At 53.1% G+C, this 68,762-nt stretch overlaps 3 protein-coding genes across 5 annotated transcripts; 2 read left to right on the plus strand and 1 right to left on the minus strand.

The window, feature by feature from the left end:
• Positions 1-1,699: 1,699 nt before the first annotated feature.
• TXNL1 (thioredoxin like 1) lies at positions 1,700-10,745 on the minus strand. Of its 2 annotated transcripts, XM_036402517.1 has the most exons (8): positions 10,589-10,744; positions 9,291-9,387; positions 8,782-8,955; positions 8,416-8,538; positions 7,375-7,444; positions 4,636-4,808; positions 3,486-3,590; positions 1,700-1,930 (listed from the first exon to the last, which is right to left on the minus strand). In XM_036402517.1, exons 1-8 carry the CDS (start codon positions 10,684-10,686, stop codon positions 1,901-1,903), a joined length of 870 nt encoding a protein of 289 aa, XP_036258410.1. In that variant the 5' UTR covers positions 10,687-10,744; the 3' UTR covers positions 1,700-1,900. The 2 variants fall into 2 exon arrangements, with proteins under 2 accessions (XP_036258410.1, XP_036258411.1); XM_036402518.1 differs by lacking the exons at positions 1,700-1,930; positions 3,486-3,590; positions 4,636-4,808 and adding an exon at positions 5,469-5,752 and having other exon boundaries at positions 10,589-10,745.
• Positions 10,746-11,521: 776 nt separating this feature from the next.
• WDR7 (WD repeat domain 7) lies at positions 11,522-58,048 on the plus strand. 2 transcript variants are annotated; one of them, XM_036402496.2, is made up of 29 exons: positions 11,522-11,625; positions 17,333-17,501; positions 18,174-18,280; positions 18,656-18,734; positions 19,920-20,094; positions 20,604-20,680; positions 21,883-22,002; positions 22,316-22,461; positions 22,853-22,955; positions 23,057-23,198; positions 23,637-23,885; positions 24,765-24,985; positions 25,476-25,671; positions 26,580-26,794; positions 27,786-28,555; positions 28,662-28,750; positions 29,900-29,980; positions 30,479-30,597; positions 32,751-32,874; positions 34,773-34,886; positions 40,495-40,716; positions 43,485-43,671; positions 46,286-46,403; positions 47,424-47,573; positions 47,808-47,890; positions 49,600-49,699; positions 54,412-54,516; positions 55,268-55,471; positions 56,899-58,048. In XM_036402496.2, the coding sequence occupies exons 2-28, from the start codon at positions 17,346-17,348 to the stop codon at positions 55,469-55,471; spliced, it is 4,452 nt and encodes a 1,483-aa protein (XP_036258389.1). In that variant the 5' UTR covers positions 11,522-11,625; positions 17,333-17,345; the 3' UTR covers positions 56,899-58,048. The 2 variants fall into 2 exon arrangements, with proteins under 2 accessions (XP_036258389.1, XP_036258388.1); XM_036402495.2 differs by having other exon boundaries at positions 56,902-58,048.
• On the plus strand, positions 49,708-54,405 carry LOC129047013 (uncharacterized). The gene has a single exon (XM_054517822.1). The coding sequence runs from the start codon at positions 50,479-50,481 to the stop codon at positions 51,655-51,657; it is 1,179 nt and encodes a 392-aa protein (XP_054373797.1). The 5' UTR covers positions 49,708-50,478; the 3' UTR covers positions 51,658-54,405.
• Positions 58,049-68,762: the final 10,714 nt, after the last annotated feature.

Consider the following 68,762-nt stretch of genomic DNA (forward strand, 5'->3'; position numbering starts at 1 on the left):
TGTTATTTGGGAATTTCTGGGTTTTATTTTATTTTGAATTATTATTATTTTCACTTGTTGGGGTTTATTTTTTGTGTGTTTTCCTGCTTTATTTTTTATTATTTTGGTGGGTTCTGGTTTTTGATTTTATTATTTATTTTATTTTATTTTTATTTTATTTTTATTTTATTTTCCAGGGGAGTTTCATTTGTTTTTGATTTTTGTGTCTTTTATCTATTTTTCTTTTTAAATTATTTTTTCATGGTTTGTGGGGCTGGCTTTAATTCTCTTTTTTTGTTTTAATTGTTATTTTTATTTTGGGAGCTTTTCAGGCTTTTTCTATTTCTTTGTGGGGTTTTTTCCTATTATTCTTTATTTTTTATTATTGTGCTTTTTATTTTTTTTATTTTATTATATTTTTGTGGAGTTTTTTAGATTTTTAGAATTTTTTCAAACTATTTTCCTATTTCAATTATTTTTTAATATTTTGTGGGGCTGGTTTTGGTTTTTTAATCGTTATTTTTATTTGGGGGTTTTTTTAGGGTTTCAATTTTATTTTTTTCATTCTTATTCTTGTTTTGGGCGTTTCCTTTTGGGTTTTTTTCCTATTTCTTTGGAGGTTTTTATTCTGTTTTTTATTTTTCTTGATGTGTGTCAATCTAGGATAAATATTTCTATGTGTGGATCAATAATCAAGAATCAATAATCTGGAATAAATATTTCTATGTGTGGATCAATAATCAATAATCTGGAATAAATATTTCTATTTGTGGATCAATAATCAATAATCAATAATCTGTGTGTCAATCTAGGATAAATATTTCTATTTGTGGATCAATCAATCTGGAGTAAATTTCTATGTGTGGATCAATATCAATAATCTGTGTGTCAATCTAGAATAAATTTCTATTTGTGGATCAAGCTATAACCAATAATCTGTGTCAATCTAGGATAAATATTTCTATGTGTGGATCAATAATCAATAATCTGGAATAAATATTTCTATTTGTGGATCAATAACCAATAATCTGTGTGTCAATCTAGGATAAATTTATATTTGTTGATCAATCAATAACCAATAATCTGTGTCAATCTAGGATAAATATTTCTATGTGTGGATCAATAATCTGTGTGTCAATCTGGAATAAATTTATATTTATGGATCAATCAATGATCAATAATCTGTGTGTCAATCTAGGATAAATATTTCTGTTTGATTTGTAGGAAATGCACCCCATCAATGCCATCAATACCATCAATACCCGAATGGCTCCAGCTGCGTTTCCTGCACTGGATTTGCAGACATTGCACCCTATCAATACCATCAATACCCAAATGGCTCCAGCTGCGTTTCCTGCACTGGATTTGTAGGAAATGCACCCTATCAATGCCATCAATACCCAAATGGCTCCAGCTGCGTTTCCTGCACTGGATTTGCAGACATTGCACCCTATCAATGCCATAAATACCATCAATACCCAAATGGCTCCAGCTGCGTTTCCTGCACTGGATTTGTAGGAAATGCACCCTATCAATGCCATAAATACCATCAATACCCGAATGGCTCCAGCTGCGTTTCCTGCACTGGATTTGCAGACATTGCACCCTATAAATACCACCAATACCCGAATGGCTCCAGCTGCGTCTCCTGCCTCGCTCGGCCCTGCAGCAGCCCGGCCCCAGGCTCCGTGCTCGCATCCCTGCAATCAGAACCTGCACCTTGGCAAAAGTCAGCGCTTTTATTTACAAATCCAGCAGCAGCAGCAGCACGAGGAGCACGAGGAGGAGGAGGAGGAGAGGAGGAAGATGGCCCAGCTAAAGCAATGGTTTATTGGGAATGGCAGCAACCCCAGGGACAGTCCCTGCTCACGGCAGCACCGGTGCGGGAATGGCGACAGGGAACCAGGCTGGCCATGGCTCCCTAGTGGCTCTCGCCCTTCTTGCCCACTACCTGCAGGAGGAAACAGCACAGTCAACCCTCTTGCCAAAAAATCCCTTCTTCCCCTCAAAAATCCCCATTTCCACCCCAAAAATGCTCCATTTCCCTCCCCTGCAAAGTTCGCTTTTCTCTTCCCCAAAATTCCCATTTTTCCCCCTCAAAAATCCCCAATTTCCCCTCAAAAATCCCCATTTCCCCTCAAAAATCCCCAATTTCCCCTCAAAAATCCCCAATTTCCCTCCCCCTGCAAAGTTCGCCTTTCTTTTCCCCAAAATTCCCTTTTTTCCCCTCAAAAATCCCCATTTCCCCTCAAAAATCCCCAATTTCCCTCCCCCTGCAAAGTTCGCTTTTCTTTTCCCCAAAATTCCCTTTTTTCCCCTCAAAAATCCCCATTTCCCCTCAAAAATCCCCAATTTCCCTCCCCCTGCAAAGTTCGCTTTTCTTTTCCCCAAAATTCCCATTTTTCCCCTCAAAAATCCCCATTTCCCCCCAAAATGCTCCATTTCCCTCCCCTGCAAAGTTCGCTTTTCTTTTCCCCAAAATTCCCTTTTTTTCCCATCAAAATTCCCTTTTTTCCCCATTGAAATTCCCTCTTTTCTGCCCCAAAATCCCCATTTCTTGGGATTTTGGGATGAAATGGGAATTTTATAGGGAAAAAATGGTAATTTTTGGGGAAAAATGAAGTATTTTACAGGGGGGAAATGGTTATGTTGAGGAGAATGAAAAAGGAGAAAAAAGGCAGGAAAATGAGGAAAAATGAGAAAACTGGGGATTTTGGTGGAAAATGGGATTTTGGGGAAAATGAAAAAGATGGGAAAAGCAGGAAAAAAGGCAGGAGAATGAGGGAAAGGGAGAAAAATGGGGATTTGGGGGAAAAAATGAGGGAGGAAATGGGAATAAACAGGCAAAAAAAAAGGGAAAAGTAGAAAAAATAGAAGAAAATTGGGACTTTCATTTCATCCCTGCACTGACACCTACAGCTGCTCCAGATGTGTGAGTTGACCACAAAAAATGGGATTTTGGGGAAAAGTGAGAGGGGAAATGGGAATAAATAGGTAAAAGAAAGGAAAAAGTAGAAAAGCCAGGAGAAAAAGAGGGGAAAATGGCAAAAGCAATTGGAAGTAAAGAAACAGGCAGTGTTTGCAGTCTGGGAGAATGAGGGAGGTCTGAAGTGAAGGCTGTGTTTATTTTAGAGCAGCAGAATGAGTGCTGAGTGATTTCAGTGGCAGTGAAAGGCAGGAAAAGCTGCTCAATTCCTTTGGGAAGTTCTTAGCAGGACAGAAATGAAGTTTGAGCTCAAAGAAGAAATGAGGTTGTAGTTCAAAGAAGAAATGAAGTTTTAGTTCAAAGAAATGAAGTTTGAGTTCGATAAAGGAATGAAGTTTGAGTTCAATAAAGGAATGAAGTTTGAGTTCAATAAAGGAATGAAGCTGTAGCTCAGATCAAGTTTTGCTGCTAGAATTCTGGTGTCAGGGCTCTGCAATTTGGACCGTGAATACCGGAGGAGTTTCTTTTCAAACCGAAGTCAGTGGAAGGGAGGATTTCTCAGACGGGGTTTGGCACTCACTCGTTTGAAGTCGTTCATGTTGGTGGCCTGCACTGGGGTGCCAATGAAGGTGAAGTAGGTGATTCGCGTCGTCTCTTCGTCGCCGTGATTGGACTGCACGAACAACTGCACGGGCAAACCAAAATAAGGGCTGGGTTTGCATCTCAGATTGGAATTTCTGGAAAACCCTTTTTTCTGAGAGGCCTCGGGACCACAGTGAGCCATTATCTGCTGCTGGTGCGTCTGGGATTGGTTCCACGTGGTTGTTTCTAATCAATGGCCAATCACAAGATTTTATTATCAATCCTTTCTATCCCTTGCTGGCTTTCTGATGAAATCCTTTCTTCTTTTGGTGTAGCTTTAGTAACATAGAGAACAGAAAATAATAAACTAGCCTCATGAAACATGGGGTCAGCTCCTCGTTGCTGGGATCAGGCTGATTCAAGAAGAGTTAAAAGTCTCTTTTCCCAGGCTGGCACTTGAAGAAGGAGCCAGGGCTCTCAAGGCTGTTTATTGTACCTTATCTAGAAAGTTCTTTCCCTGCTCCTGCTGAGGTCTGTCCAGCAGGGCAGCCCCAGCACTCTGTGTTCTGTCCTTACACTAAAAGCTGCCTGTGCAGGGTTTACAATAACTGTGTTAGACAGGGAGCTTCTACTCTAAGCCAACCCACAGTGCCACCCTCACAGCAGAGGATGGAGGCCAAGGAGAAGCAGGAGAAAGGCTGGGCACACCCAGATCCCCCCACCTTGCCCCCTGGATCTCCATTCCAGAACCCCCAAATCTGCTTTTCCACCCCATGATAACTTCACTGCTATTCCACCGAAGCTGTTGTGGCCTGCAGATCTCCATCTAAGGTTGGGAACTTGCTCCCTGGGTCACAATCAAACCCAAGGTGTTTTGGGCTTCTGAGCTGTCCTGGGCAGCCAGAGGGGTGTCCTGGGTTCTGACATTTGCACACCCGTTCCAGCTGCTGCAGCTGTGGGAGCTTTATCTCCATTACACAGGTCTCTGGCTCCCCATTCCATAACTATTCAGAGAGCAGCTCTGCTTTGCTGGCACCTGTTCACCCCCAGAGCTGGGATTCCCCACTGGCCCAGCCCCTGCCCGGCTGGGCTCTGACAGGAAACGAGCACCAGCGGAGCAGCGCCGCCCCCGGGCCGGCGGCACTCACAGTGACACTGTTGACATTCTGGAACTTGACGTAGCGCAGCTGCACGATGCCATCCTCCCTGATGTCCTCGGGGCCCAGCTGCAGGGCCTGCGTGGGCTCGCTGCGCTCCGCCTCCTCAAAGTCCATGGAGCGCGGCAGGTTGATGAAAATCTTGATGGATTTGGGGCCCTGCCCTGGGGGACACAGACAGGGAAACGGGAATTACAGAGCCAGGGATGGACTGGGGCCCTGCCCTGGGGGACACAGACAGGGAAACGGGAATTACAGAGCCAGGGATGGACTGGGGCCCTGCCCTGGGGGACACAGACACAGGGAAACGGGAATTACAGACCAGGGGTGGATTTGGGGCCCGCCCTGGACACACACACAGGGAAATGGGAATTACAGACCAGGGATGGATTTGGGGCCCTGCCCTGGGGGACACAGACAGGGAAATGGGAATTACAGAGCCAGGGATGGACTGGGGCCTGCCTGGACACACACACACAGGGAAATGGGAATTACAGAGCCCAGGGATGGATTGGGGCCTGCCTGGACACACACACACAGGGAAACGGGAATTACAGAGCCAGGGATGGACTGGGGCCTGCCCTGGACACACACACAGGGAAACGGGAATTACAGAGCCAGGGATGGATTGGGGCCTGCCCTGGACACACACACAGGGAAACGGGAATTACAGACCAGGGATGGACTGGGGCCTGCCCTGGACACACACACAGGGAAACGGGAATTACAGACCAGGGATGGATTGGGGCCTGCCCTGGACACACACACAGGGAAATGGGAATTACAGAGCCCAGGGATGGATTGGGGCCTGCCTGGACACACACACAGGGAAATGGGAATTACAGAGCCCAGGGATGGATTTGGGGCCCTGCCCTGGACACACAGACAGGGAAACGGGAATTACAGAGCCAGGGATGGACTGGGCCTGCCCTGGGGGACACAGACAGGGAAATGGGAATTACAGAGCCCAGGGATGGACTGGGCCCTGCCCTGGACACACAGACAGGGAAACGGGAATTACAGACCAGGGATGGACTGGGCCTGCCCTGGGGGACACAGACAGGGAAATGGGAATTACAGAGCCCAGGGATGGATTTGGGGCCCTGCCCTGGACACACACACAGGGAAATGGGAATTACAGACCAGGGATGGACTGGGCCTGCCCTGGGGGACACAGACAGGGAAATGGGAATTACAGACCCAGGGATGGACTGGGGCCTGCCTGGACACACACACACAGGGAAATGGGAATTACAGAGCCAGGGATGGATTTGGGGCCTGCCCTGGGGGACACAGACAGGGAAATGGGAATTACAGACCCAGGGATGGACTGGGGCCTGCCTGGACACACACACACAGGGAAATGGGAATTACAGACCCAGGGATGGACTGGGCCCTGCCCTGGACACACACACAGGGAAACGGGAATTACAGACCAGGGATAGAAGGGATGGATTGGGGCCTGCCCTGGACACACACACAGGGAAACGGGAATTACAGACCAGGGATAGAAGGGATGGATTGGGGCCTGCCCTGGACACACACACAGGGAAATGGGAATTACAGAGCCAGGGATGGACTGGGGCCTGCCCTGGACACACACAGACAGGGAAATGGGAATTACAGAGCCAGGGATGGAAGGGATGGATTTGGGGCCTGCCTGGACACACACACAGGGAAATGGGAATTACAGAGCCCAGGGATGGAAGGGATGGACTGGGCCCTGCCCTGGGCAAACACACAGGGAAATGGGAATTACAGAGTCCAGGGATGGATTTGGGGCCTGCCTGGACACACACACAGGGAAATGGGAATTACAGAGCCAGGGATGGCAGAACCCAGCCAGGAGATTGGGTTACTACAGAACATGGGGAAGATTTCAATGGCTCTCACTCCAGCCTGGAATTACAGCCAGGTTCTCTCTGCAGCCTACTAAACTATGACCACTTCTTTTTGTGTAGCAAACTGCAATAAACACTTCTGTTTGTGTGTTAAAGTATGGTAAATATTTGTGTATCAACCTATAATAAATACTTTATTTGTGTATCAACCTATAATAAATATTTCTTTTACTGTATCGATGTATAATACTTCTGTGTGCATCAATCTGTAACAAATATTTCAATTTATAAATTGTGTATCAATTTATAATAAATATTTCTATGTGTGTATGAATCTATAATGAATATTTCTATTTGTGTATCAGTCCATAATAAATACTTGTAAATGTGTATCAATAAATAACAAACACTTCTCTTTGTCTATCAATCTATAATAAACACTTCTGCCTGTGAATCAATCTCTAATATTTCTATTTGTGTATTAAACTACAATAAATAATTTGGGTATCAATCTATAATAAATACTTATATGTCTCTATCAATCTCTTATAAATACTTAACATATATTTGTGTATAGATTATCAATCTATAAGAAATACTTGTATTTGGGTATCAGTCTATAATAAATCTATGTGTGCATCAAACTGTAAGAAATACTTCATTTGTGTATCAGTCTATAATAAATACTTCTCTGTGTGTATAAATCTCTAATAAACACTTTGTGTGTCAATCTATAATAAACATTTTGATTTGTGTATCACTTCTCTTTGTGTATCAAACTATAATAAATACTTTGTGTATCAATCCATAATAAATCCTGTGATTTGTGTGTCAAACTCTAATTTTTGCCCACCAACCAACAATAAATCATTCTACCTGCAGCACTCACCATTGTCTGGGCCCTGCAGTTTCATAGAGTACAGCTTGACAGGCTGACTAAAAGCTACAGTGATGAGCAGCTGTGGAAGGAAAAACCAAAATTACACTCTGATTTCTGCACTTGGAACCAGCCCAGCACAGGAACCAGGGATAAGGCAGCTCTGGAATAAAATGCTGGGCTCACTTCTCCTGTTCCACCCATCCTGGCCCCTTATTGCCCTGGGCCTGGGCATCCTCAGGGGGGAAACCTTTGGAGCCTGCGGGAGAACATCCCCGGATCCATGGGCAGCACTGCCTTGGATCCATGGGCTCCTGCAGGAGAACATCCCTGGATCCATGGGCTCCTGCAGGAGAACATCCCTGGATCCATGGGCAGCACTGCCTTGGATCCATGGGCAGCACTGCCTTGGATCCATGGGCAGCACTGCAGGAGAACATCCCTGGATCCATGGGCAGCACTGCCTTGGATCCATGGGCAGCACTGCCTTGGATCCATGGGCTCCTGCAGGAGAACATCCCTGGATCCATGGGCAGCACTGCCTTGGATCCATGGGCAGCACTGCAGGAGAACATCCCTGGATCCATGGGCAGCACTGCAGGAGAACATCCCTGGATCCCTGGGCAGCACTGCCTTGGATCCATGGGCTCCTGCAGGAGAACATCCCTGGATCCATGGGCAGCACTGCCTTGGATCCATGGGCAGCACTGCAGGAGAACATCCCCGGATCCATGGGCAGCACTGCCTTGGATCCATGGGCCCCTGTGGGAGAACATTCCCGGATCCATGGGCAGCACTGCCTTGGATCCATGGGCAGCACTGCCTTGGATCCATGGGCCCCTGCAGGAGAACATCCCCGGATCCATGGGCAGCACTGCCTTGGATCCATGGGCCCCTGCAGGAGAACATTCCCAGATCCATGGGCTCCTGCAGGAGAACATCCCCGGATCCATGGGCCCCTGCAGGAGAACATGCCCGGATCCCTGGGCTGCAGTCCCTCTCCTGAAGGCCCCAGCCCCTCAGCAGAGGGTCCCTGGACCATGTGCAGCACACCTGCTCGTCGCAGTCGGACTCCAGGTAGGAGGAGTCCTTGCGCAGGCAGTTCTCGAAGCCGTGCTCGTCGCTCTCGTTGAGGCACTCGCAGCCAGCCTTGTTGATGAAGGGCAGCAGATCCATCTGGGGACAGAGAGCACACAGCTGCTCACAGCTGGGACAGCCACAGCACGGCACACAAAATGCATTTTAATGATTACGGAGATTCTCCATTCTTACTAAATGTGTACATGTCAATATTCACAGTTTTTCTGGAAAAGAGAGCCCAGACAAGTGGTTTTCTCGGCCAGCTCTGCCTAAAATTTGACTTCAAGTCCATTTTTTTACCAGTTGAGCTACAGAATAAAGCTCTGGGGAGACACTCACGTATCCTTTGGGGATGTCTGTGTCTTCGCTGTTGCCAGGATCGTTCTCCAGGTGCTGTTTGATCTTGTCCTCCAGGCCCACGGCATCTGCTCCCTGGTACTGGTCGATGCGCACCTTGTTGCGGAAGAACAGGAACGTGGGCGTTGCTGAGATGTTGTTGGTGGCAGCCGTGCCCTGGGAGCAGATGTGAGTCCCCATTAGTGCCTCAGGCAATCTCACCTGCACCACTGGGAGCTGCCTCATCCCACCAATAAACCCACTTATTTCTTTTCTTTTATTTACATTTATGTCATTCACCCTGGTGCCGTGTGCAATATCTCAAGTACTACTTGGGGCTGAGGATCAATGAATTACTGCGCTTTTACCCTGCTCAAAGGAAGGGCAGCCCAGCAGGGCCATTTCTCCTTAGGAGGGATCTGTCCTCCCAGTCTGGGAGCAATCAGTGCCAGGGCTCCCGTGCCCTCCCCTGTCCCCATTCCCGGGCAGCAGGAAGGCTCCGGAGCACACACCTGGCACTGGTGCACGTCCACCTCCAGGAATGTTGCCTGTGGGTATTTGTTGCTCAGGGCGTTGAAGGCGGGCGCGATCCGCAGGCAAGGGCCACACCTGGGGGAAAAGGGACACTTCCACTGAATTCCACTTCTGGTTCTTTGTCATTGCCTGCCCCAAAGGGAATTAGAAGGTTCCTGCTCTTCCTGATATCCTGCTTAAGAACAGTCCCTCCACCTGGCTGCCCGGGTGATACAGTGAAGGACGACATATGGGAACCTGCAATTTATTGTCTTTATTTGCAGCATTTTCACCACAGTCCCGCTCAAGAAAGTGTTACAAAGGAGGGCAAAAGCAGCAAAAAACTCCTATCATTAGTCCATGCTACCTCCTCGGAAAAAAATTGTATTTACACACAACTTAAGTGGTCAACACGTATCAAATTGTTCCCACAACAAATCTCATTTACACCTATAACCAGTTATTCCCGTATTTATTTGGCCCTGGGAAGACAGAGTTGGTTTCTTTTGATTTAATTGCATTGGCTTGGATGAAAATGTGTATTTTTTATTTATTCTGCGTCAACAAAAGTGTAGGAAGTGCTCAGCTGCACCAATTCCTGTAAAGGGAGTTTCTCACTGAGAAAGAGAAACAAAAAGTGGAATAAAAAACCCACGACGTAGTAAATTGGCAAAAAAGCACCCATAACTAAGAGGCAGCAGTCAAAAAATAATGAGGTGCCCTATGAACCCCCAAATCCCTGAGATTATCACTATTCTCCCTAATTTCACAAATTAACGGGAATCATTCAGATGTCGAGATTCATTTGGTGACAAATTCATCTCGATTTCATCACAGTTACATCTCCCTGCTGAGGAGGGGAAAAGGGATAATGTACTTGTCCTGGGCAAATGGGGTGCGGATCCAGTCAAGTTTTATGGGGCGAAAGATGTTTTTCCAAGTTTTAAGTTGCATTTAGCGTTGACCGTGCCTTGTTCCCATCACTTTCCTGCCCTTTAACGGGGCTTTACACCAGCGCAGCCCCTGCTCCCTCAGAGCGCCTGAGGGCTGGCGGGTCCGCGGGCAGTGGGTTCGGCGGGAAAAACGGGAATTTATGCCAGGAGCTGGGAACATTGTGTTAAAAATCACGGAACTTAGAAAGGCGCTGATGCTGCGACTGCACTGACGCGTTCCGGAGCGCCCCTCACGTTGCAAACCGCGCCGGGGAACCCCGAATAAAAACACGGGAAGAGCGGAGCCCTTCCCGGGAGCCTGAGGGGGAACGGGCGCGCAGGAGCCGCCCCCCGCCCTCACTCACCCCCTCATGGTGAACTTCACCACGGCCAGGCGGGAGCCGGCGGCGCTCAGCTCGGGCTGGAACTCGGTGTCGTTGGCGATCACCTTCACGCCCGCCATGGCCGCGGGCCCCGGTGGCGGTGCCGGGTGCGATGTGCAGCGTCACGGCGGGCAGGACGCCCGGCATGCACCGCTGGCACGGGCGCAGGCGCGCCCGCCCCGCTCCGCTCCCGCCCGGCCGCCATCTTGGGGCAGGGCAGCGCGGGACGCAGTGACGTCACCGGCCGCCATTTTGAGAACGGGCAGCGATGCCCCCGGCCGCCATTTTGAGAACGGGCAGGCGTGTGGGCGAAGCGCCCCCCAGCGGCCATTTTGGGAACGGGCAAGCGCGGGAATTTTGTGAGAGGAGACGCGATTTTAAATATCAAAATAAAACTTTAGTACTAGTTTCGTCATCAACTCGTTTTTTGGTGACGTTATGGGGATGGCTGATGTAAATTTTTGTCACCTTACTTAAATTATTCTTTTTAATAAAGTCGCGCTGTCGCGATACGGAAAAGAATTGTGAAATAAACGCTGAAGCCAAATGGGGGGAAATAAGATATAAGTGCTTGTAATAACCACAAAATAAAACCAAAATTAAATCCAGGACTTTCTCCGACCCAATTTGCAGCGTCATTCCTGACAACTTCCCAACGTACTTTAGAACACAACATAATGTCACTTCAAGATGTCTCATAATTCCGCTTTTCCTGCTAAACACCGGGAATATCCCCAGCACTCTACTCTCGCCTGCTGTAATTCAAAAGCCTTGCAGTAAACGCTAACTAATGAATTATTTTTTTAGCAAGTAATCACCGGTTCACTGCGCCCTCAGCGTCACCCGGCAGTTTCCACGGCGGCGGCACCTTGCCGTCAAGCGCGCCGGCCGGAGCTTTGCGCCAGTGTCGCGGGACGCGCTGTCATCCGGCCGCTGCCGCACCGAGCGCGGCGGGGCCGCGGCGCCCGGGACGCGTGAGGGCCGGGACAGCCCCCGGCACCGGCACCGGGACCGAACAGGTGCGACCGGGGGCCGGGGCGGGAGAGCGGCTCGCTGCCAGCGGGAGCGCGGGGCGAGCCCGCGGCGCTCCGCAGGCCCCGCAGCATCCCCTGCGCCGCGAGCGCTGAGGAGGCTGCGGCAGCGGGAGGCGCGGGGACCCGGGCGCTCCGGGACCCACACTCGGCTGGGCCGGAGCCCAGGGGGCCCGGGGAGCCCGGGACACCGGTAACGGGCAGGATGGGGTTTGGAATTCATCAGGGTTCACCTCAAAACGAGCGCCGGGTTATTAAATGGATGGATGGAGGTTTCCATCGCTGCTAACGGAGAGGCTCCTGGCAGGAATGGATCCTCTGGGGGGCTTAAATGCCTTTTAATGCCGATTGTTTTTGCTACCTCGCAGCCCTCCCCGGGTTTATTTCCCTCTCCTGTGCCAGACAGTGTGCGCTTGGCACCCAGGCATGGGATTTGGAGTGCTCCAGCTGCTTTGGATAACTGTCCTTGGTGACAGTTCGAAACAGGAAAAATTACTGTGGCTTCAGTGTATCATCAAATTAAGCACCGGGAAAGCCTGCAAGTGGCTTCCGAAGGTGTTAATTAACTCCAGTCTCGTGTCCCAAATGATTATTTTGTTCTCTGTCTAGGTTTGGAAGCTCCTGCATACCCAGGGAAGGTGTTCTCATTGTGTTCTCCTTCCCTCAATGGTCCCTTCTTTCCATCCCTAAGTAACAACCAGAAAGTCTAACCTGTCATTAATTTTAAAAATCATTGCATTTTCCTAAAATGCATAAATAGCCCATTTATAGCTATAGTATACTGTTTAACACTATTTAGTGCTATTTATTAGTGTTTTGGGGGTAGGTTATTGGAGTGTGCGCACAAATCCTGTGATTAATTCCTTCCTGGATGGAAATAAAAGTGTTTGGGAAGAGCTGCTCTGGTGTAACAGAGGTGGGGTTGCTTCTGTTTCACCCCTTCCTCCCATGGGATTGTTCTCTTTGGGGGCTTTTCTGGCTGTAAAAATCCACAGTGTGGATCTCTGGGTAGACAGCTTGGAAAGGGTTGGAGTCCTGGATTCAGTGCTTAATTCCTTGTACTGGAACAATCAGTTTAGTGGCTTTACTGAAATAGGAACTGATCCGGGATTAAATGTGCCTAAGTCCCACCTTCAAGCAGAGCAGTTCAAAGAGTCACACACTAGTTAACATTTTTTTGGTTCATTTCCTCATTTCAATAATTGCTTTCTGTTAAAATATTTTTAAAATCCTGGTTTTGGGAAGGTGTTTTCCACATCCCTGCATTTGTTCTGTTTATTGGACAATATTGTTATGTGTTTCCCACATCCCTGCATTTACTGTATGTCTAAGATTGGAATTATTTCTATACTATTTATTTATTATTATTTGCAAGGTTTTGTGTTAGAAAATTTCAAGGGAAGGAGATAAATACAAGGATGATGTGTGTATATCCCTGTGTACATGGAATAACAGGATAATCTGCCTCACTGGCTTTTTGGAGGAAAACCAGGATTTTGGCACTTGTGGACAGACACAAATTTACCCCATGGAGACACAGGAGGAATTGTACTCGTGGCATCTCCATTTTCTATTTCCAAGTTCCCTTTTCTGCAGGAAATAGAGGGTTTGGGGCAGTTCTGAGTGCTGGGAATTGGTGTGCAGTGATTCCCTGCCTGCTTTCGGGCCCCTTTGGCACTGGGACAGTGCTGATTTGCTCCTGTACTTTGTCATCACTGATGTCAAAAAATGGAATTATTGATTGTTTTCGGACAAAAAGGGATCTTGGTGCTGCCAGGGGCTGCACTTGGTGCGTGCTGGGGCTAAGCTGTGGAACCCAAGTTCCTGGGGAATTAAGATGTGGCTTTTCCTGAAAAGGAAGTTTTTTATGAAGGCTTTGCGCTGCCACAGTCAAAAACTAGAAGGAAAGAGGTAGTTTGTGTTTTTCCTCTCCCTCCCAGAGCCTTGCTGTGAAATGCTCTGAGAACTGGGTTTGCAATGGGACTGTCAGGGGGTTGGTAATGTGGTTTCTGCATGGAAAATCCCGAATCTCTTAGGGTTAGTTTTGTGCTAGTGCTCTTGTATGTTGTAATACCCTCCTGTATGTTCCCTCTGAAAATTCCCCTCATTCAGAGTGGGGTGGGTTGGAAGTGTTCAGAAGTGGCTCTAAATGCAGAATTGTTGAATACAGGATCTCAAGCAGCAATGCTGGCCCCCAGCAGGGGACTTTCTGTATTTATCCAAAAATGCAGCTGTTTTTGACAGCCTGGTGACACAGGAACACTGTGACTTGTTCCCTGAACTGGGAGCAGTAGGACAGCAGAGCACTGGGAAGGGGTTTTTGTGTTGCTCATTGGTGTTTTTCAGCTCTGCTTTAGTCATTTCTGGTTTGTTTCCTCACAAAAATTGAGTGGGTATTTATGTTTGCTGTGGGCGGTTTTGTTCTTGTTGTTGATATTTGCATTTTGGTCTGTTGCATCTGGACACTTTATTCCTGCTTTTATTCCATTTTTATGACGATTTCCCTGCAAATCAAGCCTGGTTTAATTGTAGCTCTTGGTTCGTTTAAAATGTTGTTTAAAATGCTGAATTAATTTCTCTTTCTGTGCTCTTATGGTCCAGACAGAGCAATTGATCCAGCATTGCATAACAATTAACTCTGCAGGGACAGGTGTGGTTTGCAGCGTGCAGAAAGACTGGATTTTTGCTCTTTATTGATCCTGATCATTACGTTCGAGCTTGAATTAAATAGCTTTTAATGAAGATGGGCCGGTGGGCTGCCAGAAATGAGCTGCTTCCCTGGCAAGGGTCATTTGATGTGGTATCAGTGATTCGGTGATGTGGATTTTGTGGCAAGCCCAGAGTTGATCCCTGACTTGTCAGCAGCCTCCCGGGAGCCGTGTGTAATCCTTAGCCATTCATTAGCCTGCCCTTGCTCGCTCCCTTCCCCCTTTTTTCCACGGACACAGTCACGTTCCAGTTCTCTGGCTGCAGAGGGTGGCAGCGCTCAGCACATGGAGTGACAGCTCCTGTGCTTTTACACGCATGAGGAATGACAGGGATTCCTGTTGGAAGAGATCGGGGTGCTGGCACAGGTTGTGCAGGTCAGAGTGACCTTCATTTTTCTGTCATAATTCAGATTTATTCCCTCTGAAGTGCTGTGAAACAGGTTTACAGACCTGGGGAAACTCAGGGTAGGAGACATGTATATAGCTATAAAAAACCCCACAAAACCACACGTATTTCATGCTCCCCTAAATCAGAGCTCTGCTTTGAGCCGGGGTGAGTTCAGAGCATAAACCTCCACGATATAGTACACAAGGAGTGTTTGGTTATTAATTTAACACGACCTTTTCACCGATAAGAAAACCTCAGTTCTAACAGCATGGAAGTGCTGGGCAAGCTCAGAATGTTGCTACCACAAACACAGGGTTGTTGTGGGGTTTAAATCTTGTGCAAATTCAAGTGGGTTTTATTGCCACAACTTGAGTTGCTATTCCCAGTCATTGAGACCGTTTTGGCCCAGGGACAATTGAAATTCCACTGTGTTTTTTGTGTCAATATGTTCAGAATATCCAAAATGTTGCTGTAAAGATAGTGCTGGACCCATTTCCTGCTGGAGAGTGGCCAGCATCCAGTTTGTCAGTGGATTATATGAGGTTGATTTCACCTAAGGCAGCATATTCCATATCCCAACATGAATGTCTGTGTAGCAGGGACATAACAACATCAGGGGTATAAAAACTGCTTCAGCCTCAGAACTTAAAACATTTGTAACTTCAAAATTACTCTAAAAAGAGAGATTTGAGCAAAAATTCTTATGTGCACAGGGATGTGCTGTATGGCCCCCAACTTTTACTCCCCTCCCTTTTCGTTTGAAGGATAATATTATGCATTTTGGGAGACTGCAGCCTTCCCCCCCCCCCAATAAAGTAAATAAACAGCACTATTGCCTCATACCTGGGGGGTCATGTCTGTCTGTCCATCTGCTGTTCCTCATCTGCTGCATCCTGGGGCCTCCCAAATGTGAGGGGAAAATGGTGGGAAACATGAGGGGACAGAATGGCAGAGACAGGAGGGGACAAGATGCCAGAAACATGAGGGGAAAATATGGCAGAAACACGAGGGAAAAAGAGCAGGAAACATGAGGGGAAAAGATAGAAAAACATGAGGGGGAAAGGGCGGGAAACATGAGGGAAAAGATGGCAAAAACATGAGGGAAAAAGAGCAGGGAATGTGAGGGGAAAAGATCAGGGAATGTGAGGGGAAAAGAGCAGGAAACATAAGGGGAAAAGGACAGAAAACATGAGGGGAAAAGATGGCAAAAACATGAGGGAAAAAGAGGAGGAAACATAAGGGGAAAAGGACAGAAAACATGAGGGGAAAAGATGGCAAAAACAGGGAAAAAGAGCAGAGAACATGAGGGAAAAAGAGCAGGGAACGTGAGGGGAAAAGATGGAAAAAACATGAGGGGGAAAGAGCAGGGAACGTGAGGGGAAAAGAGTGGGAAATGTGAGGGGAAAAGATGGCAGAAGCATGAGGGGAAAAGAGCAGCAAGCATGAGGGGAAAAGATGGCAGAAACATGAGGGAAAAAGAGCAGGGAACATGAGGGGAAAAGGACAGAAAATATGAGGGGAAAAGATGGCAAAAACATGAGGGAAAAAGATGGCAGAAACATGAGGGGAAAAGGTGGCAGAAACGTGAGGGGAAAAGAGCAGGGAACATGAGGGGAAACAGACAGAAAACATGAGGGGAAAGATGGCAAAAACATGAGGGAAAAAGAGCAGGGAACATGAGGGGAAAAGATGGCAGAAACATGAGGGGAAAAGAGCAGGGAACATGAGGGGAAACAGACAGAAAACATGAGGGGAAAGATGGCAAAAACATGAGGGAAAAAGAGCAGGGAACATGAGGGAAAAAGAGCAGAGAACATGAGGGAAAAAGAGCAGGGAACATGAGGGAAAAAGAGCAGGGAACGTGAGGGGAAAAGATGGAAAAAACATGAGGGGGAAAGAGCGGGAAATGTGAGGGGAAAAGATGGCAGAAACGTGAGGGGAAAAGAGCAGGGAACATGAGGGAAAAAGGACAGAAAACATGAGGGGAAAAGATGGCAGAAACATGAGGGGAAAAGAGCAGGGAACATGAGGGGAAACGGACAGAAAACATGAGGGGAAAAGATGGCAGAAACATGAGGGGAAAAGAGCAGGGAACATGAGGGGAAACAGACAGAAAACATGAGGGGAAAAGATGGCAAAAACATGAGGGGAAAAGAGCAGGGAACATGAGGGAAAAAGATGGTAGAAACATGAGGGGAAAAGAGCAGCAAGCGTGAGGGGAAAAGATGGCAGAAACATGAGGGGGAAAGAGCAGGAAACATGAGGGGGAAAGAGCAGGAAACATGAGGGGAAAAGATGGCAGAAACATGAGGGAAAAAGATGGCAGAAACATGAGGGGAAAAGGTGGCAGAAACGTGAGGGGAAAAGAGCAGCAAGCATGAGGGGAAAAGATGGCAGAAACATGAGGGGAAAAGAGCAGGGAACATGAGGGGATAAGAGCAGGGAACGTGAGGGGAAAAGGGCGGGAACTCTGAGGGGACAGAACGGCAGAGACAGGGAGGGACAGGATAGCAGAAACATGAGGGGAAGAGATGGCAGACACCTGAGGGAAGGGAGCAGCCGGGACGTGGCTGATGCTGTTGCGCTGTTGGGATTGCAGGCGCGCGGTGGCCATGGCCGGGAACAGCCTGGTGCTGCCCATCGTGCTGTGGGGCCGGCGCGCCCCCACGCACTGCGTGTCCTCCCTGCTGCTCGTGGATGGCTCTGTCATCGTCACCGGCTGCCACGACGGGCAGATCTGCCTCTGGGACCTGGCTCCTGACCTGCAGGTAATGGAGGCGCCGTGCCCCTCGGCCTGTCCTCCCTCTCCCCATGCTCGGGCGCCTGCTCTGCCCTGCCCACAGCACTGTCAGGGGTTACAAAGAGGGGTTTTGCCTCCTGGTCTTCCAACAGGAGCAGCACCTTTTTTAACTCGTTCCAATTTCTTGGAGCTGCTCTAAACCAGTTGCTTTCTAGTTGAGGTGTTTAATATTGTGTTGTGGAAAGGAGTTCCTTCCCAATATCCCATCTGGCAGTGGGAAGCCATTCCCCCTTTTCCTGGCACTCCATTCCCTGTCCCAAGTCCCTCTCCAGCTCTCTTGGAGCCCCTTTTGGCACTGGAAGGGGCTCTGAGGTCTCCCTTTATTTATGGATTTATGGGGAAAACTCTTAATGTGCAACACAATCTTTTATATTTGGCCAAATTCAATTGAAATTGAATTGAGCCAAATTCAGCTCCTGATTTGTAAACATTGAGAGGAGTTTGCAAAATGCTTTTTCCCCCCAAATTCTCATTCCTGTGTGAAGTAGAAAATCTTCCAAGATGATCCCTCCACTGCTATGTTAATTGAACATGTGTGCACATATTAATGCACATATAACACATGAAGTAGAAGGCTGGGATATGGATATTCTGGTCATTTGTGTGATTTTGAGTCCCTGTTTTTTTTCCCTGCTCCCAGATCAATCCCAGAGCTCTGCTCTTTGGTCATACAGCCTCAGTTACTTGTTTATCCAAGGCCTCAGCTTCCAGTGAAAAGCAATATATAGTGAGTGCATCAGAGAGTGGGTGAGTTTCTAAGTGTTTATTATGTGCAATAATGGGAATTTGTGCCCAGTTTATCCATATACTCAACACTGTGTTTGATTTTTATCCTCAAGAGAAAATTCCTCAGCAAGTACGTTTTATTTTTTGATTTGTTTTATTTATTAATCAGAGAGCAGCAGTTAAGTGGTAGAAGCAGGTAGAAGGGGGTAATAGCTGCTCAGGTTCTGTAATTTTTCCTTACAGGGAACAGGAGGTTGTGTGGATTTAGGAGGACTGGAAAGTCCAGTTGATTTTGAGTTTCTGTAAATAGAGCCCTAATACAGTTCGAGTGAAGTTCCCCCCCTGCGAGGGGTTTGAAGTGCCTGTTTTCCAGGTGGTGCTTTCCCTGTGTTCCAGGGAGATGTGCCTGTGGGATGTGAACGACGGGCGGTGCATCGAGTTCACCAAGCTGGCCTGCGCACACACGGGCATCCAGGTGAGCGTGAGGGCTGCCAGGGAGGGAAGGGCGCTCTGCAGGCAGCACAGTGGGTCTGGGAGCACCCTCGGGCCCAGGCTGGTTTATCCCTGCCCCGCACGGATTGCTGTCTGTGTCTGCTCCCCTCTCCACAGTTCTATCAGTTCACAGGCAGCACAGTGGGTCTGGGAGCACCCTCGGGCCCAGGCTGGTTTATCCCTGCCCTGCACAGATTCCTGTGTCTGCTCCCCTCTCTGCAGTTCTATCAGTGCAGGCAGCACAGTGGGTCTGGGAGCACCCTCGGGCCCAGGCTGGTTTATCCCTGCCCCGCACGGATTCCTGTGTCTGCTCCCCTCTCTGCAGTTCTATCAGTGCAGGCAGCACAGTGGGTCTGGGAGCACCCTGGGGCCCAGGCTGGTTTATCCCTGCCCCACACGGATTCCTGTGTCTGCTCCCCTCTCTGCAGTTCTATCAGTGCAGGCAGCACAGTGGGTCTGGGAGCACCCTGGGGCCCAGGCTGGTTTATCCCTGCCCCGCACGGATTGCTGTGTCTGCTCCCCTCTCCGCAGTTCTATCAGTGCAGGCAGCACAGTGGGTCTGGGAGCACCCTGGGGCCCAGGCTGGTTTATCCCTGCCCCACACGGATTCCTGTGTCTGCTCCCCTCTCCACAGTTCTATCAGTGCAGGCAGCACAGTGGGTCTGGGAGCACCCTCGGGCCCAGGCTGGTTTATCCCTGCCCTGCACAGATTGCTGTCTGTGTCTGCTCCCCTCTCCACAGTTCTATCAGTTCACAGGCAGCACAGTGGGTCTGGGAGCACCCTCGGGCCCAGGCTGGTTTATCCCTGCCCTGCACAGATTCCTGTGTTTGCTCCCATCTCTGCAGTTCTATCAGTTCACAGGCAGCACATTGGGTCTGGGAGCACCCTCGGGCCCAGGCTGGTTTATCCCTGCCCCGCACAGATTGCTGTGTTTGCTCCCCTCTCTGCAGTTCTATCAGTGCAGGCAGCACAGTGGGTCTGGGAGCACCCTCGGGCCCAGGCTGGTTTATCCCTGCCCCGCACGGATTCCTGTCTGTTGTGTCTGCTCCCCTCTCCGCAGTTCTATCAGTGCAGGCAGCACAGTGGGTCTGGGAGCACCCTGGGGCCCAGGCTGGTTTATCCCTGCCCTGCACAGATTCCTGTCTGTGTCTGCTCCCCTCTCCGCAGTTCTATCAGTTCACAGTCGGCACGCAGAGGGAGGGGAGACTCCTGTGCCATGGGCATTACCCTGAGATTCTGGTGGTGGATGCAACCAGCCTTGAGGTCCTGTACTCTCTGATATCCAAGATCTCTCCTGACTGGATCAGCTCCATGACCATCATCCGCTCCAACAGGACACAAGGTGAGTGTTTCTTGTGGCAGGGACGCCTCCCACCATCCCACTGCATCCAGCCTGGCCTTGGGCACTGCCAGGCTTTCCTGGGAATCCTGGATCAGCTGAGGCGTCACCTGAGCACAGACTGGGTTGGTTCTGCTCATTCTGTTAATTTGGTGGGCTTCAGTTTCTGGCAGACAAGTGTCTCGTTGGGGTGTTCCTGTTGTGGAGAGTGGAATTCCTGAGAGGTTTGGGGAGCACTGGGGAGACAATCCCGACTAAAGGACTTCTCCCTTGAGTTAAGGCTCAGCAACAGTTGTAAAGTGGGCATTCCCAAAATCCTGGGGTGGGAAAGCTCAGCTCTTATCCCCACAGCAGATAAATTGCTGGGAGAACTGGAAATGAGCTCTGCTGTGAAGGCTTTCATTCAATAAACATTCCATCTGGAAGCACATGCTCAGGAATGCTTGGGCCAGGTTTCACTCCCGCTCAGCTGAGGAGCTCCCTGTGCCTCAGGCTCCTTTTGTGTTTCCCAGAGGACACCGTGGTGGCCGTGTCCGTGACTGGCATCCTGAAGGTCTGGATCATCACCTCGGAAGTCAATCGGATGCAGGTGGGCACGGGCTGCTGCGTCAGTGGCACTTCTGGTGGGATGGAGGGCTCTGTCCCTGATATCTGCTGATAGCCCTTTCCCTATTCCAGTGCAAAATAACTTACTGAATTTTCCTTTACTGATTTAAGTTGCCACCAGAACTCCTAATACTTCTCAGAGAACTGATTTCCAAATGAAGTGTAGGATTATGTCCAATTGTTCCAAATCCGTTTTTTATTTGTCCCATGTAGTGATTTGGGTTAATGTTTTGCTGAGCAGACCGTACCGTTTTTAGGAATATTCATTATATGGGATTATCTCCAGCTCCCTGGAGATAATTGGCAATTGTTAGTTGGCATTTCCTGGGTACTAATGAATACAAGTCTTAAAGGAGATTTGCCCCAGACCTCAGGGGCAAACCAAGGTTTTCTTCAGGGAAGCCTCATGTAGAATGGTATCAGCTTGTCTTTGGGAGTGGAGTCTGCCTCAGTGGCTGTGAGATCAGCAGCACTGATCTGTGCTGCTGGGGAGCCTGGGGATGGTGTGCCCTGCAGAGGGGACACCACGTGCCCTGCAGGTCTGCTAGGGGGAGGCGTGGGATAAAGCCTGCCCCGAGGGTTTGGGTTTATGCACAGGAACCCACCCACAGGAGAGCCAGGTGTGGGGCAGGTGGCTGAGGAGGTGTGGGATAAAGCCTGCCCCGAGGGTTTGGGTTTACCCACAGGAACCCACCCGCAGGAGGGCCAGGGTTTGGGTTTACCCACAGGAACCCACCCGCAGGAGGGCCAGGGTTTGGGTTTACCCACAGGAACCCACCCGCAGGAGGGCCAGGGTTTGGGTTTATGCCCAGGAACCCACCCGCAGGAGGGCCAGGGTTTGGGTTTACCCACAGGAACCCACGTGCAGGAGGGCCAGGGTTTGGGTTTACCCACAGGAACCCACCCGCAGGAGGGCCAGGGTTTGGGTTTACCCACAGGAACCCACTCGCAGGAGGGCCAGGGTTTGGGTTTACCCACAGGAACCCACTCACAGGCGGGCCAGGCGCGGGGCCGGGGGCAGTGGGAGCAGGGGCAGTGGCTGAGGAGGCTGAGGAGGCGTGGGATAAAGCCTGCCCCGAGGGTTTGGGTTTACCCACAGGAACCCACCCGCAGGAGGGCCAGGTGCAGGGCCGGGGGCAATGGGAGCAGGGGCAGGTGGCTGAGGGCCGGTTCTGTTTGCTCCAGGACACCACCCCGGTGTTTGAGGAGGAGTCCAAGCCCATCTACTGCGAGAACTGCCAGAGCATCTCCTTCTGCGCCTTCACGCAGCGCTCGCTCCTCGTCGTGTGCTCCAAGTACTGGAGGGTAAGGCTCAGCCTCCTCCCTCAGGAGCCTGCATTAAACCACACCAAACACCCAGGCGAAGGGGCTCCAGGTCTCTCCAGTGTACCCCTGCGCTGAAATACATTTAATGTAAATACACATATATTTAATCTATTTCTAGATATTTGATCCAAGTCTCTGCCCGTGGTGAGGTTTGGAACGAGATGGCCCTAAATGTCTTTAACAACCCAAACCATTCCATGATTCTGTGATACTGAACCCAAAACCAGCTGCTGCCTGGGCATTTTAATATTTAATTGATTGGTTAATAACCAGAGACTTTGTTTCCTCTCAGGTCTTTGATGCTGGAGATTATTCCCTCTTATGTTCAGTGCCCAGTGAAAATGAGCAGACCTGGACTGGTGGGGACTTTGTGGCAGCTGATAAAGTGATTGTATGGACAGAGGATGGACAGAGTTTCATCTATAAATTACCAGCCAGGTACTCAACAGAAAAATACCCCCTTTATTTAATTTTTGATTGATTTGAATTGAGTTTATTGAAGACATACTGAAATATTGGTCCACTAAGGGAAGACGTGTAAATATAAAGCTATAAAATCAATTCAAAATTTGGCATCAAAGAGGTTAAAAATGACAGGAGTAAAACCAAAGACTTTCATTCTGACATCTTCATGGTGTGTAGATTTGTTCTGGGTAGCGATTGTGTTTTGTCTTGGATATTCCCACATAAATTGTGTGGGAACTCCTTCCTTGCCCTCATGTGATCAGAGCATGAGGATGGCAGCAGCACCCATGTCCTGCTGCGGGAATCACTCTTTAAATGTTATTATTATAAATTTATTATCTCCTTTGCCTGTTCCTGCCGCCAGCTGCCTCCCAGCCAGTGACTCATTCCGCAGGGATGTGGGGAAGGCAGTGGAGAACTCGATCCCCCCTTTGCTGTACAGCGTGTTGGACAGAGCAGAGAAGCAGGTACATCTTTGTGAGGGGCTGTGTTGGTTTGAAAGGAGGGAAGCTTGGAGCTGAGCGCCTGCTTTGTGCCTGCTCTGAGCTTGTTCCTTGTTTTCCAACAGCTCCTCATATGTCCTCCAGTGACTCGCTTCTTCTGTGGCCAGAGGGAGTTTTCCTACAGGCTGTTAATCCAAGGGGACTCCTCGGGGAGGCTCTGCCTTTGGAGCGTGCCCGACAGCCTGGACCAGCAGGAGGGTGCAAAAGGTGCCTCAGTCACGGCCAGGTCTTGGTGCTCTCTGTGTGTTTGTGCTGATGAATCTGTGCTGGGTGAGGGTGCAAAAGGTGCCTCATTAATAGCCACATCTTGGTGCTCTCTGTGAGTTTGTGCTGATGAATCTGTGCTGGGTGAGGGTGCAAAAGGTGCCTCATTAATAGCCACATCTTGGTGCTCTCTGTGTGTTTGTGCTGATGAATCTGTGCTGGTTCTCCCACAGGACACAAAGTTGGGTTTAATTGTTGCCTCCTTGCAGGAGTTGTAGCATCTTCACCGTATCAGAGATGCTCAAAATCTTAGTTAGCATTATTCTTGTGGTGCCTTCATTCCCAGCAGGGAGTCCCACCGTGGGCTGGGGAGATCTTACCCACCCAGTTCCATCTCCCAGCCCCTCCCAGCTCAGCCCTGGCATCTCCCTCCTTTCCCAGGCCTGCCGGCAGCCACGTCCAGGTCCCTGCAGGAGGCCTTTGACCAGCTGAGCCCGCGGCCCGCGGGCATCATCGACCAGCTGAGCATGGTGGCCCACGCCAGCGAGCCCCTGCGCGTCACCGCCAGCGTCTACATGCCGGCCCACGGGCGGCTGGTGTGCGGCCGCGAGGACGGCAGCATCGTCATCGTGCCCGCCACGCAGACCGCCATCGTGCAGCTGCTGCAGGGCGAGCACACGCTGCGCCGAGGTACGGCCATGCACGGCTGGGAATGCACCAGCAATCTGCTGCCATCGTGCAGCTGCTGCAGGGCGAGCACACGCTGCGCCCAGGTACGGCCATGCACGGCTGGGAATGCAGCAATTGTGCAGCTGCTGCAGGGCGAGCACACGCTGCGCCCAGGTACGGCCATGCACGGCTGGGAATGCAGCAATTGTGCAGCTGCTGCAGGGCGAGCACACGCTGCGCCGAGGTACGGCCATGCACGGCTGGGAATGCACCAGCAATCTGCTGCCATCGTGCAGCTGCTGCAGGGCGAACACACGCTGCGCCCAGGTACGGCCATGCACGGGTGAAACCTCAGCAATCTGCTGCCCTCGTGCAGCTGCTGCAGGGCGAGCACACGCTGCGCCGAGGTACGGCCATGCACGGCTGGGAATGCAGCAATTGTGCAGCTGCTGCAGGGGAAGCACACGCTGCGCCCAGGTACGGCCATGCACGGGTGAAACCTCAGCAATCTGCTGCCCTCGTGCAGCTGCTGCAGGGGCAGCACCAAGGTACAGCATGCAGGAGCCCCAGCAGCCCCAGCAGTCTGCAGTGCCCCCTGTGCTGGCAGTCCCTGCAGATGTCCAGCCAGCCTGGCCAGGTGAATGTGTGTGTTTCTGCGGGGGATAAGGTGAGGGAGCATCTCCTGTGCTGCCAGGATTGCTCCAGGAGCAGTCTCAGAGGGGAAAGCTGCCAGGGTTCCTGGTGGGATCCGTGTGCTGTGCCTGGGTCGCTCTTGGGTGTGTGGGCTCCATGTGACACTGTCCTCACAGCTGGGGGCTCTGGGTGCAGAACAGACCCTTGGGAGTGGATTGTTTATTGAATGCCTGATTTTGCTCTCCTCTCTTGTGCTTTTCCCGGCAGGCTGGCCCCCTCACAGGACGCTGCGAGGCCACCGGAACAAGGTCACCTGCCTGCTGTACCCTCACCAGGTGTCCTCCCGCTACGACCAGAGGTACCTCATCTCAGGAGGCGTGGATTTCTCCGTCATCATCTGGGATATCTTCTCGGGAGAGATGAAACATATCTTCTGTGTGCACGGCGGGGAGATCACCCAGCTGCTGGTTCCGCCGGAAAACTGCAGCGTGAGTTCTCCAGGATAAGCCTCAGTGCTCCTCGAGGCTGGGAATGCAGCAGGGAGTGAGTGCTGGGCATGCATCGCTGACCCAGCTCTTGCAAGAGCTTCACAAAGGAGAGCTTGGCTATTCTGTTCTTTATGCTTTCTGCCACCAGGTTTGAATTCTATAAAGGGTTGAAAATAGGGGCTTTATCAAACCTATTAAAAACGGGGCTTAGAGACAATCTTGCCTCTTGAAACTTAGCTGTATAAATAGAATTTAATGAACCAAGTGACATTGACTGAAAACTGGGGTTTGCTTAGCAAAATGGGGTTTAGTACCCATTTTCTCTTCGTGATGTGCAAAGGATGGATTGAAGGGAATTTCTGGTCACCCAGTGGCCTCAGTGAGTTTGAACATCGGTTTAGGTGCCTGACTTTGGTCACCCCGGGGGGAAGAGTTTTTCACACCAGCTCTGCATGCTGCTGATGAAGCTGTTTCTCTTCTCCCCCATCAGGCCCGCGTGCAGCACTGCGTCTGCTCTGTGGCCAGCGACCACTCGGTGGGGCTGCTGAGTCTGAGGGAGAAGAAGTGCATCATGCTGGCGTCCCGCCACCTGTTCCCCATCCAGGTGATCAAGTGGAGGCCAGCCGATGACTACCTGGTGGTGGGCTGCTCCGACGGCTCCGTGTACGTCTGGCAGATGGACACCGGTGAGCTCAGACCTCCTGCTGATCCTTCTTCATGGGCAGAGAGAGAGATCTGGAATGCAGGAGTACAGCTCTGAGTCTGAGGGGTGTAGGATGGAGAGCAGAGATCTCTGCAGCCAGGCTGTGGAACGTGGGGTTCATTGCACGGGGCCTGCGGGCAGGGCCCTGCTGGAGCTGCCAGCCACAGCGGGAGCAGGACTGAGAGAAGAGAGGGGCAGCGAGGATGAGAGAGCGAGGTTCCTGTTACAATACCATAAATCTTCTGTGCTGAATATTCTGATTCTCACTGGCCAACCTGGTACAAGATACCTCCCTGTAACCAGGAGGTTCTCAGCCAGAGCAACACAAACATGGTTCTTCCCCAGGGTGTGTTGCTGGTCATGTCCCGCTCTCTGGTTTTATGCAGGTTGAGTTCCAGAATGTGGACTCATGTAAATCCTACAGCATTTACATACAGCCTGTACGAGTCACTACATTACCATGCTGTGTTACATTTTAAACCCTAAAAACTCCTCTTTAGGTCCCTTCTGCCAAGCTGTGACCCTTGGGCCTGTCTGCAAGCAGAGGGTGTTGTTCCATCAATTCAGCCAGCCACACCATTGTTTTCCAGTTGTTCAGTAACTAAAGTATCTCAAAGCTTGCTTTCATTTCAATCTCACTTACAGTTCCCATATTCTCACAATCTTTTGCCAGGCAATCATATCTGTAAAGCTTTCCTGTTTCATCTTCCCCAAGAGAGGGAGAACTCAAGCACTTTGGCACCTTTCATTAGGAGCCTCACGCTGGGGGCTGTGTGACCCTCGTGGAAACACAGGAATTCCAGCGATCCTTTCAGAGCCGGCTGCTCCCACGTCACCGCCGGGTGTCCCGCCCGCGCAGGGGGACGCTGAGCTGTGCCTGTCCCCTTGCAGGGGCTCTGGACCGCTGCGTGATGGGGATCACGGCCGTGGAAATCCTGAGCGCCTGCGACGAGGCCGTGCCAGCGGCCCTGGACGCGCTCAGCCACCCCGCCGTCAACCTGAAGCAGGCCATGACCCGCCGCAGCCTGGCCGCCCTCAAGAACGTGGCCCACCAGAAGCTGCAGACCCTGGCCACCAACCTGCTGGCCCCCGAGGCCTCGGACAAGGTGCGTGGGCTGTGCTGCCAGAGGGAAATGAGACTTGGGAATGAGAGTTGGGCGGTTTCTGTCCTTGGAACCCAAAACCTGTGGGTGAGGTTCTCGGCCAGAGCAACACAAACACGGTCCTTCCCCATGGCTGGTCATGTCCTGCTCTCTGGTTTTATGCAGGTCGAGTTCCAGAATCTGCACTCATGCAGTGCTGTAGGCTGGAAAAGCCCTGTAAAATGAAGTCCAAGCTTTAATTCCCCCTGCCCTGGGTTTGGCCAGCCCATTCCATGAGGAGCTGTTCCCCTGGCACAGCTTGTGGCCAGCAGAGAGCAGCAGAGCTCCGCTCCCAGATTCTCCATGCATCCCTTTCTGCGCCTTGCGCTGTCACCTTCTGTCAGGAGAGGAATCTGGGAGTGATGTGCTGAGAACATTCCCTAGAGCACCACCAGCATGTTCCCATTAAACACCGTCTGCTCGGGGTCTCTGCTGCTGCTTCTGCTGGATCCAGGCAGAGCTGGGAGCCCTGGTAGCTGCAGGGCTTTGTGTGTGGGCTCCTCATCCAGTGAGGGTGCTGGGAATGAAGGGATTAGGGGCAAGAGTGCTTACAAACTCCTGTTAACGCTCTGGTTTCCAGTCTCCTTTCTGACATTCTTCAGCTTTTTCCCCTTCTTTCCCTGCCTCCTCCCTTTTTTCCCCCTTGGAGGAAGACGAACTGAAGGGAGTGCCCAAGTGGTGCAGTACCTGCAGGTCTGGGTGAACCTGGGCAGCTGCTTTTCCAATGCCATTTATGGATTCCATGGTTCACCCTCCAAACGTGAAATATTTCGTGCGTTTTAAGCTGAATAACAACGTTGCTGTTGCTTGGAATATAGCTCCACTCTCACAGGGTTCAGGAGAAGGAGGTGTGAGCTTGTGTCTCACCTGGAGAGCTCTGTTCATCCATAAACATTGGGAAATGGGATTTCTGTGGTTTGTGGGTGCCTTTCAGACCCGGCTCTGTCCTTTCCAGGGGAATTTACCCAAATACTCGCACAACTCGCTGACGGTGCAGGCCATCAAGACCAACGTGACGGACCCCGACATCCACGTGCTGTTCTTCGACGTGGAGGCGCTGATCATCCAGCTGCTGACCGAGGAGGCCTCGCGGCCCAGCGCCGGCGCCGCCTCCCCGGAGAGCCTGCAGAAGGCGCCCGGCGGCGCCGACAAGGGCGGCTCCTTCCTGGCCGGCAAGCGCGCGGCCGTGCTCTTCCAGCAGGTCAAGGAGACCATCAAGGAGAACATCAAGGAGCACCTGCTGGACGATGAGGATGAGGACGAGGAGGCGGCGCGGCAGAGGAGGGAGGAGGGCGACCCGGAGTACCGCTCCAGCAAATCCAAACCGCTGACGCTGCTGGAGTACAACCTGACCATGGACACGGCCAAGCTCTTCATGTCCTGCCTGCACGCCTGGGGCCTCAACTCGGTGCTGGACGAGCTGTGCCTGGATCGCCTGGGCATGCTGAAGCCGCACTGCTCCGTGTCCTTCGGCCTCCTGTCGCGGGGCGGCCACATGTCCCTGATGCTGCCCGGCTACAACCAGCCCGTGGGCAGGGCGGCCCTGCCCCTGGAGCGGCTGGGCAGGAAGGTGTCGGCGACGGAGGGCCCGGGCAAGGGCACCTACGGCGTGTCGCGGGCCGTCACCACGCAGCACCTGCTGTCCGTCATCTCCCTGGCCAACACGCTGATGAGCATGACCAACGCCACCTTCATCGGGGAGCACATGAAGAAAGGCCCCAGCAGGTAGGGGAGCGCTGCCGTGGCTCGGCGGGCCCCTCTGGGACGCGGGATTTGCTGTGCTGTGCTCGCTGCTGGCTGACGGCTGCCCCTGATGTGTCTCCCCTTTCAGGCCGCCCCGGCCGGGCACCCCCGAGACGGCCAAGGCGAAGCCGCCCCCTCCCGTGTCCAGCCACGCGGCACAAGGGCAAATCAAACAAGGTAAAGCTACAGCTTTGCACCCTTGCATCTGTTACTGCAGCCCGTTACACTGAGCCCAACCTCGCTGGCAAGAGATGAAATGGCTGCATGGGAGGACAGAGTGAGGCAGTGTTAATCTCCATGAAATTACTGGGGACCTGTTTAAGAACCAGTACAATTGCTGATTCTGCCCTGGCATCGCCATTGCCTGTTTCGAGTGCTCCCACGCATTCTGAGGGGGCTTTAAAGCCTGCAGCTAAAGGCTCTGCAGGCTCTCCCAGAGTGTTTCTGTGGGAATGAATGATCCCAGTGCCAGGATCACCCCTTGCCTGGTTGGAGCTCCTCACGTTGGAACAGAGTGAGCAAAACCAGCCAAAAAACTCTGGAGTGAGGCTTGAGTTTCAGGCTGGGTGGTTTTGTTGCAGCTATCATTTCTGGTTTTCCTAAACTTGGTGCACCCTGTGCCAGTGGGGTGGGAAGGGATTTACTGCAGCCACCCTGTGCCTCCCATGTGCTGGTGGGGTGGAAGGCCTGGAAAAAAGGGGTTTGTGTCTTTCTCCTTCAGGCTTTTTGGCATTCCTGGGGTAAAGAGTTGCATTTTTGCCTAGAGGCCCGTTTAAAATGAAGGTAAATTCCAGGCAGCCCTCAGGAATTCATCCTGGACATCTTGGAGTGACAGATGGGGCAGCTCAGGCTGATTGAGGGTTATTTCTTGGCCTTTGGTGCACAACTTCCAAATCTGTGGAAATGGGGGAAAAGCACAGGAAGAAGCAGCAAAATTCCTGGGTTTCTAGCTTACAGTCAAGCATGAGGTTAAAGCAAAGCCACCTGCCCATAAACATATTTCAAATCACTCGATTTAGATGTACTTGGGTCTTTTCAAAACATCCCAGCTCCTGCCACTGTCTCCATGTTCCTCTGCAGCTGCATGTCTGCCTCTTCCTTCTTGGAAAACCTGGAATTCTCATCAAGTTGGATATTCTTTTGAGTTGAATATTACTTTGAAGCTGAGTGTTACTTTTAAGTTGAATATTTAAGTTGAAGATCACGCCAGCCTCCCCTTGTTTTCCATTCTCCAGTGATACTAACACGTTCTTCTGCTGCTGCTCTCCTCACTTCCCTCTTTTTTTTTTTCTCTCTCTTTTTATTTCTTCTTCTTTCCTCTGCAAGTTGCTCCTGCTGCTGCTTCCAGCACGGAATCTGGGCACTCTGACACTTCTGCTTTCCATTCCTGTTTCTTAGTCAACGAAGGTATTTCCTTCCTCACTTTTCTACTTGTCCTTTACTCCAGCTAAGATCCCTCCTCATTGTTCTTTGATTTCCAAAGTCATGTATTTGATTTCTAAGGGAATCCTTCCAAGGGTACCTGGGCTAGGCTTTCCTGCTGGCTTTTCACACCGCTCAAAGCTGAGTTTCGGTGTTGATGGAGATTTGAATTGAATTCCGCACACGTATTTAATAGGACACGGGACACTTTTATTTGAACTCTGGCTTTCCCTCCTGGTTTTACCTGCGCGGAGCCGTAGTAGGAATGCACCTGGACTAAGTGTGCTAAGATAACCCAGGTGGAGGATAAGGACAGCAGTGTGCAGACAAGGGTGAGCTGCGCTCGGCTCTGGCTGCGCACGTGTCAGCAAGGATGGGTCTGGCGTACCTGCCATTGAAACGCGGGCAGGGGGGATGCGGCTGGGCTGGGTGATGCGCAGGGCCGTGCTGGGCGGCGTTGGGCTCACTGTCTGTGCTCCCCAGGCTGGAGCCAGCTGGCTGCCATGCACTGCGTGATGCTGCCCGACCTGCTGGGGCTCGACAGGTTCCGCCCGCCCCTGCTGGAGATGCTGGCCCGGCGGTGGCAGGATCGCTGCCTGGAGGTGAGCCCAGCCCTCCTCTTCATCGTTATTCTTATTGTTATTGTTGGTATTAACTGCTGCTCGTCATCTTGCCTGCTGTTGCCACTGTTATTTCCACCGCGAGAAAAAAGGAGTAACAGCAAAAGCAGGTTCGAGTCCAACAAAGCACCATTACTTTTTAATATGAGAGTCCTTCTTAGTCTTTTTTGCCTTTTAAATACCATGCTGCACAAGCTTAAAAGGAAATGTTTTCCATCACCCTTCTGCCTTAATAAAAGGCTTTTAAAGGATACACCTTGGCTAGTGCAAGGGCTGCACCCCTGATGGACTCCAGGTCACAAATTTCACACTTTTATAAGTTTTGCTCCATTTCCATATCGGAGTTCATTGTCCAATTCCATCTCCAGGTTGTGCAGTCCCACCCTCCCAGTTTGTTCCCCTCAGTTCTCTGTTGTTTGTGCTTCATGGTACTGGAGCTGTTACAGTGTCAATGGTGGCTCTGTGGCTGGAAAAAGATTGTTTGGTGTGACTAAACTCTGAAGAGAACTTGCTAACACTTTATGTGAAATTCAGAGTTACACACTACTGCAGTGCAGAACGTGGAAAACGTGAACGCTAAAACCGAAGGCATCAGAACTGTGTTTGTGCTGGAATAGTTTCAATTTCCATTTTCATGGAATATAAAGCCTGGTTTGACTCTCAGGAACGGCACTAAGCCTTGGTGCCTGTTCAGTGTGTGCCCCTCTGGAGCTGTGTCTGTGCAGTTCCTGTGGAGCTGTGTCTGTGCAGTTCCTGTGGTGCCTCTGGAGCTGTGTCTGTGCAGTTCCTGTGGAGCTGTGTCTGTGCAGTTCCTGTGGAGCTGTGTCTGTGCAGTTCCTGTGGAGCTGTGTCTGTGCAGTTCCTGTGGTGCCTCTGGAGCTGTGTCTGTGCAGTTCCTGTGGAGCTGTGTCTGTGTCTGTGCAGTTCCTCTGGAGCTGTGTCTGTGTCTGTTCCTGTGGAGCTGTGTCTGTGCAGTTCCTGTGGAGCTGTGTCTGTGCAGTTCCTGTGGAGCTGTGTCTGTGCAGTTCCTCTGGAGCTGTGTCTGTGCAGTTCCTGTGGAGCTGTGTCTGTGCAGTTCCAGTGGAGCTGTGTCTGTGCAGTTCCTGTGGAGCTGTGTCTGTGCAGTTCCTGTGGAGCTGTGTCTGTGCAGTTCCTGTGGAGCTGTGTCTGTGCAGTTCCTGTGGAGCTGTGTCTGTGTCTGTTCCTGTGGAGCTGTGTCTGTGCAGTTCCTGTGGAGCTGTGTCTGTGTCTGTTCCTGTGGAGCTGTGTCTGTGCAGTTCCTGTGGAGCTGTGTCTGTGCAGTTCCTCTGGAGCTGTGTCTGTGCAGTTCCTCTGGAGCTGTGTCTGTGCAGTTCCTGTGGAGCTGTGTCTGTGCAGTTCCTGTGGAGCTGTGTCTGTGCAGTTCCTCTGGAGCTGTGTCTGTGCAGTTCCTCTGGAGCTGTGTCTGTGCAGTTCCTGTGGAGCTGTGTCTGTGCAGTTCCTGTGGCCCCTCTGGAGCTGTGTTTGTCTGTGCAGTTCCTTTGGCCCCTCTGGAGCTGTGTCTGTGCAGTTCCTGTGGCCCCTCTGGAGCTGTGTTTGTCTGTGCAGTTCCTCTGGCCCCTCTGGAGCTGTGTTTGTCTGTGCAGTTCCTGTGGCCCCTCTGGAGCTGTGTTTGTCTGTGCAGTTCCTTTGGCCCCTCTGGAGCTGTGTTTGTCTGTGCAGTTCCTTTGGCCCCTCTGGAGCTGCATTTGCCCGTTGCAGGTGCGGGAGGCGGCGCAGGCGCTGCTGCTGGAACAGTTCCCAGTTCAAGCCCAGTTTAACCCTCAGGAAGGGCCGTCAGGCTGGGTGTTGGTGTGGCTGGTGCCCCTCTGGAGCTGTGTTTGTCTGTGCAGTTCCTTTGGCCCCTCTGGAGCTGTGTGTGTCTGTGCAGTTCCTTTGGCCCCTCTGGAGCTGTGTTTGTCTGTGCAGCTCCTGTTGGCCCCTCTGGAGCTGTGTTTGTCTGTGCAGTTCCTGTGGCCCCTCTGGAGCTGTGTCTGTGCAGTTCCTGTGGCCCCTCTGGAGCTGTGTTTGTCTGTGCAGTTCCTTTGGCCCCTCTGGAGCTGTGTTTGTCTGTGCAGTTCCTGTGGCCCCTCTGGAGCTGCGTTTGCCCGTTGCAGGTGCGGGAGGCGGCGCAGGCGCTGCTGCTGGCGGAGCTGCGCAGGATCGAGCAGGCGGGCCGCAAGGAGACCATCGACACCTGGGCTCCCTACCTGCCCCAGTACATGGACAGCGTCATCTCCCGTAAGGAGCACCCTGGCACTGCCCTCGCCCGGGAAACGGGGGCGCGGGGCCTGGGAACCCCACATTCACAGTTATCCATCCTGGGAACCCCACATTCACAGTTACCATTGAGGGACAGGGCCTGGGAACCCCACATTCACAGTTATCCATCCTGGGAACCCCACATGCACAGTCATCCATCCTGGGAACCCCACATGCACAGTCATCCATTGAGGGACAGGGCCTGGGAACCCCACATTCACAGTTATCCATCCTGGGAACCCCACATTCACAGTCATTCCTTGACGGAACCCCACATTCACAGTTATCCATCCTGGGAACCCCACATTCACAGTTATCCATCCTGGGAACCCCACATTCACAGTCATCCATCCTGGGAACCCCACATTCACAGTCATCCATCCTGGGAACCCCACATTCACAGTTATCCATTGAGGGACAGGGCCTGGGAACCCCACATTCACAGTTATCCGTCCTGGGAACCCCACATGCACAGTTATCCATCCTGGGAACCCCACATTCACAGTCATCCATCCTGGGAACCCCACATTCACAGTTACCATTGAGGGACAGGGCCTGGGAACCCCACATTCACAGTCATCCATCCTGGGAACCCCACATTCACAGTTATCCATCCTGGGATGAGATTCTCCCTGCAGGCATTCAGAGCATTTCCAGGAGCTTTTTTCCCCTGGAAATGATTTTTCATTCGTATTCCCCAGCTGGTTTTACAGTGTCCGTGGTATTAAATCCTAATGGAACACGTTGGGATGTGGTTTGAGCTCAGTTAGACTGGAAATCATTCCTGTGGGTCAAAACTGGCAAATTTGGGATTAGGTTTTTATGGTAGGTGTTGAAACTCTTGGAATGAAGGGTGCAGAGTTGGAGGGATTGAAGGGAATAAGAATTATTTGGGATCTAACAGACTTGTGAAAAGCTCTCTGCTAGGAGAGGGAGGAGCAAAGGAAAGATAAAGAAATGTTCTTTATTCTAGCTCCTTTCTGCCCAGAAATGACCTGTGGGGCCTTGTGCTTCTGCTGTTCCTAAAACTCGTTTAGTTTGGATGCATTGTGGTTTGTTTTGAAGGGAAACCTGCAGTGTGGCAGCAGAAAATGGGATTTGCTGGCTGTCCTGGATGCTCTGGAGCAGGCAGGGACACGTCCCAGCAGAGCAGGCTGTGCCAGAGTGGCCTGGACACTCCCAGGGATGGGGAGCAATCCATGGCAGAGGCAGGTCCATTGCAGACTCTGCTGCTCCTGGCTGAAATGGGGAGCAATCCATGGCAGAGGCAGGTCCATTGCAGACTCTGCTGTTCCTGGCTGATGAAATGGGGAGCAATCCATGGCAGAGGCAGGTCCATTGCAGACTCTGCTGTTTGGGGCTGAAATGGGGAGCAATCCATGGCAGAGGCAGGTCCATTGCAGACTCTGCTGTTCCTGGCTGAAATGGGGAGCAATCCATGGCAGAGGCAGGTCCATTGCAGACTCTGCTGTTTGGGGCTGAAATGGGGAGCAATCCATGGCAGAGGCAGGTCCATTGCAGACTCTGCTGTTCCTGGCTGAAATGGGGAGCAATCCAGGCTCTGCTGTTCCTGGCTGATGAAATGGGGAGCAATCCATGGCAGAGGCAGGTCCATTGCAGGCTCTGCTGTTTGGGGCTGAAATGGGGAGCAATCCAGACTCTGCTGTTTGGGGCTGAAATGGGGAGCAATCCAGGCTCTGCTGTTCCTGGCTGATGAAATGGGGAGCAATCCAGACTCTGCTGTTCCTGGCTGGGGCTGAGCGTCTCGTGCGAGGCCGGAGGGGCAGGGGCAGGGCAGGGAGGGGTGCAGTGAGGTTCAGCTGCTGCTGCAGGAGCTGGGAGCCGCTCCCAGCCCCTGGTTTTGGGTTGTTCTCCAGCCGGGGTGGCCACAGACGCCCTTCAGAGCGCGGGTGCCGCCGCAGAGCCCGCGGGAGCAGAGGCCAAGGTGCAGGAGGAGGAGCACGACCTGGTGGATGACGACATCGCAGCAGGTGAGCCCTCGATCATTAATGCTCCCAGCATAACGGAGGTGCTTAATTAATGCTCTCAGAGCTGCCCACAGCAGCAGCTCTGCAGGAGTGAAGGATCTCTGGGCTGTTGTCATCCCTTACACGTGTTCCCCACACCGTTCCTTCCGGGGCAGGAGCTGAATCAGGGCCTGCATCCTGAGTGTGGGGTGCAGGGGCACACAGTGAGCTTTGTACGGGGACAATAGAGGGAAAATAAGAATTTTCAGACACCTTCAGCTCAGTTTCTGATGGTCCCATGAGCACCAATATTTGTTGATGGGATTGCTTCTCAATAGGATCTTTTCCAACTTGGGATTCCCCAAAGCTTCCCCTCATAAAGATCATTTCTTAAAAGGATCATTTGCACCTCAGAACTTAAGGACAGGGAAACATTTTAGCTGAGGATCCTTAATACAGTCCAGTGGTTTTATTCAGAAGTTACTTAGAAAATTCGGTCTGTCCTCAAATTTCCTTTTAATGCCTGAAAAGTTTTTTTGGATAACTAAAAATAGACCAAATGTTTTGTTTAAATACTTCACACATGGGCAGCAGCGTTTTCTCCCACTTGGGCATAAATTCTCCTGGCTCCAGTGGTCAGAATTTGGGAATTTGGTGAACTGGCTTATTCAGGGTATATTTTGAATTGTGTAAATTACAGACTTTCTGATTTGGGTAACCTCAAATGAATTCCCAAGTGATTCATTATTTGTTCTGTGTGATATTGCAACTGTTTTACTCGGAGAAATCAAATCCTTCACAAGGAAGCTCTGTAACAAATGGTAAGCGCTGTTTTAATTGTAGTTGCTCCTGTTGAGCTTGTAGCAGTGTGAATTTTAACAACCTGGGTTCCTGCATTTTCCTTTTGGGATGGTTTCCTGAGCTCCAGGCCTGCTGCCATTGAAGCCATTGCATCACTTCTGAAATGGTATTTTTTGGTTTGTGGGTCTGGTTTTGTGGGTGAATTTTTGTAGGAAAATTGATGCCAGTGACTCTGAAACTCCACAATCCCATTCCTGCACATCAGAAATCTGGTGGAAGGGTGTGTGCTGTTTTTTTCTTTAATTTTATTTTGGCTGCAACTACTCCAAATGAAACCTTGCTCATCACTACTTGTTCCAAGTGATCCCGTTGGGAAGTTGCCACTGAAGTTCAAATCCAGTATTAAATATCATTGCTCTGCAGACTCTTTATATTGGGATCCCATTAACAATAACCAGATCTTTAAAAAATTGAGATTCTCATCCCTTCCGTGAGGGCAATTTTGATGGATGGGCCCAGTGCTTTCAAACCTGGCTGAAAGGTGCCTGAAATTCCCCGTCTGAGCAGCACAGGGTCCATTTTGTCTCTGCCTGTTTCCCTGGCAAAGGCTGCAGCATCCTCACCCATTTTGTGTTCCCAGGTGCTGCTGCAGCACAGAACATTCCCTCAGCAAATTCCACTGAACTGCAGCAGATGGGAATGAAAACACCCTCATTGAAAGCGTGGAGAAGCACATCTTCTCCCTGCAATTAAAGAAATTAAGGTGTAATTCCTAATGCATGACAGCTCCCAGCTCCTGAAGAGCTCTGCCATTCCATCATTCCCAATTCAGAATTCCAGATGTTCCAGAGCACCGGTTGCATTTGTTGTCAGAAGCGGCTGGCACTGAATTAGTGGTGGCAGCCCAGACAGGATGGGCCGTCAGGGAGGAATTCCCAAATTCTGCAGGAATTGCAGCTCCCGTTCTGTGTGGAGCCAGCAGAGGGAGCCGCGCAGCCAGGAACGGCCCAGCTTTATAAAACGTTCTCCTGTTCCCTGCAGTGTCCGTCTGCCGCTGGCATTCCTGAGCAATATTTCCACTTGTGATTTATGTGGGGAGAGCCCTCGGCGTGCTGAGCAGATAACGGATCCCTGTGAAATGCGTGATTGCAGAATCGCCGCATTTCCCGGTGCCGAGCCTGGTGCGAGTGTGGAGCAGCTGCGCCCCGGAGCAGGCGATGCCCGGGGGCTCTTGGGCTGCTCAGGGCAGGGGCTGGGCTCAGGTTGGCTTCGGGGGTTCCTGGCTCTGTGCCGCACCCTCTGTGGATCCCTCTGCAGCTCAGCCCGGACTCGCTGGGCCCTTCATCCTGTTAATGTGAGCTGGCCTGGAGCTCCTTCCCCAGGGCGTCTGCAAAGCCAGTTACGGGGAGCTGGGGGCCAGCTGCAGCTGACCCGGGCTCACAGCAACCGAGGGGGTCTGGGCACCTCTTCTTCCTGCCCAGCCTGCAACCGAGGGGGTTTGGGCACCTCCTTCCCCCTGCCCAGCCTGCCAACCAAGGGGGTTTAGGCACCTCCTTCCCCCTGCCCAGCCTGCAGCCAGGGGGGTTTGGGCACCTCCTTCCTGCCCAGCCTGCCAACCGAGGGGCTTTGGGCACCTCCTTCCTGCCCAGCCTGCAAACCAGAGGGGGTTTGGGCACCTCCTTCCTGCCCAGCCTGCAACCGAGGGGCTTTGGGCACCTCCTTCTTCCTGCCCAGCCTGCAACCGAGGGGGTTTGGGCACCTCCTTCCTGCCCAGCCTGCCAACCGAGGGGGTTTGGGCACCTCCTTCCTGCCCAGCCTGCAAACCAGGGGGGTTTGGGCACCTCCTTCCCCCTGTTTCCATCCTGCAATCCAGGCAGGTTTAGGCACTTTCCCCCTGTTTCCATCCTGCAATCCAGGCAGGTTTAGGCACTTCCCCCTGCCCATCCTGCCAGCCAGGCAGGTTTAGGCACTTCCCCCTGTTTCCATCCTGCAATCCAGGCAGGTTTAGGCACCTTCCCCCTGTTTCCATCCTGCAATCCAGGCAGGTTTAGGCACTTCCCCCTGCCCATCCTGCAGTCCAGGCAGGTTTAGGCACTTCCCCCTGTTTCCATCCTGCCAACCAGGCAGGTTTAGGCACTTTCCCCCTGCCCAGCCTGCAATCCAGGCAGGTTTAGGCACTTCCCCCTGTTTCTATCCTGCAATCCAGGCAGGTTTAGGCACTTCCCCCCTGTTTCCATCCTGCAGTCCAGGCAGGTTTAGGCACCTTCCCCCTGCCCGGCCTGCAATCCAGGCAGGTTTAGGCACTTCCCCCTGTTTCCATCCTGCCAGCCAGGCAGGTTTAGGCACTTCCCCCTGTTTCTATCCTGCAATCCAGGCAGGTTTAGGCACTTCCCCCCTGTTTCCATCCTGCAGTCCAGGCAGGTTTAGGCACCTTCCCCCTGCCCGGCCTGCAATCCAGGCAGGTTTAGGCACTTCCCCCTGTTTCCATCCTGCAATCCAGGCAGGTTTAGGCACCTTGCCCCTGTTTCCATTCTGCAGTCCAGGCAGGTTTAGGCACTTCCCCCTGTTTCCATCCTGCCAGCCAGGCAGGTTTAGGCACTTCCCCCTGTTTCCATCCTGCAATCCAGGCAGGTTTAGGCACCTTGCCCCTGTTTCCATTCTGCAGTCCAGGCAGGTTTAGGCACTTCCCCCTGTTTCCATCCTGCAATCCAGGCAGGTTTAGGCACTTCCCCCTGTTTCCATCCTGCCAGCCAGGCAGGTTTAGGCACTTCCCCCTGTTTCCATCCTGCCAGCCAGGCAGGTTTAGGCACTTCCCCCTGTTTCCATCCTGCCAGCCAGGCAGGTTTAGGCACCTTCCCCCTGTTTCCATCCTGCAATCCAGGCAGGTTTAGGCACTTCCCCCCTGCCCATCCTGCCAGCCAGGCAGGTTTAGGCACTTTCCCCTGTTTCCATCCTGCAGTCCAGGCAGGTTTAGGCACTTCCCCCTGTTTCCATCCTGCAGTCCAGGCAGGTTTAGGCACTTCCCCCCTGTTTCCATGCCCCGGGCTGCAGGGCTTGCAGTGGGACACTGGGGATTGTTTTGTCCTTCCCTCAGCCTGCACTGGGATTTTTCCAGCTGCAGTCCCAGGGTTTTGCCCTCCTGGCAGCACAGCTTGTGCTTTCCCGTGGAGCCACTGGGGGTTATTCATTTCCTGCCCGTGATGGGCTGATCCAGGGTCCTGTCAGGAAAACGGATCTGTGATTAAAGGGGAGCCCAGCATGGGGACCAAACACCCAAGTGGCACGGCCAGGTGGGATCTCCTCTTCCAGGGGCGCTTCCAGAGGGGATTCTGCTGCACCTCAGGGCTTGCCTTGGCTCGGTTTGGATTTCCTGGAGTTGATTTTGGGGGGTTGTTTTCTGTTTGAGGCAGCAAATCCTGCCCTGCAGCTGTGAGGATGGAGCTCATGGGACACCGTGGGTCTTTCCCAGCCTGTGCTGGGTGCAGTTGCTGTGGGGTGGATAAGGAGCGATGTCCTGGCACAGGGGCAGCAGCAGCAGGAGGGAGCTCGGCTCCTGGTGCCCGGGCTGGCAGCTTTCCCAGGGGAATCCATGCATTCCCAGCAGGATTCTTTGGCCGTTCCAGGTCGATACATGAAAATTCCCTCGGTGCAGGTTCTGTGGCCCGCAGAGCTTGAGGACTCCCCACCCTGGAAGTGCCCAGAGCCAGGCTGGACAGTGCCTGGGCAATGGATGATGGGATGGTCCCTGGGTCCCGCACACCCCAGCCCATTCCGTGTGTCAGGGATGCTCCCTGCGGCTGTGCAAGGGTTAACAGGCTCTGGGACAGGCTCAAACGGCTCCTGGGCACTTCCAGCTGGTCCTGCCCTGCTTTGTTCCAGCCCCTTCGCATCCTTCTTCCTCCAAAGGCAGTTGCTATCGATTTTTTCCCTTTTTTCTCCCTCCCTTCCCATTGTTAAGGTTTCCCTTGTTTTTCTCTCCCTTTTGGCTCGAGCACAGCTCCTAAATTTTGGTTAATTCCTTGTTTTCCTCGGGAGCCCCATGGATGTCATTAACAGGGACATCCCGTGCGCTTCATTAATCCACCCTTCATTAATCCAGGTGATGCCTCCCAATTCCTCAGCAAACAGCACTTGGGAAGGATTAAAACTTCTTGTGTTTTGGAATACATGGTAGGGAATTTCCCAGGATGCTGGAAGTTAACAGCTAGGTGAGAGTGGGCTTTATTTGTTAAAATGAATCTGGTTTTGTTCCAATAATTTCTTCCCAGATTTGGGGATTTTACTCCAAATAAGAAAACCTCCTCTGCTTGGTGGGATTCAGAATCTCTGGACTGCGTTAAACTGATAACAAATATTTCAACTTCTATGTACAATTCATAATTGTGTTTTGTAATTCCATGGGTGCCATTTTGCTGTATGAAAATATCCCTTTGGTTTAATGGTGTTATCCTAAAAGTTAAATATCCTAACATTTAATAGGAGGCTGGATGTGGTGATGGATCCTATGTCAAAAAGATGCTTTTATATAATGCAAAGAACCTATCCTGAAAAAAACCCCATCTTTTAAAACCAATAACAATTGCAACCTGTCAGCTTAAAGTGAGCGAGAAGCAGCCCAGAAATCCGCAGATAAGCACAGAAAACTTTCTGTCTTTGCCCATGGGTTCCCGGCAGCGTGTGAAGGATATTTTGGGTTGCCCGGAGGTTTTTGGGGGTGAATGGGGGCGTGGCAGCCCCGGCGGTGCTCGCAGGACGCGGCCGAGGCGCCGATGGCGGCGCTGGCAGCGCTAACCCTGTGCCCCGTCCGTCCGTCCGTCCGTCTGTCCCGCAGGCTGCCCGGCCGGGCTGCCCCAGCCCAGGAAGGCGTCCTCGTCCTACGAGGAGCGGCGCAAGCAGGCCACGGCCATCGTGCTGCTGGGCGTCATCGGCGCCGAGTTCGGCGCCGAGATCGAGCCCCCCAAGCTGCTGGCGCGGCCCCGCAGCTCCAGCCAGATCCCCGAGGGCTTCGGCCTCACCAGCGCGGGCGCCAACTACTCCCTGGCCCGGCACACCTGTGAGTGCCCCTGCATCCCCTGGGGATGGGACTGATCAGTGGGATTGGAAAAGGGGAATGGGCTGTGAGTGCCCCTGCATCCCCTGGGGATGGGACTGTTCAGTGGGACTGGGGAATGGGAATGGGAATGGGCTGGGAGTGCCCCTGCATCCCCTGGGGATGGGACTGATCAGTGGGATTGGGGAGTGGGAATGGGCTGGGAGTGCTCCTGGAACCCCTGGGGATGGGACTGATCAGTGGGACTGGGGAATGGGAATGGGAATGGGAATGGGCTGAGAGTGCCCCTGCACATCCCCTGGGGATGGGACTGATCAGTGGGACTGGAAAAGGGGAATGGGCTGGGAGTGCTCCTGGAACCCCTGGGGATGGGACTGATCAGTGGGATTGGAAAAGGGGAATGGGAATGGGCTGGGAGTGCTCCTGGAACCCCTGGGGATGGGTTTGATCAGTGGGATTGGAAAAGGGGAGTGGGACTGGGGAGTGGGAATGGGGAGTGGGAATGGGCTGAGAGTGCGCCCTGCACATCCCCTGGGGATGGGACTGATCAGTGGGAATGGGGAATGGGAATGGGCTGGGAGTGCTCCTGGAACCCCTGGGGATGGGACTGATCAGTGGGATTGGGGAGTGGGAATGGGAATGGGCTGGGAGTGCTCCTGGAACCCCTGGGGATGGGACTGATCAGTGGGATTGGAAAAGGGGAGTGGGACTGGGGAGTGGGAATGGGGAGTGGGAATGGGCTGGGAGTGCCCCCAGCATCTCCTGGGGATGGGTTTGATCAGTGGGATTGGAAAAGGGCGGGATTGGGGAGTGGGAATGGGCTGGGAGTGCCCCCAGCATCTCCTGCCTCCCTTGCGGATGTCTTCATTCAGTTTTCCTGGAAAAGAGCGGGATTAGGGAGTGCAGAGCACTGTCACTGCTTTTATCTGGTTTGTCCTTTGTTGTTTGTCACCTTCCACTGCCCCAGGGTGCTCCAAGTCCCACCCAGCCCAGCCTTGGGCACTTCCAGGGTGGGGAATCCAGAGCTTCTCTGGGCAAGCCTAAATCCATCAGCTGCGGGGAGTTTCTGTGCCTTCCAGTGACAGGAGCTGGGATTTGAGTGTTCTGGAGAGGGTGGAATTCTCCAGGAATTCCAGCTGTGCCCTTGCCTGGCACCTGCATTAATCCCTGGAGCCCTCACAGCTCTGGCCCAGAGGCCCTGGACAGCTGTGGCTGCCCCATCCCAGGGGCAAGGACAGCTCCCGCCAGCCCAGGGTGCTCCAAACTTGTCCAGCCTGCCCTGGAGCAGTTCCAGATGGGAGGTGATTGATTGAAACTGGGGAAAAAATAATCTGATCATCATTATGCAAAAAAAAAAACAAGTGATTTTTAATTATATTTTGATTTGATACCTGAGACAAGATCTGGTGTAAAAATAAAAGACTAAAAATCCACTGAGCAGAAAGGAATGAAGGGATATGGAATCTTAACCCAGCTCCCCAAATTTCTGTCTCTCTGTGGAAAATCAGGAAAAAAAAAATCATCTAGAAAGGGTCACAATCAAGTTAAATCCTATTCTTGGAGTCCATCATTTGGATTTAGTTGGATCTTGATCAGAGTTCTCAGTGGCTCATTCCTGCCTGGGCTATTGATTTTGCCCAGCAAATAATTTCATTTTTTAAAACCCATTGGCAAACTGGGGATAACAAGGCTGCCTGGAGCCGTGTGCTCACAGAGATTCCACAGCAAGGAGAGGCATTTTGGGAATCCAGGGGCTTCTGTGCACTGACAAAAAGTGATGAATTTGCACATTTGGGCACATCTGGGTTAATAAAGTGATGCAAGAAGCAAATGTGCCAGTGCAGAGTGAACCACCTGCAATAAAGCTCTGTTTTAGCACCACTTTGAGTGGGAATGGCGTTCCCGGGGCTGCCTGAGGAATTGCGCCCAGCTGCGTTTTAGTGTGGAGAAGGTGCATGGGCGCTGGGCACGCACAGCGTGCCGGGGTGCTGAGCTCTTCCGGAGCCTTTCCAGGGCTGATTACCTCGTCTGCCGACTCTAATGTGACATGTTTATTGCCCTAACGAACAGCTCATTAGCGCCGGGATGCTTCTGTCAATATTCATTCCTCGCCTCCAGCCCGGGCAGAGCTTTAAACAAAGATGTCCCAGCCTGGCACCACCTCTGGTCAGGGCTGCTGCTGGGTGCTGAGGGGAGGCTCTGTCTGAGCACCCTTTTAACAAGGGTTTGGTTTTGAGGCAGAAAATCAGCCTGGTGGCATGACAGGAGGGGATTTTGGGGGCTGTTCCACACGGATCAGGAGTGGTTGGTGTGAATTAACCAGAGAAGCTCCGTTGGCTTTTCCTGGTCCTGAAACCAGGAGGCTTGTTTAATAAACAAACCAAGCAACTTGTTGAGGACAGTTCAAGCGAACCCTGATAAAATCAGCAATTATCTTTACCACAAGAAGCAGCTTTGAGGGGTAATAAATAATGATGGCGAGATAATAATAAATTACTGGCCAGCGCTGCCCTCCTCCGTTTATGTGTAAGTAAAGTGGGCTGTTCAATTCAGTATGAACATCTCCCAAATGCGCAGAGCCTGGACCGAGGTTCAGGATTCCCTTTCCATTCCCCCCGTGTGCATCGCTGCTGTTTCTTAGGCAGGGCTGCGTTTGGCACTCAGGCTGGCGCAGCCGCCCGGGGCGGGCTCGGGGCAGGCTGGGCCGGGGGAAGGTGCCCTGGGGTGCCCGGGGTGTGTGCATGGCCCTGAGAGCCCCGCTCTCCCCGCAGGCAAGGCGCTGACGTTCCTGCTGCTGCAGCCAGCCAGCGCGCGGCTCCCGGCGCACAGCACCATCCGCCGCACCGCCATCGACCTCATCGGCCGCGGCTTCACCGTCTGGGAGCCCTACATGGACGTGTCGGCCGTGCTCATGGGGCTGCTGGAGCTCTGCGCCGACGCCGAGAAGCAGCTGGCCAAGTGGGTACAGCGTGCCAGGCTCGGGCGGCCCCCGGGGCAAGGACAGGCGGGGATTGGAAGGGGATGGTGGGGAGGAGCCGTGGCTGCTCCATCCCCGAAGGGCCCACAGCCTGCCTGGACAAGGCACGGACAGCCTGCACCGGTGGACAGGGTCCCCTGCCCCTGGCGTCCTTAGGGTCCCTTTCATCCCAGATCATTCCGTAATTCCATGAAATGTTTGTAGACAAACACAGAATTTAAATGGCTCCTGCAATAAGGAGCTGCCCAGGGCTGTTTCCATCCCAGAAATGTGTTCCCACATCCATCAGTCTTGAGGGTTCTGACACTGTTCTAAGCCCATTTTATGTAAGTTTTAATTTCCTCAGGATACAAAGAACGGGTCCTTGCCCTGTGTTGGCAGGAGAAATATGGACAAATTGGATTACCATTGTTTGTTGTGTGAATTCCGGTGGTGCCGTGTAGTGTGACAGGAGGCAGCACCACCTCGTCCCTTCCCAAAGCCCCGTTTTATGTAAATCCCGACTTCCAGGATCCCAGCGCCCACAGCTCTTCAGCAAGTCCTTGTGCTGGTGTGATTCCACCCTCAGCTGTCAGGAAGATTAGTCTGGCTCTCCCTCCAAAGAGCAGGGAATAAATGAAGGGATCAGCGTGGAGCCTTGAGGAGCCCGGCGCAATTTTCCTCATGATAAATTGCATAATAAGCGCGAAAGCGTTTGCTTATTAATCCATAACAAGATTTAGATTGAAAATGGCCTGTTACATTGCTGACAGATCCAGGATGGAGGGAGATGGAAAGAAATGGAGCAGCAATGTGTGCAGGGGTTAAGTGTGGATCTCACCCTGGCGGAGCCCCGCTGAGCTCGCGCTTTGTGCCGGATTTGCCGTGGACACAATAACGGCACACAGCTGCCGGCGCCTCTCCCGGAGGTTTTATTAAAGAGCTTTTATGTCAAGCTTCTGCTTTTAGATAGAAAAGAAGAAATCACGTTTATTGACCAGCAAAACGAGTGGGGTTCTTTTTTCCCTGCTGAATCAAGGGAATATCCGAGCTGTTAGGCAAAACTCAGGTGCTCAGAACTCCTCCGCTCGCCCCGCTCGCCCCGGTTCCAGAGGTGACGCTGTGCCAAGGGAAGCTGCTCAGCTCTGAGGATGAACTCTGTTCTCCCAGCATTCTGAGCCTCTGGTGTCGTGGCTGGGACGATGATGGGAATCATTTGTGGCTGTGTTTTTGCTTTCTGAGTTAAGCTGTGTTTCACACAGATTCCACTTGTCCAGGCTGCTCCGAGTCCCATCCAGCCTGGCCCGGAACAATTCCAGGGATGGGGCAGCCACAGCTTCTCTGGGCTGTTCTGGTGTGAGCAGCCAGCTCAGCACACCACCTTCGGATCAATCCATGCATTTCATCTGTGCCTTGGAGCACTCTGACCCCAGGATGGTCTGGGTGGTGCTTTTGTCCTGGCTGGAACGCCAGGGCTGCCCCGAGCTCTCCCCGTCACATCCTCCCGAGGCATGGAGTTCACCAACAGCCTGTTGCTCTCCAGGAAAACACTCATTTGGTATTACATCCTGCAAGGGAAAGCACTGCTGGTGTGGCACTGAGCCTTCAGAGAGGGAGAGGCACTCGGGGTTTGCTGGCTTCGGCAACTCCTCCACAAGTTAACTGGGATAACTCCTTCCCTGGCTCACCCCTTTTCCATGGAACACCTCATGGACAGGGGTTTGGAACTTACATTTGCATGTGCTTTTCCAAGGAAAGGCCAGTGGGGACATCACCTTGTGGAAGAGACTTTATTTAGTTTCACATTTGGGAGTTTTAATTTGTGCAGTGAGGGTGAGGGATGGGAAAGGACAATAAACTGCTTGGGATTATAAACTGCTATTCTCTTCCCAAAAAATCAGTCAGAGGGCACAGGGGAGAAGGAGGAACCCCTTCCACAGGTTATCCGGAAAAATAAGCGGCTGCCCCATCCCTGGAGGTGTTCAAGGCTGGGTTGGACAGGGCTCGGAGCAGTCTGGGATAGTGGAAGGTGTCCCTGCCATGGCAGGGGGTGGAATAGGTGATTATAAAACCTCTTCTCCAACCCAAACCAGCCCGTGAGTCCATCTTCCTACATTCTGGGGAATTTTTGGATAATGTGCAGGGCACGTAGAAATTTTATTTTTGCAGTTACTGGGTACTTACCACCTTATTGCTTTTTGCTTTTATCTTGTCACAGCCAGTAAAAGCCTTGAATTAAGGAGAATTACTCTGGCCAGGGGATTTTTCAGGCTGTGTTTAAAATACTGTAAAAGACCAAACCATAAATCCTTGGGAAGACGCCGTGGGCCTCCGTGGGGTGATATGTATTCAGCACATACAGATAATTTGTTAACAAGGCCTTTTGCCCACTTTGGACAGATGCACTTACTGTTTTCAATCTTCATGGTTAATTATTCGATTTGGGGTTGATGCTGGAACACCCTGACTCCTAATCACTGCTCTTTGTTGGGAGTCCATTATCCTGGAACTGCCGGAGTGCTCCCGGTGACCTTGAACTGACATTATAAGCTGGTTCTAATCTTTTCACTCTATATTTCTTTCCTTTGTGCCTGCCTTTGTGCGGCTCCCGTTTAGCATCACAATGGGGCTGCCCCTGAGCCCCGCGGCCGACTCGGCGCGCTCGGCTCGACACGCGCTGTCCCTGATCGCCACCGCCCGCCCGCCCGCCTTCATCACCACCATCGCCAAGGAGGTGAGGGCACCGCGGGGCGGGGGGCTCGGTGTGCCCGGGCTGGGCAGGGTGGGCAGCGCCGGCCGGGGCTGGGGGCTCGGTGTGCCCGGGCACGGCCCGTCCCAGGCCGGGCTGAGCCACCTGGAGGTGAGGGCACCGCGGGGCTGGGGGCTCGGTGTGCCCGGGCACGGCCCGTCCCAGGCCGGGCTGAGCCGCCCCAGCCCCGCCTGGAGCCCAGCGGAGCTCAGGGACACACAGGGCTTGGTGGGTCATAGAGGTGACACTGGGTTCAAGGGTGACCTCATGGTCCTGGTGGCCATGGAGGAGGTGCTGGGTTCAAGGGTGGCCTCATGGTGACCATGAGGAGGTGCTGGGTCCAGGGCCAGCCCTGGTGACCGTGAGGTGGTGCTGGGTTCAAGGCCAGCCCTGGTGACCGTGAGGTGGTGCTGGGTCCAGGGCCAGCCCTGGTGGCCATGGAGTGGTGCTGGGTCCAGGGCCAGCCCTGGTGACCGTGAGGTGGTGCTGGTTCAAGGCCAGCCCTGGTGACCATGGAGGTGCCGCTGGGTCCAGGGCCAGCCCTGGTGACCGTGAGGTGGTGCAGGGTCCAGGGCCAGCCCTGGTGGCCATGGAGTGGTGCTGGGTCCAGGGCCAGCCCTGGTGGCCATGGAGTGGTGCTGGTCCAGGGCCAGCCCTGGTGGCCATGGAGTGGTGCTGGGTCCAGGGCCAGCCCTGGTGGCCATGGAGTGGTGCTGGTCCAGGGCCAGCCCTGGTGGCCATGAGGAGGTGCTGGGTCCAGGGCCAGCCCTGGTGGCCATGGAGTGGTGCTGGTCCAGGGCCAGCCCTGGTGGCCATGGAGTGGCGCTGGGTCCAGGGCCAGCCCTGGTGACCATGGAGTGGTGCTGGTCCAGGGCCAGCCCTGGTGGCCATGGAGTGGTGCTGGTCCAGGGCCAGCCCTGGTGGCCATGGAGTGGTGCTGGTCCAGGGCCAGCGCAATGGTCCCGGAGGCCCTTCCCCGGTGGCAGTGCTGTCCCTGCTCCCCAGGTGCACCGGCACACGGCGCTGGCGGCCAACACGCAGTCGCAGCAGAACATCCACACCAGCACGCTGGCCCGCGCCAAGGGCGAGATCCTGCGCGTCATCGAGATCCTCATCGACAAGATGCCCTCCGACGTCGTGGACCTGCTGGTGGAGGTGAGGCCCCCGCCGGGGACGAGGCTGGCTCCGCTCCAGGAGCTGCTTTCCGTGTGGACTTTGGGAGTAGGAAGGATTTGCTTTGTACTGCAGAAACTTTAAATTGTTGGGGAGAATATCCCAAGCTAAAGAAGGTCAAAGCCAGGTTGGACACAGCTTGGAACGGCCTGATCTGTTGGGATGGGATGACCTTCAGAACTCGATTGTCAGCTGCTGGTAATTTTTGTTTCCAAGGTGATGGACATCATCATGTACTGCCTGGAAGGATCTTTAGTTAAGAAGAAGGGTCTCCAGGAGTGTTTTCCAGCCATCTGCAGGTGAGCCCTCCTCTGGGAACACTGTGAAGTAAATGATAGGGTCAGCAGCAGGATCTATTTCCTAATTAAGAGTGAAACAGTCTTTTAGGTGACACAACAAAGAGTAAAAGGTGATTTATAAAATGGGAGCATTTCCAGTATCTTTAAAGGTGAATAAATATCCCAGTCATCCTCTTAAACTGGTCCGGCCAATAAATTCTAATAATCACCTGTCGGCCATTACATTTTAATTTAATAACCTATTAAAATATGGAATAGTTTCATGGAAAGAACAATTATCCCGTTGCCAGGCTGGATCCTGATGGAATGATCTTCCTCCTTCCTGATGCTTTAAGTGGCTTTCCTTAAAACATGAAGGGAAGGATAAATGGGAATTAGTGCCCAATCTCCCTATTGCTGTGTATATTTATAGCCATCCAGTATTTTACGTTCTCTGCTAATATTTCCTGGTTATAGCCAGTGTAAAAATGATCCAGCACCCAGCGATGGAGAGAGCCCAGGGGGAACTGCCAGCAGGCCATAGCAAGGGGGGGATCTCTGCAGAGATTCCAGGGAAGCACTCTGCAGCATCCCATGGTTAATCCCTCTGATTTTCCCAGTGTTCCCACGCTGGACTGGAGCTGTGTGGCCAAATCCCTGGATCATAGTTCAAGGACGGTGGTCACACCTCAGGGAGGGACACGCTGCCCTGCAAAGCTGCAGCTGAGCTGCAGTTCCCTTTTCCCTGCACAAAAACCAGGGATTCTCTTCCTTCTCTGCTGCTCTTTGTTGGTTTTGCCCCGTGTTTCATCTGCCTTCCTTGCCAGCTGCCATCCTGCAGTGCAGGACGTGTCTCGTACACAGCAGTTGCTGTGGCACTGGGAATCCCCAGGAGCCGGGAGACAAGTCTGAAGGGTGGCTGGTTTGAAGCCCTAAATATGCTCAGCAATGCAGGTTTGGGACTGATTCCAGGTATTCCAGGTGCATTTTGGTAGAGGAAAATTTAGCTGCAAAATTCCAGCACGCTTTGGAATGTGGCTGGCACTTCCACAGGTGTGCTCTCCTGTGATAAGGCACAGTGATATCCCCAAGGATTCAAATCTGCAATTAGGATTTAGGGTCTCTTGGGTTTCAAAGTGGTGAAATTCCTTGGAATTTGCAGCTGCTGGAATTCCAGTAAATGCCTCATAGTCACACTGGGTGTTCAGGACTGTTGCAGCCTTTACTCCAAGGGTGTTCCTGGAGTAGAGAGTGTGTGATGGCCAATTTCCCTCTTCCTTTTTCTTTATGCCCATCAGAAACTGATGAGTTTATTCATTTCTCCTTCCACTTCCCTTCCTTTCTGTGTGACTTTCATGGGCAATGCCCTCTGTCACACAGAGGATGGGCACTTTGACAGTTTTACTGAGGTGTTCCAGCACAGGGAGGGCACACCCATGGCCATCAGGGAGCTGGTGGTTATCCCATAGATTATTCCCAAATAACTAAATAAATCTGATGGGTAAATCTGATCAGGTTCCATGGTAACATCAGCTGGTTTTGAGCAATGCCAGGTGTTAGACTGGCAGCGAGTGCATCTTTAAATCACCTCTGAGTTCCAGCCCTTAGTGAGTCCCAGATGTGTGTGATGTGCCAGCCCCAGCCCAGTGGCACCCCAGATGTGCCAGCCCCAGCCCAGATGGGTGTGACGTGCCAGCCCCAGCTCTCCGTGCCCGTTGTTGTGCCCCCAGGTTCTACATGGTGAGTTACTACGAGCGCAGCCACCGCATCGCCGTGGGCGCCCGCCACGGCTCCGTGGCCCTCTACGACATCCGCACGGGCAAGTGCCAGGTGAGAGCGGCTGGGCTGACCAAAGGGACCCCCGGGATAATTAGGACAGGTCCTCTTCAGGGTTAATTGCTACTCAAGAGATACAAAATATTTCCAGATAGATTACTGTGGGGCAGCACCATCTATTGGATACAGATTCCTGCCTCCGATTTTATACGTAATTTCTCACAAAGGCAGATTTTTGTGGCTGCTCAAAAACATGGAATAACTTGAAAAAGCTGTGCCAATGGAGAAAAGCTCAGGGTTTTAATTTCCTTTCCTGTGAGGGGTTTTGAGATCCTGAAAAGCATTTTGGGTTTGGTTTTTTTCCCCTTTTAATTTTTTTAAGAAAGATGGTTGTAGGAACTGACTGAGAAATTACTTGGGATGATCAATAGGATGATGGATATCAAAAATCCCCCCTTATTAACAAAAAATAAACCAGCATTTATCTAGGGTGGGGTTTCCCCTCAGGAAAATTTACTATGTTAGTAGACTGTATTATGACTATTCCAAATGCAAACACAGAATCTATTTTTCCATAAGGCCATATCCAAGCAGGTTCTTTCTCCTCCTCCTCCCATGAAATGAGTTTGTGACCCCTCCCTGGGTGTTGCTGCTGGCTCCATGGGGTGTTTGGGGCCGGGCAGTGCCCTTCCCACGGCCATTGATCTGTCCTTCAGCTGCCGGCTGCTCCCGGAGCTCCCAGGGCTGGGTGTTGATTATTCATTCCCACAGCAGCTCACAGGGTATTGACCCAGAGCCGCTCGCTGCAATGGCTCTGCTCCTCACCCATCTCCATGATGCTCCTGATAAACTGCCTGGGAGCTCCGTGCCTCGGAGCCAGCCCGTCCTCAGCCAGGCCTTCTCCCTCTGGGAGCAGCTCCTCCTCAGCAGGGCACCATGGAGGGTCCATGCCCTGCACTCAGGTGCTGTCCCACACGGCAGCACCAGCAGCAGCAGCAGCCTTCTGTATTCCCCCTCCATGTTCCCCCTCACACAATCCCCCTCCATGTTCCCCCTCACACAGTCCCACTCCATGTTCCCCCTCACACAATCCTGCTCCATGTTCCCCCTCACACAATCCCGCTCCATGTTCCCCCTCACACAATCCCCCTCCATGTTCCCCCTCACACAATCCCCCTCATACATTTCTGTTCCCTATTTCCCCTCACTCACTGCTCCTCCATATTCCCCCTCCATATTCCCCCTCCATGTTCCCCCTCACTCATTCTCCCTCCATATTCCCCCTCACACATTCCCGCTCCACATTCCCCCTCCATATTCCCCCTCACTCATTCCCCCTCACATATTCCTCCTCCATATTCCCCCTCATATTCCCCCTCTGTATTCCTCCTCCATATTCCCCCTCACACAATCCTGCTCCATATTCCCCCTCATACATTCCCCCTCATATTCCCTCTCATATTCCTCCTCATATTCCCCCTCTGTATTCCTCCTCCATGTTCCCCCTCACACATTCCCCCTCCATGTTCCCCCTCACACAATCCCCCTCATACATTTCTGTTCCATATTTCCCCTCACTCACTGCTCCTCCATATTCCCCTCACACAATCCTGCTCCATATTCCCTCTCACATATTCCTCCTCCATATTCCCCCTCCATATTCCCCCTCATATTCCTCCTCATATTCCCCCTCTGTATTCCTCCTCCATATTCCCCTCACACAATCCTGCTCCATATTCCCTCTCCCATATTCCTGCTCCATGTTCCCCCTCCATATTCCCCCTCACTCATTCCCCCTCACATATTCCTCCTCCATATTCCCCCTCCATATTCCCCCTCATATTCCTCCTCATATTCCCCCTCTGTATTCCTCCTCCATATTTCCCCTCACACAATCCTGCTCCATATTCCCCCTCATATTCCTCCTCCATATTCCTCCTCCATGTTCCCCCTCCCACATTCCCCCTCAGAGATTACAGGGATTCTATTCTGAAGCTCCGAATTCCTCCTGAACTAGCTCCATTTGAATTTTGGGAATAAGCAGCAGCAGTATTTGCTGTGGGATCCGTGCTTTCCCAGCTGGGGCAGCAGTGGGTTTGGGCAGGTTCTTTAGCTCCTGAAAAGCCTGGACAGGTGGGAGCTCAGGCTCTGAGCGAGGGTTTCCCTGCTGGCTGGGGAGTGAGCCAGCCCCTGGAGGATCCAGTTCCCCACAGGGCTCAGGTGTGATTTTATCCTGGTGTTTTTCCTGGAGCACAGGATCAAACTGTGCCTGCCGTTCCACAGCCAGATCCCTGCCCGGGCTGTCCGCGGGGCTGTCCCTGCGCGTGGCTCTCCCGGCGGGCTGGGGAGCCCAGGCTGTGCTGCTCCTCAGCTCCATCCCTTTGCTGGGCGGCTCTCCGGCCATTCCAGCAGGATTTGGAGCTCTCCTGTCTCAGGTGAGGCAGAGGTTAAACTCGAGCAGCTTCCCAAAAAGAAGGTGGAGCTTCCCTGCGCACCTCTGAGCTGCAGCACAATCCGATGATGACTATCGATCCCTTCCTCCCTCCCTCCCTCCCCAGCTTTTCCCTGGCTCTGGCAGTCCTGCTCCAGCGGGGCTCCATCTTGATCAGGGCTGAGATGAGATCTGGGATTTGATAAAGATAATTGATGCTGCACAGGGAATTGGAAAACAGTTCTGAGAGCAGCAGCTCCACCTGGAAATGTGCCCTTTGTTTGCCCAGCTCGGAGCCCCACAGCCACAGCCCAGCCAGGCACACGGGATTAAACACAAATGGCAATTTTTATCCCAAAATAAACCACTTGGATTAATAATTACAGCTGTAATTCATCTATAACAATACTAAAAGGATTAGGCAACAGGATTAAGGTATTGTTGAGCACAAGCTCTGTTTGCCCAATTAAACACTAAAATAATATTAAATTCCAACCAAATTATTAATATTTTGTATAAGATTCCTAATTACCAACACACAGCTAAAAATCCTGCACTTAAAGGTGCAGTAACACAGGAAAATGCTGATGCCATAAATACTATTTTACATCAAATTAAACACTAAAATGAGGCTGGAGAGATTGCAGGTAACTGAATTTTAGGATACCTGATAGCTGCTTTTGGGATGATGGGAAAATATTCATATTTTCCCAGGTAAATTCTTGCTGAGTACCAGAGTCTGGCCCAAAACCCCCCAATTAATTCCTCAGTACAGGTTCTTTAATTATCTTCTTTTCCTTTACGACCGTATTTGGGTCTATAAGGAGAGACTCTGAAATATTCCATTTTTATTGATTAAATCTTGGGATTCATCATAAATATTTAGAGCTGCATTCCAGAAATACATGTAATTTTTGTACCTAAAACCTGGGTCATTTGCACCGGAAGATTAAAGGGAAACATAAGTTATTTTGGGTTTATTTCAAAGCAAAAACTACTTTTAAGCCTGGGCTGGAATCAATACTGTTTGGTCCTGGGTCCTTCCAGAATTAAAATCCCAGCAATCCGAGCATTAATTGGATTGTGCAGGGCTGATTTTATTTCAGTCCTGGATGCCTTGGCAAAGTTTGATTTATGTGGAAGGCAGAAAAGGATTTAATATTCCATTTGGAATGAATTGTGGCTTGGCTTAATTAATTACAGGGTAGAAGATGCTGTTCTTGAAAACAGTGCTTTAAAGGTGTTTATCCTGCGCTCCACAGCTGCATTTCCAGGTCATGGAAAGCACATCCTGAAATTTCCGAGAAAAGGGAATTCCTGAGTGTAACCCCAACTAGATAAAGGCCTTTTCTAAACACAGAAATAACAGAGGAAGGGATTTTCATTGATTTATGTATGAATCAAATTATTAAAGGTGCTGAAACCCGTGTGGGTTCATAGAGATTTCCCTTACATTGCTCCAAAAATAGGGATTTCTTGTGAAAGGCGTGGTGGGACCATTTTGTATTTATGAATATAAAATTGATCCGGTGTTCACATCACCTTTAGTGGCACGGAGCAGTTCAGTGGATTCTTTCCCAAGCGCTGGGTTTGGGGTTGGGTGTCTGGGATTTCTGCAGCGGGCGCTCCCAGGAGTGCTCCCTTCCCGTTCAAGCCCTGGCAGAGGGAAGCTGGAAGCAGCTGCTTCACTTCCTGGTGGAAAACACAAGCTAAGAGCACAGAAATCCTGGCTGGGAAGGATTAGCATCAATTAGAGAAGCGCTTCCTTTAAATAACAAAGCAGCTGGATTCCCTGAAGGATTTGTACTTCTTGGAACGTGTTCCAGGAGTAAAAAGAGCAACAAGTGTGCTGCTCCTATTGATTTCTACCTTTGTCTCACCAAAACATATTTTATTGACAAGTGTTCCGTGCTTGTTAAGTGCTAAAGAGCAGGATGGGGCTAAACTAATTAACTGTGGGGATCCCATTAAAGAGAGAGATCTGGGGTTCACCCACCTTTTCCACCAGGAGTAAATGAATATCTTAATGGATTGTTAATATATCAGGCTCATTCCAGGTGCACGCCCCGAGCAGGGCTTTTAATAACCTGGGCATGGGCACAGGAGCCCTGCTAATGGGGTTTTGCTAGTGCTGGTCCAGGAGGGAATGGGATTTTCCAGGAGAAAATCATGTGGCACCTTGGATTTCATACATACAGACTTGGGCTTTTTGATGCTTTTTGGGGAGCTGCTGTGGGAGAGGAGCTCTCTGGTGAGGCATTTCCGCGGGGGGCTGTTGTTTTGGGGCTGCCAGCTGCTGGCTGTCCCTCATTCCCGTTGTGTGCCCTGTTCCCAGACTATCCATGGCCACAAGGGGCCCATCACTGCCGTGGCGTTCGCCCCCGACGGCCGCTACCTGGCCACCTACTCCAACTCCGACAGCCACCTCTGCTTCTGGCAGGTGAGCACACCTGCGGGCTTTGTCCCTTCTTTACAGCATTTCCAGCAGGGAGAAAATCCCCACGGAGGGCAGGTCACAGCGGGGCTGGGCTTGGAGCAGCCTGGGCTGGTGGAATGAGCTGGTCCTTGAAACCCCTCCCAGCCCAGACACAAGGGGTTAAACAACCTCTGTGCAGTTCTCAAATGTGACCTCGTGCGCTGGTGATTTTTCCCTTCCGTGTCCTGTTTGGCACGATTATTAATGCAGGAAAATCAGGCACATTAGTCATCCTAAAAGGGTTATTACTCAGGATGATTTAAATTGTGAAAATGTCAGCGGGGCTCGCACGCTGCCGGCCCGGATGCCGTGATTTACACCCTGACACGGGAGAGCTGGGACAAGGGTGGCTGGGACAGGGCGCTGCTCGGGATTCAGGGCATGGCAGTGAAACTCCCGGGGTTTGCTGGGCACAGAAACCCCAGGCTGCCACGCTTGTGGGGGCATGGAGAGTTTGGAGCTGGCACCAGCAGTGCTCAGCCTGTTTCCCAAGAGTGGAAGCCAGCAGACCCCTGGAGGTGTCCAAGGGTAGACAGGGCTTGGAGAGCATAGCGGGGACGGCCGGGTGGGCTCTGAGGTCCCTCCCACCCAAAAGAGCCCCTGCTCCTCAGCGCAGCCTCTTGCTGGGCCGCACGGGCAGTGTCAGAGCCCGGCCCCCGTGCTCTCTGTGCTGTGGGGACCCTCGGGGCCGGGCTGAGGCAGGCTGTGTCCCCAGATGAACACCTCCCTGCTGGGGAGCATCGGCATGCTGAACTCGGCGCCCCAGCTGCGCTGCGTCAAGACGTACCAGGTGCCGCCGGTGCAGCCGGCCTCGCCCGGCTCGCACACCGCGCTGCGCCTGGCCCGCCTCATCTGGACCTCCAACCGCAACATCATCCTCATGGCCCACGACGGCAGGGAGCACCGCTTCATGGTCTAGGTGAGAGCAGGGAGCTGCATGGCCTGGGTGAGAGCAGGGAGCTGCATGGTCTGGGTGAGAGCAGGGAGCACGGCTGCATGGTCTGGGTGAGAGCAGGGAGCTGCATGGTCTGGGTGAGAGCAGGGAGCTGCATGGCCTGGGTGAGAGCAGGGAGCTGCATGGCCTGGGTGAGAGCAGGGAGCTTCATGGTCTAGGTGAGAGCAGGGAGCTTCATGGCCTGGGTGAGAGCAGGGAGCTGCATGGCCTGGGTGAGAGCAGGGAGCTTCATGGCCTGGGTGAGAGCAGGGAGCTTCATGGTCTAGGTGAGAGCAGGGAGCTGCATGGCCTGGGTGAGAGCAGGGAGCTTCATGGTCTAGGTGAGAGCAGGGAGCTGCATGGCCTGGGTGAGAGCAGGGAGCTTCATGGCCTGGGTGAGAGCAGGGAGCTGCATGGCCTGGGTGAGAGCAGGGAGCTTCATGGCCTGGGTGAGAGCAGGGAGCTTCATGGCCTGGGTGAGCATGGGCACAGGGAGCACGGCTGCATGGCCTGGGTGAGCCTGCCCGGGCACCGGGAGCTGTGCCAGAACTGTGCCAGGGAGCACCAGGACCTGGGAAGGGCCTGCCAGGGTCTGACGGGATCAGCTGGGATCTGAGGGGATCCTGCCAGGGTCTGAGGGGATCAGCTGGGATCTGAGGGGATCAGGCAGCATCTGAGGGGCTCAGCCAGCATCTGAGGGGATCAGCTGGGATCTGAGGGGCTCAGCCGGGATCTGAGGGGATCAGCCGGGATCTGAGGGATCCCTGCCCAGCTGTGAGGGTCCCTGCCCAGGGTCTGAGGGAGCCCTGCCCAGCTGTGAGGGATCCCTGCCCAGCTGTGAGGGTCCCTGCCCAGGGTCTGAGGGAGCCCTGCCCAGGGTCTGAGGGAGCCCTGCCCAGCTGTGCGGGATCCCTGCCCAGCTGTGCGGGAGCCCTGCCCAGCTGTGAGGGATCTCTGCCCAGGGTCTGGGGGAGCCCTGCCCAGGGTCTGAGGGAGCCCTGCCCAGCTGTGAGGGATCTCTGCCCAGGGTCTGAGTGAGCCCTGCCCAGGGTCTGAGGGATCCCTGCCCAGCTGTGAGGGTCCCTGCCCAGGGTCTGAGGGAGCCCTGCCCAGGGTCTGAGGGAGCCCTGCCCAGCTGTGAGGGATCTCTGCCCAGGGTCTGAGGGAGCCCTGCCCAGGGTCTGAGGGAGCCCTGCCCAGATGTGAGGGGTCCCTGCCCAGCTGTGAGGGAGCCCTGCCCAGGGTCTGAGGGAGCCCTGCCCAGATGTGAGGGGTCCCTGCCCAGCTGTGCGGGAGCCCTGCCCAGCTGTGCGGGAGCCCTGCCCAGCTGTGCGGGAGCCCTGCCCAGCTGTGGGGACTGACCCGTCTTTGCCGGCCGGCCGGTGGCACTGACAGCCTTTCCGTGCCTCCAGCAGGAGAGGGCGCGGGGGCGCTCCGGGCAGAGCGGGATCAGGATGCAGGAGCAGGAGCGGCTCCTCCCGAAGCCGGCTGAGCCCGGCCCCGCGGCGCTGGATGTCACCCGACCCCTTTTCCCTGCGGAGCCTCCCAGAATGTCAGTGTTTACCAAAAAGGCTCGTGTTTACATGGACGTGCTCCTGGTGACCGCGCAGTGCTGTCCCCAGAGCCAGGCACCTGCCTGGGAATGGGGCTGGAATGTGGGGCCGTGGCCTGTGCCGATCCTCCTTCCTCGGGGGATTGGAAGTGCTGCTGTGCCCAGGCCGGAAGGAAAAATGATAATACACGTGTAAATAAATAATTTAAAAATCCTGTTCAATGGCAGACTTGGAAAAAAGCCGTATTTATATAGAAAGGTGGTTTTTGCCACCAGTGCAGGTATTTATTTAAATAAAGGACAAAGGGGGCCATTTTGAATGGAAAAATTATCAAAATTATGGAAAAAATGAATTATTGACTGGATGTACTGAAATATTTCCTTCAGTAGGAATATTCCTGTGTGACACCCGCTGTGACTGTGTTTCCTTCTTACATATCTGATTCTGTGGAATATTTTGTGTGAAATTTTCTGTTTTCTGCTCATGGGAAAGAGAAAAAATCTCTCAAATCCTTTTATTTCAGTATCTCTCTTTGTGCAGCTTTTCCTTGGCTGCAGAGCTCGGACCTGAGGCTGGCACTACCTGCTAAGCTAAACATGGTACTTGTTCCAAAAGTGAAGGAATTCATTCTTCACATGGCTCCAAAAGAGGAAACAGATGAGTTTTATTCCGCTTTGGGTGATCTGTGTAGTGCCCAGGTGGGATTTGCAGCCCAGAAGCTCCATATCTGTGTGCTGCTCCCGTCAGGAGGCTCAGAGCCTGAGCAGGGTTGAACCCAGGCTGCTGAGGTGGGTCTGTGCCAGGGCTGTGCCCATCCCTGCTGCCAGCTTTGCGTGCCCTTGGCGCTGCTTGGCCTCATCCCTGTGCGTGTGCAGGTGTCCCTGGATGGGGGGGGGAGGCAGTCACCCTGGGAGGGTCCCAGCGTCTGCTTCTCCACCAACCCCTGCCCTCTGTGGATCAACATTCCTGGTGTAGATTTGCTTGTGGAATAAAACTGGACTGAAACGCGTTGGTTTGTGTGGGTGTCAGTGATCTCCTGCTGATGGTTCTTTGCCCACTCATCAGGAATCTCAATTTCCCCCGTTTCCTTTGGAATGAGAGCAGAATCCTGCAATGGTTTGGGTTGGAAGGATAGTAAGAAATCCTGTAGGAAACTTCACCAGCATTAATACTTTTGTCTGAACAGCAACAAAAAAAACCTCATGAAAAATCTGGAAGGGAGCCTCCGGTGTGATAAATTGACACTCGGTCCAGCGGTTGCCTGGAGCGCGCTTTGAAGCGGGAGAGGCTCCTGGGGAACTTCCCCCTCTCTCTGATGTCTGAAAATTAAAAATTAATCCGCTATGAAAAATTAAAAGGTGAAACTTTCTGCTCTTTCAGCAGCAGAGCTTTTGGAATGCTGATGTGGGGCTTGGAATGGAGGCTGAGTGACATCTCCGGGAACATCACCGTGGGCTGGTGCATTCTAATATCAGATTTTAATTGATTTTTGTGAATTGGAAACCTGTTTGCAAGGACTGGAGATGCTTAAAAAGGGGTAAATATTTATTTATTGATGTAAATAACCTTAAACAGGCATTTACTCACTCCTGCAGAGCTACTCACAGTTTACAACACAGTGAAAGGAGACCGATGCTTCCAGCTTGGAAGTGATGCTGGAATCTGCACTCCTTGCAAGGTTTAACTATAAAAGAATGGATTCAGGCAGAAAACAGGTTAGAATGCACTTTAGTCGAGGAGCAGGCAGCAGAGATGGTGCTGCTGCTGGTGCCTCGAGGCAGGAGGGAGAGGGTGGGGAGAGGGACGGCCCCAGGGTGGCAGAGGGGTTTCCTTGGCCCTGCCGGGCTGTTTGTGCAGCACGGGTCTGTGTTCTGTGGGGCACGGAGGGGAATCCCTGTCCTCCTGAGGAGAGCAGGACAGCCTGTGCTCCGGAGGCGAGGATGCCTGCTGAGCTGGAAGGAATGGGAGCCCCAGTCCAGGGTGTGCAGTGGAGTCAGGGACTCAGCCGAGCCGAAAGCGGCCGTGTCCCAGCCCGGGCACGCCAGGGAGCCTGGGGAGAGCAGAGATCAGCTCCCATCAAGTGCATTGGCATGGAAAATGGGGAAGGTTTGGGGTCAGGCGCAGACGGTCCCGGGGGAAGCTCTGCCAGGGGAAATGGGAAGAGCTGCAGCCGCCTCTGCTGTGATTGCTCCTTTCAGAGTCAATTTTCTGTGGGTTTCAGTTGTCCAGAGCCATCACCTGCTCCTGGCTGTGGGAGGGGGGTACAGAATCCTGGAGTCCTGGAGTGGTTTGGGCTGGAAGGGACCTTAAAGCTCAGCCAGTTCCAGCCCCTGCCACAGGCAGGGACACAGCTCAGGATAGCAGATTCCCTAATGGAATTCTGTCAGACGCACGGCGGGGGCACTGGGAAGGAGGAAAATGGGACTTGTGCACTCAGAACCACACACTGCCCGTCAGGGACAGCTTAGGCATTCCCTCTGCAGTGCTGGGGCTTATTCTGTGTGAGGGACCAGACCTGCCTGCCCCAACAGCCCAGCAGGACTGGATGGTCCTTTCCAAGCCAAACCGTGCAGGGACTCAGCAGGGTGTGGGTCACCTCCTTCCAGGATGGATCTGGAGCCCACCTGCAGAGGCAGCTGGCAGCAAAGCTTACCTGGGCAGCACTTCTGGGATGCAGGGAATCCTCTGTGCCTGGGTCCTGTCCCGTGGGATGTGGGTCCCAGTCCTGAGGGATTAAAAGAGATTAAACAGCTTTTTCTCCCAAACTGGAGGTTTGGATAGTTAACTGCTCCTGAACATGGGAGCTGGAAATGGTCACCCTCCATCTACACCAGATTCCTTCTGCTGCTCTCCTTGGCTGTCCCTGCAGGGAAAACACACATGGAGGGTAACAGATACTCCCTCTTTTTGGTAAAACACTGCATTATTGCACCCAAACTGCTTGGAGCAGCCTCAGCCAAAGGGGGTGCCTGAGGGGACAAGGACAGGGAGCCACTGCTGGGGGACATGGAGCCCTGGTGGATGGATGGATGGAATGCTGTGCCCTGCTGGGAAGGTGCCCAGGGAGCCCCCCCAGCTGCTCCTCGGAGCATCTTGTCCAGCTCTGCTAAGGATTTAAACACCCGTTGGAATTAATCTGCTGGATAAAACCTTTTCTTCATAGTCTTCATTAATCACCCGTCCTTCCCGTAGATCCTTGCAGGAAAATAGATTTTTAAACCTGTCAGCTGTGGTTTTGTGGGATTCATTTCGTGCCTGCTCTGTCTGTTCTCCTGCACTGCCGGGGAGGAGGGAGACAATTAAAAACTCTGGGTGCTCCTTGCTGCACCGAGCCCGGAGCTGGGTGGGCTGGGGGCATTAAATACAGAGTTTGGGTCGGGGACTTTGGGTTTCCCGGCAAGCCAGGAGATTGGCAGGGCTGAAAATCCGTCCCGAGCCGCCTCCCTGGGACAGCGGCGGATCTGGGAAGGGGAGGGAGGCTCCGGGGCTGGCGGCGGCACTCGCACAGCTTGCCCGAAGCTCATCCCCGATATCGAGCTCACGGAGGGCAGGTTTCCATCCAAACCAGCCCGGTCCGTCCCGGGCATCAATAATGGATGGAGGCGGAACTGCCGCGCCCGAGGAGGAAACACTTCCAGGAAAGGCGGCAGAGGAGCCCCCGGGGAGCGGCGCGGAGGGAGCGCGGCTGTCGCTCCCTAACGGAGCCGAGCAATTAGCGCGGCTCTGCCGGGAAGGGCGGCGGCGCTGCCAGCCCTGCCGAGCGCGGGAGGGGCTGCCAGCCTCGGGGGGCTGCTGGGGACCTGCCGGGACCCCGGGGCGCGCAGGGCACCCCGAGGGAGCCAGGGCACTCAGAGGGAGCCAGGGCACACAGAGGGAGCCAGGGCATGCAGGGCACACAGAGGGAGCCAGGGCACTCAGAGGGAGCCAGGGCACTCAGAGGGAGCCAGGGCATGCAGGGCACCCCGAGGAACCCAGGACATGCAGGGCACTCAGAGGGAGCCAGGGCACACAGAGGGAGCCAGGGCATGCAGGGCACACAGAGGGAGCCAGGGCACTCCGAGGGAGCCAGGGTACTCAGAGGGAGCCAGGGCATGTAGGGCACCCCGAGGGACCCAGGGCACTCAGAGGGACCCAGGGCATGCAGAGCACACAGAGGGACCCAGGACATGCAGGGCACCCCGAGGGACCCAGGGCACTCAGAGGGACCCAGGGCATGCAGGGCACACAGAGGGACCCAGGGCACTCCGAGGGAGCCAGGGCATGCAGGGCACACAGAGGGACCCAGGGCACTCAGAGGGAGCCAGGGCACCCCGAGGATGCAGCCGTGGATGAAGCAGCACTGGCAGAGCAGCAGTGCCGTGCTCTCCCCTGTTCCCACAGCAGGGACCGAGTCCAGCCCCAGGCCGAGCTGTTTGCCCTGTTTGAACACGGGCCAAGGGGTAAAATGCAGATTTATTTATTCTGGTTTAGCCCCCAGAGGAAGGGGAGGGAATAAGGAGCACATTCCTGGCTGGGAGGGCGGGCAGGCCCTGGCACAGGTGCCCAGAGCAGCTGTGGCTGCCCCTGGGTCCCTGGCAGTGCCCCAGACCAGGCTGGGACAGTGGGAGGTGTCCCTGCCATGGCAGAGCTGGCACTGGATGGGCTCTAAGCTCCTTTCCAACCCAAGCCATCCCAGAATTCTGTGACTTGCAGCACAGCCCACAGGCTGGCAGAACATCACCCCACGGGGAGGGTGCTCCAGGAGAGACACGGCCGATCACCGAGCTCGTTTTCCATATGGAAGGATCCATATGCCGGTGACATTTCTAGGACACGCTATTTTTGCCTTGTGAGGGGGCTGGAAACATCAGAGTGCCTTTCAAGAAATGAAAGCACCCTATTTAAGCTGAGAAAATTGTTCTTGCTGATTAACCTCGAGCTTTTCCACAGTGTCTCTGGTGACACAATCCCACAGGATCTAAGGCAAGGACAGGTGTGGTGGAGCTGCTGGGATATGCAGCGGGGAAGGGTCCAAATTGGGTTTGGAAACCTCTCAAGCTGCTCCATGGGGATGTGTTGGGGTGCTGAAAATGGTCACTCTGAAAAGTAACCCCCCAAAACTGGGGGTCAGAGGCTGCTCCTCAGCAGAGAGCAGTGGGACACGACAGCTTGGAAGTTACAGAAGTAATTCCCTGATGGAAAGCAACCACAGATTTAGGTGGGCAAAGGGACAAAAGGGCAAAAAATAAATTCCCATAAACTTATTGTACTTCATTTGCTCCAGAGTTTGCAAAATTTCTCAAGTTCATTGACTTTTTTTTTTAATGCAGGAAATGCCATGAAATTTATGACAATTCTAGGAGGTGAAAACCAGCACATCTCCGGGGGCGTAGATCCAGTGGGGGGGATTTAGCTCTTCCAGCCTAGAGACATACCAACTGCAGTGTGGAGAGGCTCCCAGACTTTCTTTCCCTTTCTTTTTTCCCTTTTTTCTCCGTGGGGATAATAATAACAGTGTCAAGGACACCATTCAAGCTGATGCCTGGAGAGCTATTCAGTCCAGGCCTATTTACGGCCATTATAAAATGCCTGTGGATAGTTCAACGACCGATTTTCAAGAGTCTTTCTCTACCTTTTGAAGGCTTAGGAAAATCTATCAAACTGCAGAAATTAAGCTATTTTTCTTCAGGGGAAGAGAAACAGAGCAGGGAGCTTCTCACATTAAAATGCTGCCGTAGATTCCCGATGAATGAAAAATTGCCCGGCATAATAATGAGCTGGGAGATGGATTTTGAACCAGCTTAAAGCTCTGTGGCAGCAGTGCTGGGGATTTGGAGGTGAAAGATGGCCCATCTCTGGGAGCTGCTGCTCCCACATCCATCCAGGGCGTGAGGGTGCAGCCAGGCTCAGAGCACCCAGCAGGGCACAGGGATGGAGGATGGGGCTGTGCAGGGGATCAGAGGTGCAGATTCCCTGGCTGTGCACCCACAGGGACAGGGAGGCTGTCCCTGTCACACATGGCTGTGCACAGGTGTCCTAAAGGCCCAAACCCACTCAGGAAGGGGCACGGCCCAGTGCGTCCTCACTGTCACCCTGCCTTCCTCCTGCCTGCTCCAGCCACTCACCTGCATCCCTGGAAAACAGCACATGGAGCAGCTTGCTCTGGAAAACGGGGCGTTGGAGTGCTGTGTGCTAATTCTCACACAACAAAAGCAATCCATGTGCTGAACAAGCAGCTCTCCCCCAAATGGGCTCCCAGCACGATCTGGTTCTCAAAGCCATCCCAACGCCACAAATGGAGCCCACTGGCTTTTCCAAAGCCTCCAGTTACATTTCACTGAGTGGGAAGCACGTTTATTTTTCCCTTACAAGATGCCAGCTCCCTCCTGTGTGTAACCACAGAGCATCATCTCCCTGTCCTGCAGGCAGAGCCCAGCCCACTGCCCACTGGGAGGGGAGGGCCAAACAATCCAGGGGCACCTCCTTGCCTTGGGGAGCAGCACGTGCTCCTCCAGCTCTCCTCCTGCTCCTGTTCCCTGGGAGCAGAGCCCGATGCCTGCCCAGCTCCATCCTGCTGTCAGGGCGTTGTGGAGAGCCAGGAGGTCCCTTCTGAACCCCCTTTTCTGCTTGTGCCCCCTGGAGCTGAGGGGTGGAGGGGCACTCCAGGGCGGTGGCACATCGCTGGCAGCCTCCGAGGGCCCCTGGGAGCTGCCATGGTGCCACTGCCCTGCCCTGCTGTGCTACACCCCAGCCATGCCATGGGGGATGCCCTGCCCTGCCCTGCACGTCCCTGGACAGCACATCCTGCTTTCAGGGCCTGCTGTGCAAGATCCCCTCCCTTCCCAGCCCATCCCAGGTTCCCTTTTTGTGCTCTCCATCGATTGTGTCTGCCCGAGCCCCCAGTCTGTACACGGGAATATGAATAAATAATGCCCTGGGGATGGAGGGGATTTGGAGCTGCCACGTGCTCCTGGGGTAAAACCCTTCCCTTCCAACAGCCTGTGGCACTCCTGCATTTTCTTTTCTGCTGCCGAGGCTTTTGCTTCCCGTTAGAGCAGGAGCTGTGTCCAAGGCACTCCTGAGGGACAAGAGCTCGGCTGCTGAATTTCCAGGGCTGACTCGATGCTATCAGTGCTCCAGGACCCTCTGCTGGGGGGTGGTGCTGCGAGGCAGGGGCTTGGTTTTCAGCAGCAAGGAGGGATTTGGGAAATGACGAGTCCCTCTGCTGGGGGAGCATGCCTGGGGCGCTGGCTGGGGGTTGTTCCTTGCTGGGGCAAAGCAGAGGTGCCCAGGAAGGTGCCAGGGGATGATGGGACACACCTGGGGCACACCACACGGCTCAGAGCTTCCAGCACCTCTGAGGCCCACACTCCTCTGACCCGGAGGGACAGGGAAAGCCCTTGGCAGAATGTCACTGTGCCCAGGGAGCTGCAGGAGCAGCCAGGACAGCCCGGAATGTCACTGTGCCCAGGAGCTGCAGGAGCAGCCCGGAATGTCACTGTGCCCAGGAGCTGCAGGAGCAGCCCAGAATGTCACTGTGCCCAGGAGCTGCAGGAGCAGCCCAGAATGTCACTGTGCCCAGGAGCTGCAGGAGCAGCCCAGAATGTCACTGTGCCCAGGAGCTGCAGGAGCAGCCAGGGCAGCCCGGAATGTCACTGTGCCCAGGAGCTGCAGGAGCAGCCGGGAATGTCACTGTGCCCAGGAGCTGCAGGAGCAGCCGGGAATGTCACTGTGCCCAGGAGCTGCAGGAGCAGCCGGGGCAGCCCGGAATGTCACTGTGCCCAGGAGCTGCAGGAGCAGCCCAGAATGTCACTGTGCCCAGGAGCTGCAGGAGCAGCCCAGAATGTCACTGTGCCCAGGAGCTGCAGGAGCAGCCAGGGCAGCCCGGAATGTCACTGTGCCCAGGAGCTGCAGGAGCAGCCGGGAATGTCACTGTGCCCAGGAGCTGCAGGAGCAGCCGGGGCAGCCCTCGCTCCTCCTCCTCGTCCCAGCGCAGCGGCGCTGCCGGAGCCGGCGGTGCCGGGCCGAGGCTCAGGTGTGGCCGCGGCGCCCCGGGCCCCCGGCAGCCCCCGGCAGCCCCCGGCAGCCCCCGGCAGCCCCCGGCTCCCGGCGGGACGCGGCAGGACGGGACGGTCCCCGCGGGCAGCAGCTGCCCGCTCCCGTGGGAAAGGCGCCGGGCCGGCCCCGCGCCGCTCCCGCCGCCGCAGCACTTTGTTCTTTGTGAAAAGCGGGAGCTGCAGCCGCTCTTTGTGCCGCCGATTTGAATTTGACCCTTTCCAACACCAAAAATCGATATTCCCGGGGAGAAGCAGTGGGTGCTATTTTTCCAAGCCCTGTTTACAGCGGAGCGGTCCTCGAGGCAGATGTTATCTCGCGGACTTTACCAAATTTTACAAAGCATTTTCTGAGCACATAATGACAGTATTATCTTTGTCCACCTGCTGAGAGGAGCGGTGGGCTCACAATAAATATCGGCTTCCGAGACGGGCGAGTCGGAGTCCGTCTTATCTGTCCAGATGGGGGGAAAAAAAGGCCCTAATTTACATCCCAGAAAGCAGTGGGGTGTGACAAAGGTCATCGGCTGACACTGTACCCTCGACCGGGATGAAAAATATATGAGTCGAAGCTGCATTGTGTGAGGGGGACCCAGTCCCTTCCCGCGGCTCCTGCCCGCTGCTGTGCTCCTGCCCGCCGCGCCACCCGAGCCGCGGCATTCCCTGGCTGGCAGAAAGCTCCTCCGGGTTTCCCACCACGGGCCGGGCTCACGCAGCTCCTTACCCCGAGGAAGCACCTCCCCGGCACTCACAGCGAAGCTGGGAGCGCGTCCACGGCTTTGGGTCCAGGTGCCACCTCCCACGGAGTCTCCTGGCTGGGCGACTCCCTGCTTTCCCTCCATTTCCAGGATATTTTCTGGGTTTTACAAATACCCCACAATTAGTGAGTTAATGAGCTAATGAGGGAATTCTAGCCAGCTTCCCTCTCATCTGAGAGCCCACGGGATCCTCCCTGCTCAGCGTCTCAGCAGCAGATCCTGGCTCATCCCGGGGGGCACAGCCCATTACGGAGTGACAGATTCCTGGAATTAGCCATTAGATTAAGGTACACGGCCCTGGAATTAGCAAAGGCACGTGTGATGCTGAGCTGGTGCCACAGGAGCTCAGTCAAACCAGGGGTGAGTGCTCTGCTCCGAGGGGCCAGGGAGGCTCTGGCCGCTGGGGTGTCACCGTGGAACCTGTCCCACTGCCCTGCCAAAATGACAAAGAAAAATGAGTGGGGAATATAAAATCATTAACACAGTGCCTAATACAGTGGGAGAAATGTCAATGGGGACGCTGAGCTAATGGGCTGGTCTCCTCCAGAATTTTATTATCTCTGAAGTTTTAAATAATGCATCACGCTCGGATCCCCGTGTCCCTCCTGCCGTCAGTCCGTGATTCCCCAGCCCAGCACAAGGAAGGGGGAAATCAGAGACACTCACCCTTGTCTACACGTTCTACAGGTAGTGATTGAGCCAGGACTTATTTATTAGTCAGGCTGTGATTGATTTAGAGGAGATTTGCTGGCTGGAGTTAATTACAAGCAATAACTGGCTGCGCTGGCTGCCGCTGCAGGGCCATCCTGGCCAGTGCCTGCTCTGACCAGGCTGTCCCAAGCTGTCCCCCAGGCTTGGCACAGCTACCTGGGGCAGTAAAGCCAAGAATATTCCCCTTGATTTGAGCAATGGCTATCCCTGGAAGTGCTCGAGGCCAAGGGGAACAGGAGGCAGGAAAGGGAACAGAGGAAGGGCCGCGCTGCCCATGGCCCTGCCGTGGGGCAGCCACCGCCTCCAGGGCCCGCAGCTGTCCCTGCTCTGTCCCCAGGAGCGTTCCAGGATGTCCCTCCCTGCCCTGAGCCTTGTTCCGGAGCCAAACACGCTGGGGCACAAATGGCTTCTCCAGTGGAAAAGGAACAAACTACTTTAAAAACCCCAAACAAGTCAAAAAACCCAAACAAGTAGAGAACCCAAAACAAGCGCTTCAAATTTCACCTCCCAAGGCAAATCCTTTAACGTCAAGCGTCAGTCCCAGGTTTTTTGTGCTCATTATCACCCTGTAAAGCCCCTGCTAGAGGGATGTTTCCTGCCTGGCACTGGGGTTTGTCGTGGAAAAGCTGACCCAGCCAGAGGGAGCTGGGAAAGCATCCTGCCATGAGCATTCCAGGGGCACTGCCTGCGCGGTGCTGGCACGAGTGGCACACCCCAGGAGTGGCATGTTCACAGCCACCAGTCTCTGCCCCTCCGCCGGCTCTCAGGGTGTTAATTAATTAATTAATTAATTAATCAATCGTCTCTCCCTCATTGGCTGTTTGGGTCAGGCTCCCTGCGCCCATCACAGTGAGAGCACCCCGGGGAGCCCTTTGTTCCACAGAGGTGAAAAATTGTACCCACAAAAAGAGTTCCCCCTGCGATCAATTCCCTCTAACAACTTTATTGATTAGCTGCAGTAACATCTCCCATTTATTAATTATGAAGAAGATGTTCCAGTGATTGCTTAAAGTTAACTGTTGTGCTTTCCCTCTGCCCTCAGGCCCCAGCCCAGCCAGCACCGCCCAGAGTAGCATCCCCGTCCCTGGAGGGATTGAAAGCTTTGGGGATGTGGCACTTGGGAACATGGGGCAGTGGTGACCCCAGCAGTGCTGGGGGAATGTCTGGTCTCAATGAACTTGGAGGGCTTTCCCAGCCTGTAAGGACTCTATAATTCCTCTGTGCCCTTATTCCAGAATGCCAGAGCTGGCGCCTGGCCATGGATTTGTGTCCCTGCAGCACTGGGACCAGAGGGGTGCTTTGTCCCAGATCCTCTGCGCAGGGAACAACCAGGATGTCTCCATGGCTTTGGCTGTTTGGAATTACTGACAGCAGAGGTGACAAATGCCAGCACTGGGACCAGAAGTCCTTTACACACAGGGAAGGGATGTTGGGGTGGTTTCAACAGCCCAAAGGAGAGATTGTCCACCTCCTTTGCTGTGGAGCTTTTCCAGGCAAATCCAGCCTGGCAAGGGGCTGCTCCCACCTCTGCTCCATCCTCAGGAACACTCCACCCCAAAACGCCACTGTCACCAGGGCTGAGGGGGCTCATAAACCACGTTCACACGTGAATTAAATGAAAGAGTCAAGTGAGGGCAAGGAAGCCCAGGAGCAAGCTGGAAGCAGGGGTAAGGAAGGAAAAGGAAGGTCAGAAAGAGGGTAATTAAGGAAATGCAGCAAAGAGAAATTATACAAGAGAGGATTAGAAATGTACAATTGGTGTCGCTACCCGGGGCCATAAATCACCCGCGGTGGAAGGAGCTGCTGAAGGAAGCCCAGGGTGATGCTGGACTGATTATGAGTTTGAAATATGGCACGTTGGCAAAAAATCCACGGCGATTTATCTTCTGTCACCAACCATCCCAGGAAGGTGGCAGCCATCCCCACACAGCTCTTCTGAGACTGAAACTCCACTGCTGAATTGATTTCTGAGCCTGCCAGCCTGCATTCGTCTGAGCGGGTAACAAATAACACAGGGAGGGAAAAATTGGGAAATCAAAGAGATCACAGTCACGGCAAAACGAATGGATGGGGGCAGGACAGGGATTTGGGTACCTCAGACTCTATTTACACCCTGCAAGCAAACAGAACCCCAAATAAGGCTTTAGCATGGTGTCCTGGATATGTAAAGATTTAATAACTCAGATTTGCAGTCCTACCCACACAGAGTGATTGCCAGCCT

This window comes from Molothrus ater, chromosome Z, assembly GCF_012460135.2.
Source record: "Molothrus ater isolate BHLD 08-10-18 breed brown headed cowbird chromosome Z, BPBGC_Mater_1.1, whole genome shotgun sequence".
NCBI lineage: Eukaryota > Metazoa > Chordata > Aves > Passeriformes > Icteridae > Molothrus > Molothrus ater.

Coding starts and splice junctions, on each gene's coding strand:
- TXNL1 (XM_036402517.1), bottom strand. CDS start 10,686: ATGGCGGGCGTGAAGGTGATCGCCAACGACACCGAGTTCCAGCCCGAG. Junction 4,809..7,374: donor ACTGCAGGGCCCAGACAATG/GTGAGTGCTGCA, acceptor TGTGTCCCCCAG/GGCAGGGCCCCAAATCCATC. Junction 3,591..4,635: donor AGAATGTCAACAGTGTCACT/GTGAGTGCCGCC, acceptor TTGCCCGTGCAG/TTGTTCGTGCAGTCCAATCA.
- WDR7 (XM_036402496.2), top strand. CDS start 17,346: ATGGCCGGGAACAGCCTGGTGCTGCCCATCGTGCTGTGGGGCCGGCGC. Junction 22,462..22,852: donor ATCTATAAATTACCAGCCAG/GTACTCAACAGA, acceptor TCCTGCCGCCAG/CTGCCTCCCAGCCAGTGACT. Junction 46,404..47,423: donor TCACCACCATCGCCAAGGAG/GTGAGGGCACCG, acceptor CCTGCTCCCCAG/GTGCACCGGCACACGGCGCT.
- LOC129047013 (XM_054517822.1), top strand. CDS start 50,479: ATGATGCTCCTGATAAACTGCCTGGGAGCTCCGTGCCTCGGAGCCAGC.